Here is a 69,310-nt window from a genome sequence, read left to right as displayed (position 1 = left end):
CCTCTGCAGGGCTCTCCTATCTTCCAACAGATCAACACCTGCTCCTAGCTTGGTGTCATCTGCAAACTTACTGATGCTGGACTCAATGCCCTCGTCCAGATCATCAATAAAGATATTGAACAGGACTGGGCCCAGCACTGATCCTTGGGGCACACCTGTTTTCTCCAGCCCAGTTCTGCAGAAGTCCCTTCTATAACTAGTAGAGAGTAACCATGTGCAGGCAGATGAAATCTTGGCAGATCCTTCTTGTTTCTCTACTACTCAGCACATATTTAGCTACAGGGCCCTATGAAACAAAGAGCCCTGGAAGTTCAGAAGCCTTGGGACAGCAGTTGCTCCCAAGGCAGCCACTCAGAGCTGGAATCAGGACTCCTCTGCAGAAGGTGCTACACAAACACGAGGCAAAAGCCCAAGCAGCTTAGTTTCTTGTAAAGCCAGTGTACTCGTGATGAACCCATGTCCCATTGAGAGGGGACCTCCTCAGTGCTAAGGGTGGAAGTCAAGAAGATGGGGCCCAGTGACAGTACAAGGGGTGATGGGTGCAAACCACAACACAGGAGGTTCCACGCAAATATAAGGGGAAACTTCTTCCCTGTGAGGGTGGCAGAGCACTGGCCCAGGCTGCCCAGAGAGCCTGTGGAGCCCCCTTCTCTGGAGACTTTCAAAACCCCACACAGATGTGTTCCTGGGCCACATGGATCTAGCTGAACCTGCCCTAGCAGACAGGTTGAACCAGATGATCTCTGAGGTCCCTTCCAACCCCTACCACTTTGTACGGTTCTGTTATGCAATGCACCCAGGATGAGATAAGTGCAGAAAATGCTTCTTCTGAAGAGCTCAGCAGGCTTCAGCCTGCTCCTGAGGCCACTGATCTGCCCAGAATATTGCCTCATTGCTTAACTGCCAACTGCACTCCCTGAGCAAAGCAGCTCAGACAACCTTTGCCTGCATGTTCCACGTCCATCCGATGCTGTACCTCTTCTGCCTCCCTGGGACAACAAAAGGAATGATCTCTCGGCACCAAGAAGCCACAGTACTGTGGCGTTGGAGGGTGCTGGTACTGGGTGGTACTGCCATACCTCTGCCCAAATTTGTGAGGAGGGAGCAGGCCATGTCACACCACCTGCACACCTCTACCCTTCTTGCTCTGTTCTGCCTTTGAGTGGTTGTCCTGCAGCACTCCTAACAGGACCCACATAGAGCTCTGTCAGTCCCTCAGCAAACACAGCTCCTTGTCAGTGGCTTTGGTAGGCAGTGCACACACACTGTCACACTAGGACAAACACAGGGCAGCAGCTGCCCTCAGAGCTCCTATTTCCTTCCCTCTTGTGCTTGGGGAACAATCTTCTGCAGTGTCCCCTAAAGTGCTCTACCTGCCCAGCCCAAGGGGCAGCTAGTAGAAGACCTCAGACCCATTGCCCAGGAGCAAAGAGGAGATGAGGTATCTGCTTCACCTGCTCCCCAACCTACTCTGCAGGCTTATCTGCACTGCTCACCCCACTGTAGGTTACAGAGCAGCAAGCAGAAACAGTCAACAGCATGATGCCAATGTGTGATAAACATTGAATCAAACAGGTTGGAAGAGATTCCCAAGCTCACCCAGTCCAACCTAGCACCCAGCCCTAGCCAATCAACCAGACCATGGCACTAAGTGCCCCAGCCAGGCTTGGCTTCAACACCTCCAGGGATGGTGACTCCACCACCTCCCTGGGCAGCCCATTCCAATGCCAATCACTCTCTCTGCCAACAACTTCCTCCTAACATCCAGCCTGGACCTCCCCTGGCACAGCTTGAGATTGTGTCCCCTTGTTCTGTTGCTGCTTGCCTGGCAGAAGAGCCCAACCCCACCTGGCTACAGCCTCCCTTCAGGTATCCTGAGCCTTCTCTTTTCCAGGCTAAACACCCCCAGCTCCCCCAGCCTCTCCTCACAGGGCTGCATTCAAGGCCCCTCCCCAGCTTTGTCACCCTTCTCTGGACACGTTCCTGTAGCTCATGAGTGCCTACATCCTTCCTGCCATGGGAGGAAAGAGGAGAGGTGTCCCAGCTGGGAGTGGAGGACACAAACACTGCTCACTCCTTCGAAGGGCATGAGTGAAGCACACACAGATGGGAAGTTGAAAGGGAGATCCTATTTGCAGGTGCACATATGCCAAAGGCAGTCAGGTACAACAAATGCCTCCACAAGCTAGCCCCAGACTAGTGGACTCAAACCTCCTAGAATCCTCCAGCCCTTCCACCCTCAGCAGGCCTGGGAGCAGGCCACAGCTGCCCTCCCCAGCTAAAACTCCCCTGCCAGCCAGGAGCCATCTGCCACACACAGCATGAGACAGGCAGGGACACTGCTCTGCCCGCACAGAGCCAGGGGACAGCAGACCGGGAGAAGAGGCAGAGCGATGGCAGCCAGGCACAGCCTTCAGAGCCAGGACACTGGGAAGAGCAACGTGGCACAGTACCCTGGGACAGGACTGGCTGAGTTTAAGGGAACCTTGTCCCCTCCACACTACCACAGGGAGGAAGCTGTCCCCACAGCAATCCATCTCTTGGTGCCCATGCTGGTTTTCCAGCTGCTCTGTAACCAAACAGAGGCAGGTGGGTTGTTTTAACATGGATTTGTCCCCTGAGACAGGGATGCTCACCTCCCACACAGGACTCCATTTTCACTGTACCTCCCTTGGGCTGTTGCATGCACCAAGCAGCTTGAGCAGTTAAAGGCCTGAGTACCAGCCCACCACACAGCTCCCATGATTAACCAGTCTGAAGGAAAGCTTACCAGACAAGCATCATTTTCCTTCCTTCAGCACACATCCTCCAGCTTGCAATTTGACTCCAGCAGACAAACATGACATGCAGAGTTCCAAGAACAGCAAGCAAGAGTTGCATTTCCCCTCCCCCACTCCACCCAAGGCTGAGCCATGTGCAGCATCAGTGCCATGTCACATTTTGCACTTGCTTTAATGCAGTTCAAGGATCTTCTAAGTTGCCTGCTCCAGAGCCACTCCAAGGGTTTAAAAAGGAGGGCTCACAGGTGTGCACATCCAGAGTCATCCAGGTTAGCAAAGACCCTAGGGATCATCAAGTCCCGTTGTTAACTCTGCAAAGCTGCCCCCCAAACACCACATCTAAGTGGCCTTAAACCAACCTAGAGTTGGTGACTAAGCCAGCTCCCTGGGCAGCCTATCCCAGTGTCAGACTAACCCAGAGGATAGGCAGGCACATGTCTATCAGCTGGCTATTTTGGCTGTGGCACCACTAGCATCGCCTCCTTCCTCCCTGCTGCACAAGAGCAAACACAGGTGGTTGTTTTTTGCTGATCCTTGCCACAGAATCCTTTTGGTCAGCAAAAAACCTGTAAAGATCATTGAGCCAAACCATTCTCTAACTCTTCCAAGGCTGGTGTTAAACCATGTCCCTCATCACCACATCTACTCTCCTGGGGTCCAACGGGAGACAGGATTCATCTGCTCAGAGCCATGTTTCTTAGCCTCCTCACAAAAAGATGGCCTGGTCCCTCTAGACAAAGAGACACTTCATGCCACACACAGTTGCCAGAATGGTTGTTACTGATAAGCAAAATGAAGATCAGCCAAATCACCTCTTAGTTATTGCCTTTAATTGTTCAATTTTGCATATTCATAAAGGGACAGTCAGGGGCTTGCTTTATGACAGGAGGAGTCTCTGAAAAGCATCACAGTATCACAGTATCATCAGGGTTGGAAGAGACCTCACAGATCATCAAGTCCAACCCTTTACCTAGTCCACCCCCCTGCTAGAGGAGGATCACCCAGAATAAATCACAGAAACACATCCAGGTGGGCTTGGAATGCCCCCAGAGGAGACTCCAACCTCTCTGGGCAGCCTGATGCAGAGCTCTGCCACTCTCCAAGGGAAGGAGGATTGTCTCCTTATGTTCCTGTGGAGCCTCCTGTGTTTCAGTTTGCGTTCACTGCCCCTTGTCCTGTCACTGAGCCCAACTGAGAAGAGTCTGGCTCCATCCTCCTGACACTTACCCTTCAGATTTTGATCAGCATGAATGAGGTCCTTTCTCAGCCTCCTATTCTGCAGGCTAAACAGCCCCAGTTCTCTCAGCCTTTCCTGGTCAGAGAGATGCTGCAGTCCCCTCAGCACCTCACCACCTCTCTGCTCGACTTTCTCCAGTAGTTCTTTGTCCTTCTCCAAATGGAGAGCCCAGAACTGGACACATTTCAGGTGTGCCTCACAAGGGCAGAGTAGAGTGGTATAAAAACCCAACTTGATCTGCTGGCCACAATCTTTCTAATGGTCCTCAGAATGCCACTGGCCTTCTTGGCCACGAGGGCACATTGCTGGCTCACACTGTCAACATGTGCAAGTGGTTTCCACATCACCTTGTAGTGACATAGGAGTAGAAATGCTGTGAGGTTCAGGCAGCCTTAAAGAAAGCCAGTCAGGCCCTACACCAGCGAGCCAAATGGTACCATTCCAAACACAGAATGCCAGCCCCAGAGCTGAAGCAGGCTTTCTGCAGCAGATGGATGCAAGGCCTAGAAAGCCCAGGCTCCCAGCAGGGCCAGAGGAACCACGTCACATCAAGGTGAAGCCATCTGAAGGCACACACTGTTAGATGCAGATGGGGAAGTAAAGCAGCAGAGAGGGTGGGACACAACTTGTGCAAATATACCTAGGGAGGGCTGGTATGGAAAGGAGGAGGTGGCACTTTGTGCTCGTGCATAAAGGGAAGATGTGGATGTTGACTCCAGACAGACGTCATAACCTGCCATATCCAGACTAGGCAAACACAGCTAGGGAGCTCTATCACTGTACATCAGCCTGGCATCCATGCAAGGCAACTCAATGTCAGGACACTCTCCCAACACAAGAAGAAACAGTGCAAGGAGTTATTTGAACTAGGATTGCATCATTCCACTATGCAAAGCTGAGCTATAAGCAAGTCCAGGAAGAGCTGCCAGGGAAGTCCTGGAGTATCTTCAGGGAATATCTTGGAGTTTAACCCCTACAATCACAGGCCCAGGGTTTTGCCACTAGGAGCCAAGGTGCTCAAACTCATCACGCACTCACCACACGAGCAAGTCCTGAGAGGTATCCCCAAAAGGTCTTACCTCTGACTTCACAGCATGCAGCATTAGGAACAGCATAGGTCAGTGAAACATAGAAGTGCCACCACATCAAAGAAACAAAGACTTGGTGCACAGCGAGCTGTAAAGCACAGCTCTCTTTCCAATCCAACCAGGACACCTCCTGTAACACCACAGTTTACATGCAGAAGAATCCTTTGGAGCACTGAAACAGCAAGTTCACCTTCATCAGCATTAAAGCTTGCCCCAGAAGCACTGCCAAGCAGAGGTGGAAGCTCATCCAGTCTGACACAGATGTAGTGATTGGCACAACTCAATATGGCAGCAGTGGGGACAGACAGGACAGCAACAGAACAGAACCAGATAGCTCACAAATCTGCCTCTGGAGTAGGAGAAAGCCCTGATCTAGCAACTCTAGAAGTGATCAATAACCACTGGTGTACATCAGTGGTAATCTGCTCATTCAGCCTTTGAAGCAGATCATAGGGAAGGAGGACAAGTCCTGGTGCTGGGTTGGGTTTGTGCCTAGCAAGCACACCAAGCAGGTCAACCTTCAGCTAAATCAATATTCAGACTCATGGAACTCTCTCAGTTGAAAAATATCTCTGAGTCCAACTGTCAACTGAGATCACCATGTCCCAAAGTGCCATGTCCACGTGCTCCTCTAATGCCTCCAGGGACAGTTGACTACCACCTCCCTGGGCAACCTGTTCCAGTGCCTGACCATTCTGTAACCAGCTTGACCATGCTGATTAACCTACCTCAGCCTTGTCTGGTCTCAGCTCCTAAGGGAATTGGGTCCTCTTGCAGAGCCCACAGTGGAAAGAAGGTGCAACCATGACCTGGGAGATCTTCTGCAAATCTCTCCTCTTGCCTGTCTCAAGGATAGGCCAGCATGTAGGTGTTTGTAGGAACAGACAGCCAGGTGCTGGGCAAATGGACCAAACTGGTGCTCTGACCTCCAGCTATTGCAGCCAGGATCCATCTCAGATTGCCAATGGAAAACACAAGCCCACCACAGCAGGTACCTCCTCCCTCTAAGATGCCCAAGGGATGGGAAAGCAGAGACCTCCCTCCATAGAAGGAAATGGGATTTAAGAGGAACTGCAGTGTTAAAAGGAAAGGCAGATACTGTAAGTTTGCTAAGTATCTTACTCCCAAGTGTAAATCCTCCTGCTTCTCCTATTAAACCAGAGCACTTAAAACTAGTCCTAACCAGCTGCTCCCACTTCCTTTGTCCAGCTCTTCCTTAAACACACAGGCAGCCCACTAAGAAATAGAGCAATTGTGTAAAGGTCTGCAGACAAAACCCAAGACCTTTGGAAAACACCCCCGTGGAAGCAAGCACCCCTGTCCCAGAACAGAGGCAGCTGTGCTTTACAGCAGGATAGTTTCCAATGTTTTCCTTCTCTGTGCAGACGAGGGATTTCCTGTCCTCCATGGCAACAACCTTGCATGTACTGAAGGAGGCTGTGCCAACAATCCCCACGGCAGAACAAAAAAATTTAAAGTGCCACTGCCTCTTAGCTCCAGGCTTCGACTTGCTGATGCTTTCCATACCCATGGTCCAAAAAGCCAAAATCACTCCACTGCCCTCCGTAAAAGGTTCGAGAGCGAGGGGTAAATCTCCAGTGCTGCACTGCCCTCTCAAGGGGTGTTACTACTTTCTGAAGCACTAAGTGATGGAAGTCTTTCTGAAGAAGCCACAAAGCACCAACACCACCCAGCAAGAGGTCTCTCCATGTTCCCAAGCATTTTCTAACAAGCAACAGCTCCCAGTTCCAAGGTGGTCACTGCTATGCAGACAGCCCTGGATTTCTATGGCCCAGGTCCTTCCAACGCAGGTTTGGAAGCAACCAGAGCCACTCTTTCCTGGAAAAGGAAACTCTTCCCGGACCAGTGCTGGTGCAAGAGTTTTGAAACACAGCTGAGCTAAGCTAAGTAACCCCAGCATGGATACTCTCCATCCCCTCTGAGTCACCCTCACCCAGGCCTGCGTGCTTCTCCACTCCAGGAACAGAGATTCAGAACACTGACTTGGCAAAAAGCCTGTCTTCGTTTTGGCCCATCTCATGCCACTTTAGTCAGTTACATCAGCTTGGCACAAGGCCACATGAACATCAGGACCTGCCTGTGGAATGCAGCAGGAACAAAACAGAAGTGAGGCCATACTCTTTCAGTAGGAGCAAGCATGTGATGAATCTACCTCCATGCAAATTAACCAGATGAGTTGATTTTCCTAGAACATGGAATGGGCTGGGTTGGAAGGCACCTTTGAAGGTCATCTAGTCCAATCCTCAACAAGATCAGGTTGCCACAGCCTCACCTTGAGTATCTCCAGGGATAGGGTCCAAACCACCTCCCCAGGCAACCTGTTCCAGGGTTCCACTTCCCTCATGGTGCATAACTTGTTCCTAACATTCAATCTAAGTCTACTCTTCTCCAGTTGGAAGCCATTGGACCTTGTCCTATCACTGCAGGCTTTTGTAAACAGTCTCTCTCCAGCCCTCTTGTAGGCCCCCTTCAGGCAGTGGAAAGCAGCTATTTCATATCATAGTATCATCAGGGTTGGAAGAGACCTCACAGATCATCGAGTCCAACCCTTTACCACAGAGCTCAAGGCTAGACCATGGCACCAAGTGCCCCCCAAAGCCTCCCCTTCTCCAGGCTGAACAACTGCCAGTTCCCTCAGCCTGTCTTTGTAGCAGAGGTGCCCTAACCCCCTAATCATTTCTCATGGCCCTTCTCTGAACCTGCATCATCAGCTCCATGTCCTTCCTACATTGAGGGCTCTAGAGCTGCACAGAGTACTCCAGAGGAAATGTCATCAGAGCAGAGTGGCAGAATCACCTCTCTGACTCTGATGCAGTCCAGAGGACTACAAGAAAGACCTCTTACAAGGGTTTGTTGTGATAGGACAAGAGGGAATGGCTTCAAGTTGGAAGAGGGAAGACTTAGACTGGGTATTAGGAAGGGATTCTTCACAATGAAAGAGTGATGAGACGCTGGAACAGGTTGGAGATGACTCCAGCTTGGATGAAGCCTTCCTTGAGCAATCTGGTCTAATGGAAGGTGTCCCTGTCCACAACAGGGTGGGTAGGTGATCTTCAAGCCAATCTTCCAACCCAAGGCTTTTGTGATTTCTGATAACCTGCTTGTTAACCTTTATGCCCAAAGAGATTTTCTTCAGCAAGCCTTCAAGGAGGAGCAGCTCAAGGAGGAGTTGGAAGTCTGACTAGTTTACCAAATGTGAGGTGTATCTGTGGGCTGAGCCAGAGGTGCAGTCTGAAACCTGTGCTGTTTTACAGTGCCAGGCTAGCCCATTTTTCTTTCAAGATCCCTCGAGAGAGGGGAGAACAAACACGAAATCAGACACAACAAAGCAGGACTTTTCAAAAGCAGGGAAGCAGCCAGCATTAAAGCAGGAACCTGAAACTTTTATTTACCCTTATTTTAAATCAGTGAATCAGATTCTCAGGGGAATTTTACCCAGACAAGATAGACTTTTAAGTACAGCAAAGCTGTCCAGCAGGTCAACAGAGGTTCTTCTCCTCCTCTGCTTTGCTCTTCTGAGATCATATCTGGAATACTGTATCCAGTTCTGGGCTCCCCAGTTCCAGAGAGACAGAAATATACTAGAGAGTGTCCAAGGCAGACTACAAGGATGATTAAGGGGCTGGAACATCTGTCTGAGGGGAATATTTGAGAGATCTGGGGCTGTTTAGTCCAGAGAAGAGGACAGAGCAGATCTTGTTAGTGTTTACAAATGTCAAATGCGTGGTTGTCAAGAAGGGGCCAGTCTCTGTTCAGTGGTGTCCTGTGATAGGACAAGGGGCAACAAAAACTGGAACACAGGAAGTTCCACCTCAGCATGAGGGAAAACTTCTTTCCTGTAAGGGTGCCAGAGCACTGGAACAGGCTGCCCAGAGAGCTTGGAGTCCCCTTCACCGGAGACTTTCAAGACCTATCTGGATGTGTTCCTGTGTGGCCTGTCCCAGGCAATTCTGCTTTGGCAGGATCTCTGAAGGTACCTTTCAACTCCTAACATTCTATAACCAGGAAGAGAATGAGAACTTGGTAACTGCTAGGGAAGACTTTACAACTTCACCTATATGGTCAGCATTTCACACACACAACCTGTCCACTGCACTCTGTGCACCAAGTGCCAGCAGGGAAGCACTCACAATGCATTTCCACCCCTCTAGGTCTCCACCACCCTCTCCTGCAGGAAAGAGATCCTGCAATTCCACCAAGTGAAACTGACCCACGGAAGAGAACACCAAAAGCCATTAGAACCAAGGTCCCTGCACTGGAGGGGAGGCTCCACAGAAGAGAGCAGTAAGCCACAGACAAGGGCCAGCTGAACTAAACATCGCTTCCAACAGCGGCAGAGCAAGGCGGCAGGAGTCCCGGAGTGGAATTTCAGATCCAAATTAAACATCTGGCTCTGACAAAAACTTCCTGTGGAACAGCTGGCAAGTTACATTTTCCACACTACCTGAATTCCCTCCCCTGTAAAAGAGGCAGATTTCTTGCTTGACTGGTCAAGTAACAGAGCATTCCTAATAAGGGTTATTTTTAGCATGCAAGCACAAAACCCCACCTGAGCTAGACTCCAATCTCAACTGAGTCACAGTATCACCAAGGTTGGAAGAGACCTCACAGATCATCAAGTCCAACCCTTTACCACAGAGCTCAAGGCCAGACCATGGCACCAAGTGCCACGTCCAGTCCTGCCTTGAACAGCTCCAGGGACGGCGACTCCACCACCTTCCCGGGCAGCCCATTCCAGTGTCCAATGACTCTCTCAGGGAAGAACTTTCTCCTCACCTCTAGCCTGAATTTCCCCTGGCATAGCTTGAGTCCTCTCATTGATTTTTAAATCTTCCAAAGCCAAACACAAAAAACCCAACAAAACCCCCAACCTTATAACACCAACACCACCCACCCAAAACACAACAAAAACATCCAAAGAAAAAACAATGCCCCCCAAAAATAACCAACAGCAGCAAGAGAGAAGCCAAAACACACAAACCAAAACCCACCCCACAAACAAAAAGCAAGGCTGAGCCCACACCAGAGTTTGGTCACTGGGCAGGATTTTGATAGCAGAGACAAGAAACTTCAGAAAGCAGTGAGCTACATGTCCAAAGCTGGAACCAGGCTGTAGGATTAAAATGGATCGCGGAGGCCTGCATTCATTCCCTGTGAGCTGCAAATGGAACAGATTTCAAATTCACTTCAGATGTTCCACTGTCATAAATCAAAGAGGCAGGTGTTTAAGAGTAGAAGTTGAAATAACTCCTAACTGCACATTCAGACATAGCAGCAAGTGTTGGGATAGCAGGAAAGTACTGAAAGTTCCTCCAAGAACGGGAGCTCTACAGAGGTCTTTGCTTCACAGCATAAACAAGCAGCTTCTCCTGATCTTTTCAGAGTGTGCTAATGCCAGAAACCATCAATACCTCCTCAGAAAGCCTCCCCAGATCCATGTTTTGAGAAACATATTTGTTGCTGCCAGAAGTACAGTCCAAAGCTTGAAAACTGCTAAAGGTAAGGGCCTCAGATCAGAGCTCCCCTAGAGCATGCAGTCAAGAAAGAGGATGGAGTAGAGAGAAGCTAAATAACTTGAGTGAGCATTAAAAGAAAACCCAAACTACCTAGTCATGGTGACTCTCTAATTAATACATCAGTAAACATCCTAAGATAAGTCAGACTGCAGCTGAATTTCTGCCCCCACTCAGGCCAGGGTGTTTAAAAGACTTTCTCAGGCTTATTTCTCAGTCACAGCTGCCGAAAACCCAACAGCAGCTAGCATGAAGAGTCAACCTGCACAGCTCTTCCAGACTTGGTGTCCCAAAGGCACAGAACTGCTCCCTGCTCTGTTCACCAGCTTTAGCAGCAGTCATACATCTTCCTAGAACCAGGAATGCTTGGCTAAAGAAAGGCAAACCATCTCTTTCTTGAAGAACACTCAGGCCTCAATCATCCCTTCCAGCGGCTACCGAGCTCTGCTTTATCGCACTGCTAGCAATCAAATCCTGTGCAACAGGACACATTTAAGAGCTTCTCTTGCATGACCAGGTTAGTTCTCATCCACCTCCTGAAGTGCCAGCACCAGCTGTTTCACCTGCCCCAAAGATGCACTCTCATTTCATCAGGCCTGATCCACTGCAAGCACTACACCAAGAGTGCAGTATGCTGCATCAAGCAACCCTACTGCTAGCCCTCTCCTGGGTTTGCTGGTTACAACCACCCCAGAAATGCTCCAGGCTTGGGGCAGTCTTGCCAGAAAGCTGCCCAGTAGAGAAAGACCTGGGTATAGCTGTTGACAACCAGCTGAACACAAACCAGCAGATGCACAAGAAGGCCAAGACCATTCTGGCCTGGCACACCACTAATGTGACCAGCAGGACCAAGGCAGTGATTGTCCTTCTGTACTCAGCACTGCTGAGGCCACATGAATCCTGGGTTAAGTTTTGTGTGCCTCAGGTGATATGAGAGGAAATGGCCTGAAATTGTGCAAGAGGAAGTTTAGGTCAGAAATTAGGGGAAATTTCTTTCCTCCAAGAGTGGTCAGGCTCTGGAACAGTCTGCCCAGGGAGGTGTTGGGAGTCACCATCTCAGGAGATGTTCAAGAAACATGTGGACACAGCACTCCTGAGCATGGTTTAATGGCCAGCAGAGTCTCAGATTGACAGTTTGACTCAATTTTAGAGGTCTCTTCAAAGAGAAGAATTCTATGATTCTATGTCAGAGACATCAGGGGTGTGTGCCTCTCCACATCAGTTATGATTAGTGATGAGGCTTTTCTCTTCTTTCAAAAGCCAGTCAGCAACTCCTAAGTCTGTAAAGGTAAAACCCTTCATAGATTATGCTCAGCAAATGTAAACTGAAGCCTACCCCTGTTTTGGGACATCTCAGTCAGCTTTTTAAATGAAGTGTCAGTAATACTTCCTAATAACAAGAAAATCCACAGCCAAAACCACCACCAAAACACCCAACTTCTTTTCATCTTGCTAATCTTGCCTGTGCAACTCAAGTCCAGTCATAAAACCATATATTGAATAGTTTTACATTGAAAGGCAGCTTAAAGACCATCCCTGTCCATGGGCAGGGACAGCTCCCACTAGACTAAGGTGCTCAAGGCCTTACCCAGCCTGGCCTTGGACACCTCTAAGAGGAGGGCCATCCACAACCTCCCTGGGCAACCTGTTCTAGTGTCTCACCCCCCTCACTGGAAAGTTTTTCCTAACAGCCAATCTATAACCACACTAAAGAGAGATTTCCATCCTTCCTTATTAGCAGACCACCCATGCAGGTAGCCAGAGTCTCTCATTTATTAACACATGTCCAGCCTCCAGATAAGAAACAAAGCTTAGTAGCAGTCTTTTGGGTACTTCCTTACAACTCACCCTGAGCGTACACGAGGTAAAAATTGGTTCTCAGCAGCTGTCCCAGCCTGCCACCCACAGGCACAAGGTCCGCGCTGGGAGCAGCATTTTCCAAGCCAACACGTTTCAGCCTTTGAAGCTGACTGCAATGCACTCTGCTGGCCTGGCTGACGCAGGACAGTTTCTTTCAGAACGCTGCTATCGGCAGGCTGCTTGATGGCTACAGCTCTGCACACTTGCTGCAATGAACTGCAGTAACAGTATGAAGCTGTAATTACATCCACTCAGCCTTTCACATACTTTTTAGCCATTAGATCAATACTTCAACCCAAGTCAAACCACGTCAAGAACGCAAAGCACACAAGAGCAAGCACATCAAAGTTCCTAAATAAGAAAAGCACCCAAACAGGCAAAAAAATCTCAAAGCATCTCTCAGCTTCAAATACATGGTTACTGGTAGTGTGTGAAGCCCAAAGTAGTCTAGAGTGCTTCTGCAGTTGGGGCATGGGAGTGTTTCAGTGAAGGAGCTCCTTCTGATACCCCTGGTCTTGAGGTTGAAACTGTTCCTGCCAAAGAAAGCTAAGAGCCAATTCAGACGTTTTACTGCTGGAGTACTTCAGGAGGGTGTGGTTGAGCTGCTCAGTTTAGTGCTTCGTGACCCGTCATGAAAACTATTGAACAATCTTTACATACTGCCACTGAGCTGCCTGTTCTTAGAGCTTCTCTGGTTGAAGGTGCTTCAGGCAATCTCCCAGAGCACAGCTACATGGCCTCAGAAGTACAACCAGAAGAAATTAAACAAGGTTCTGACAGAAGACTGCTCAGGACTGTGCTTCCAGAAGCCCTGAAGTTTTAAAGCAGCTTGTTGATAGCAGGTGTAAAGATTGACAAAATACAAAGCACTGTAACAAAATAAGTCCAGGTTGGGTAAGGCTTTGAGAATCCTGGTCCAGCAAAAGGTGTCCCTGCCCATTCTTTAAGGCCCCATCCAACACAAACCATTCTATGAAAACACAAAGCACAGCAATGCAGCCTGAAGGAGTCCAAGCCATCTCTACATATCAGTGCTTGGTTTTCCTCCCACACAGCACAGAAGTTTGAGTAGCTCTTAAACAGCAACATGACCTGAAGTCCCCACTTCTCACATCAACATCCATTCTAAGACCAATCCCATTGATCCAAATGTTTCTCTAGTAAATGAAGAGCTCTAGGTGCTGACTGATTTGAGTTGTGTGCCTGACACCTGTCACTTCATGCCCCACACAAAGTCTTGCCATCCAACAGCTTGGTTTTATCAGACCTTTATTTGCTGTATTGCCCCCAGGTGTACAAATACCAAACGTAGCTATAGAAATTCAAAATATACTGCAGTAGAAACCTGCCTGGGAAGTGGAATGTTAAGGTATTTCTTTTAGAAAATAGCTACACTAAGTCTGCCCCACTTGCAAGTTTTAAATATCAGGGACACAAAGAGACACATTACTTGATGATCCTGCAAAAAAAAGTTGTCCTCAGAAAACAAGTGAAGTCAGGCAGCAGCAAATTGGTTTCTTACATGTAACTCATTGAGTTATCAGCCAACAGGACATTAGCTCCATCTAGCCAATTCACAGACAGTTCAGCTCCCATTTATACCAAGAAAGTCAATGTATTGCTATCAACAAGTATTAGTCTAACCCCACCTCAGTGAGAATATGTATTGTAAGCTAATGAAGTCAAGGCAAGAAGTTGTCCCTGGCCATTGAGTGCAACTGATGCTTCTTTCACATTCTCAGGATAAAGGTGCCTCAATTGTTGAACAAGTCGATACAGCTCTGCAGGAGAGAAACGTTGTTCTGGAAGAGAAAATAAAGCATTTCTGACCAATCAGTTCAGCAGGAGTGACCATGCCCCTGTACTCCACACTGGTGAGGCTGCGCCGGGAACAGCTGGTTTGGTTTTGGGCCCCTCACTACCAGAAAGACATTGAGGTGACTGAGTGCATCCAGAGAAGGGCAAAGCTAATGAAAGGTCTGGAGAACATGCCTTGTGAGGTGCAGCTGAGGGAGCTGGGGTTGTTCAGTCTGGAGAAGAGGAGGCTGAATGGGAGGCCTATTGCTCTCGACAACTCCCTGAAAGGAGTTTGTAGTGAAGCAGGGGTTGGCCTCTTTTCCCTTGTATCAAGTGACAGAACAAGAGGAAATGGCCTGAAATTGTGCCAGGGGAGGTTTAGGTTGGTTATGAGGAAAACTTTCTTTCCTGCAGGACTGGTTGGGCATTGGAACAGGCTGCCCAGGGAGGTGGAATCACCATCCCTGAAGGTATTCAAGAAACATGGACACTTTAGAACATGGTTTAATAGTCATGATGGACTTAGGTTGACAGTTGGACTTAACGATACTGGACATCTTCTCCAAGCAAAAGAATTCTATCACTCTATACAGACTGCAACCTGCCTCCTCCTGCAGGCCCTTCTCTGTCTCACAAATGGAGTCATGGCAAGACAGTAGCACAGGTGAGCCAAAACAGGCAGTACTGTCAAGCCTTTTGTATAGAATCATGTTTCTGTTGGAAAAGACCTTTAACATCATCAAATCCAACCATTATCTGGTCCTAAGTCACATTCAAGCTCAGCACTTCAGTTGCTACCTGTGATGAAGCCCAGGAAACTCGGAGTGGGAAACTGGACTTTTCATTCTTCAAAGGAAGTTGAGGGTGCACAACCACCTTAGCCTGAGTCTTCCTGTTTTGTTTCCTACCTTAAACCCTGTAATCTGTGTGCACTTCCCAGGGTTGAGAAGGAAGTAGATGGTGTGGTCTCAAAAGCCCACCTCAGATCTGTTCTGCAAAGCAAGCCTGGCAGAAGCTGCCACAGAGAGTCAGCATGGCTTTCAAAGCCAGACCAGACAAGGCCTTGAGCAACCTGGCCTAGGGGACAGTGTTCCTGCCCATGGCAAAGGGGTTGGAACTTGATGATCTTTAAGGTCCCTTCCAATTTAAACTACCCTATGATTTCCCCCTCCACTGACACACCAAGGGAGGGTTGGCAGCTAGATGAGAAGTTGCAGGATGAGCCCTCACAACAATGCTTGAAGCAGCAGCTGCCTCTAAATGCAAGAGGAGGTCAAAGCCCACAGAGGTGGGCAGCTGTGAGCTGTCATGTACTACCTGCAAATTTGAGACCTCACTGGCAGCACAATAGGCTGGTGGCATCCCAGGAGTGAGAGACTGAAAACAGACTTCCTGCATGGGACAGAAAGTTCATTGTATATGCTGTGCCTCCTGCTCTTTACTTCCTTTCCTTCCCCTCCCCAGATGTCATCTGAAGAGCTTGGCTGATCTGTTTTAAACTTCCTTGTTTCAAAGGGAGCCTTACAAACTCTGCATTGCACAGCAGCCACTTCCCTAAAGCCCCAAAGAACTCACCTTTGCGTGCTTGATTTCCAGTTCTGCCATTTCGATGAGGTTTTTGCGGAAGGCTGCTATTCTCTTCTCTTTGAAGCTCAGCAGCTCTGGAAGGAAGAGCAAAGGTAAGGCAGACAGACCGTGAGTGATGTTTCAGTGGCACCCCTTACCTTGCATTCTGTCCAGCTCTAGCCAGGCCTTTGGCCACAAGTAGTTTCAAGAGTTAGCTGTGCGGTTGCTAGCCAGAGATGCGTTTATCTTGTGACACTCGTCTTGTCTCAAGACAAAAAGGCTTTATAAGATGACAAGAACTGGAATAAAACAGCTACAGCAGCTCTGGGAGCATGTGGAACACTTAAAACCCAAGAACATTAAAAGGAGTGGCTACCTGCTTCAGGGAGAGTGTTCAGAAACCTTCAGTAGCTGAAGGTCAGCTGAGAGACATGGAACGTATGAAGACTTCCTCCCTTCAGCATAACATTGTAGCCAGGTGGGGGGTGGCCTCTTCTCCCAGGCAACCAGCAACAGAACATGGGGACACAGTCTCAAGTTGTGCCAGGGTAGGTATAGGCTGGATATTAGGAAGAAGTTCTTCACAGAGAGAGTGATTGGCATTGGAATGGGCTGCCCAGGGAGGTGGTGGAGGCACCGTCCCTGGGGGTCTTCAAGAAAAGACTGGATGAGGCACTTAGTGCCATGGTCTAGTTGATTGGTTAGGGCTGGGTGATAGGTTGGTGTGCTAGTTTGAAGCAAGCTAGAATGTTTTGGTAACAGAACTAGATAACAGGCAGTGAAATGAAAACAATTGATGTCAACTTCTCTCACAGTCACGCTGAGAACTCTGGGAAGAAGAAAGACTTTTTCTCCATTTTGTCTCTCACTCTTGCTTTTGCCTTAGACCTGGTCACATCTCATTAACCCTGCTCCTACTAACCTTGCTCCCTAACCTCTTGGCTGCACCTCTTTTCTTCCTGAGAACTGGGGTAAGGTTGAGAGGGCCGGGGGGAGGTGTTGGGGTGGTTTGAAAGCCCCTCCTGGGGACCTTGGTTTCTGGGAGGGGAGTTGTGCTTTTGTATTGTTTATCCTTTGTATATTTCTGTATATAATTGTATATAACTGTATATATTGTAAATAGCTGCTTGTAAATTCTGCTAGCTGTAAATAAATTGCTTCATCTATATTCCCAGGGTCCATCTGAGTTATCTGGGGCAAATACAAAAGTGTGGGGGGGCGGGGTAACCCCCAAACCATCACAGTTGGACTGGATGATCTTGGAGGTCTCTTCCAACCTGGCTGATTCTATGATTCTATAAATACCACTAAGCCCATTTTACCTTGCTTGGCAGATTCTGAAATCTTTTCAAACTTCTGACAACAATCCTGTTGATGTGCTTCAGCCAGCCTCACATCCTTGCTCTTTAGTCTGGCTTTATCTAGAGCTTTGTTGGAGTTTTCATAGTCAACAAGAGCCCTTGTCCGTCTGTACAGAAGATCCTGGAAACAGACAGGAACAGTGTGAAGTTCAAGAGGAATGCTTCTCAACATGAGGTTACAATCAATCACCTTAGCATCAGGGAAATTTCACTTATTTCAGCATCAGACTGAGGTTTTTTTCTCCCCAGGAGCCTTCTGCCAGTGTGGTGTCAAGTTTTCAGGACAGCCACAAGTACCTCAGTCACGATAGTCTGAGGGCTACTGTAGGGCACTGCTTCTTCCCTTAAAGGTGCTTTATCCTCCTACCAAGGAGGAACAGTACTTCCTGAGTTGTGACTGTTTCCTGTAAGGGATACACCATCACTTAATTTGGAGACCTGATAGTCTGACTGAAGCACTACACTAACCTAGACATGAGAAGCAGCACAGGTTTTAGCACCAATTCCTTTAGATATTAACACTGTGGTGCTGCTAGATCAAAACAGCAGGAGGTCACAGAAGATGCCTGGAAGAAATGCTTCAGTCTACATGACATTAAAAGGCATGATACTAGAAGAGGCCTATCAGGTTATACACAGATGATGTTTCTAAGTAGTCAGCTCCTGGCCAAGGCAAGTATTGACTAGAAAGAGTTGCTGGCAAGGCCTTTGCAGTTACATCTATCTACCAACCTCCCCCCAGAAGTTCAGACTCCATCCTTCGCATGCTACTGCAGATTCACAATCAAGTGCTTGAGTAACTGGGATTTATTTCAGCATGTAATTGATCATCATTGATTGTACTGACAAGTCACAAGCACTTTGGAGAAGGGTTAGAACACTGCTGCAGACTCAAATCCTGTTTGCTCAAACTCCAGTACCTGAAGAGGGCCTACAAGAAGGATGGAGAGACTGTTTACAGAGGTCTATAGTGATAGGATGAGGGACGAAAGCTTCAAAGTAGAGAAGAGCAGATTTGACTTGGATATTAGGAACAGGTTCTTTACCATGGGGTAAGTGGAACACTGGAACAGGCTGCCCAGGGAGTGGTTAAGGCCCCATCCCTGGAAATACTCAAAGTGAGGCTCAACAGGGCTCTGGCCAACCTGATGGAGTTGAAGATGTCCCTGCTGACTGCAGGAGTGAGACTAGGTCACCTTTGGGTGTCCCTTCCAATCCAGACCATTTTATGACTAAAACATTTTTCCTCTTTACATGTTGAAGAAAAACTGGTCGAGCCCATTTCTAAGTGGTTGGGACTGCAGCTAACCTGTGTATGGCTTCTGTGTTCTGCTGTGGTTTAGGAGCACTGATTTCTTTGGGAGAACAAGAGTCTACCTTCCTCTAGTCTTCGAGCACAAGTACTACTCTGAGAAAGTGATGATGTCCACCATAAAACTTCAAAAATAACCAAGAATGTTCTCACCTTGGCAGCTTTTATGTTGAGCATGTAGTACCGCAGCAGTTCAGAGAGCTTCAAGTCTTTATCTGATGACACTCTACCTTCAACCTTCTGCAGAAGGGAGCAGGTGGTTGGTATGAAATGGGAAACAGCACCATCCAGATTCAGGCATTCTTCCCCCCCCTTCCCCTCCAAAGCTTCTCTTACCCCAAGTTTCTCAAAGAGCTCAGCAACTTTCAACAAGTACCTAGGAGGGAAAAAGGCAACACAGCAGCATAAATAACTTTTAGATAGCAGTCTGAGTGTTGGCAGGAAATAAAAAAGCTGGAAGTTGGAGGTGGCTCCTGCAAGCAAACCTAGCCAAAGGTTTCAAGAGAACTCAGGTCTAGGGCTGCATCAAAAGCAATGTGATCACCAGTATGAGGAGGTGATTCTGCCCCTCTACTCCTTTCTCATGAGACCCCACCTGGAGTACTATATCCAGTTCTGGGGTGTGCAATGCACAAAGGACATTGAACTGTTGCAGTGGGTCCAGAGAAACACCTACCCTATGGGGACAGGCTGAGAGAGTTGGGGCTGTTCAGCCTAGAGAAGGCCATCCCAGCACCTGAAGGAGGCCTACAAGAAAGCTGGGGAGGGACCTTTTTCAAGAGCTGGTAGTGACAAGACTAAAGGGAAAGGAATTAAGTTGGATTTAGATTGGATATTAGGAAGCAATTCTTCATAGAGAGGGTGGTGAGAGACTAGAAGGGATTGCCTGGGGAAGTTATGGATGTCCCCTCCCTGGACCTGTTCAAAGCCAGGCTGCATGAGGCCTTTAGCAACGTAGTCTAGCAGAAAGCATCCCTGCCCATTGGAGGCAGGTTGGAACTAGACAATCCTCCAGGTCCCTTCCAATCCAAACCATTCTATAATTCCACAATAAAGGCCTTGTGAAGAATTTCCCTGTTGCCACATTCCAAGAGGGATGAACCTTCTTGTTTATTCAGCTATATATTCTGTTTTCCTGTGTCTTGGTAAATTGATAGCAAAGTTTAGAGAGGTGGAAGAATTTACCCCAGAAAAGGTTACTAGTCTCCATAATTTAAACCCTGTACTATTCTGGAGCTTCAAACATCCAGAAGGTAATCAAGGCCTAGCAGATGTACTATTAAATACAACAACTCTATTAGAAGACAGCTGCATAACTCATTCTTCACATATTCTTTGAGTTTGTGACTTGAAAAAAATTCAAGGAGACTACTGTTTAGCAGGACCTTTGATGACCAGCTCCAGGGCATAAATGGGAAGTGATCAGCTAGCTCAGTCAGATGAACCTGATTTACATCTGCTGCACCAAAAAAGTCTTAGAGGAAAGAAAAAAGTTTCTAACACCACTTGCTTGCAACTCAAGAAATTCAAAGCAGCTATGATTCAACCCCCTGGATATTCCTTTATAGAAGGAATCTGATATTCACAGACTCTGAGTATGTTTATGAACAGTTAAAATTGCTTACCTTTTGGTAACTGTAGGTTCTTCTAACGCCAGGCTGTTCAAGCGAGCTGAAGTATAAATATAGTCATCTGCAACATCTGCAAGAACAAGACAAGGTTTTCAGGTTGAAGTCAGCAAGACTGCAAGGCCTGCACAAAGCTCTTTGAAAAGATTCACTTTTATGAGATCTTGTCATCTTATCTGCTTTTGCACAGGCATCCTTGATTTTGTTGCAGTAGTTCACAAGAAAAATCTTCTCTTGCTCAAAAAAGTCTTCTACTTCCTGAAAGAGAGCATGACCTGTAACATCAGTCACAATGGCAAGGATCAAAGAAACAACCATAACCACCTGAGCACTATGCCCATCAACCTCTACTGAAGAGCTGAGTTCAAGACAAGATTCTGAGTCAGTCACACCAAGCTGTTTGAGAGAAGTGGTTTCTTTGCTCTCTCCCAAAGGGAAGATGGACTTTACTCAACACTGCAGGCTGTCTGAAGCAACCAGTAAGGTGTCACCAGCAGCTCCCAGACCTGCCGCAACGCTGGAGCTAAGCGGTACGCACCTTACGAGCTTGCTTTACATCTGCACCGTACATTGTAGGTATGGTCATGTTTCAGGACACTGAGAAAGCAAGTCTGTAAGAAAGGTCTGCCATGGCAACACTATAGAAAAGCTGAAACTGGACCAGTTACAGGAGTCTTTGGCATTTGATCTCATCTAGCACAAGCACAAACCTGTAAATCATGTCTGTTCAGAACTCTAAAGCAGACCAAAGCCATGAGTGCATTTGCTGAATGTGGAATGCCTGCATCCCCACCAGTACCAGGTGTTGAGGCAGCAATTCTGCACCCACTAGAAACGTCAAATACACACCTAAATTTTAAATAGCCTGAGCTTCAACAGTTTACTGCTGTAAGAGTCAAAATTAATATAGGCAATACCACCCAAGTGGGGACAACAGTAACAAGGAAGGTTAGCAGAAGCAGCTGAGCCTCACACCCATCAAGTCTGAAGCGGACAACTGCAGCAGCTCAAGAAGCAAGAAACAAATCTAGATCAGGATAAGAGGTAAACCATCTACCTTACCTTAACTCCAGAGAAGAGGACTTCATCAGCACTCTTAACCACACTTTTTAGAAAGCCACCAAACATCTCTTTTGTGTTTTTCCTCCGAACACTCAGCTGCAACAGAGGCCAAGAGAGCTTCAGAACTATCTCAAAGGTGGGGGAAAAAATGCAACTGTTTTGACACTTGCAATAGATTAACATCATTTACATCTCTCATATGACAGAACAGCCTGATTTCCAAGTTCTCCATAACACCCATATAAGCTGTACAAAGGTGGCTTGGCTAGAAGTTGTTCAACTCTTCTGCGCCAGAGGTTCTCCTCACTCCCAGAAATGGCTCAGTTTTGCCTCATAGCCTCTACTAGCACCTACCACTCAAATAAATACAAAACAGATTCAGTACTAGCACCTCCAGTCCTCTATTTTAGAACCAGAAAAAAAACACAGCACACAAACAGATATGGATCAGGAATACCCAAGATAGAAAGTTGGCTTCCTAACCAATTTGCCTAGGACTAAGAAAGACAGATTTATAACCAAAAAAGGTCTAAAAGGTCAGGCTTTCATCCTTTAATCATCTCACAGAAGTACTGGCAACATCTGCTTGCTGATGATGCACAGAAATTTACATAACACTCTGACCGAGCAGAAGCAGCAGTAACACTAACATTTTGCCTCCCTTGGAAAGAAGAGATAAAAAGTGTCTTACATCCTGGTCATACTCCAGGAAAACATGAAAATTGTGATCTTTGCTGAGCACAGGATGAGAAGAAATACGCTGAAGGAAGACTTCGTGTGATGATACAGTTTTCTTGAAGACTGCAAGGTATTCACTGAAAGGAAAGAACAGACTGAGAGCCTCTCCTGTACCTCCTTCCACAAAGAATTACTTTAACATCATGCAGTGCAAACATTCAGCAGTATAATTCTGAAACCTTCTGAGGTGGTTCGGGTTGGATACTAGAAGAAACATTTTCACTGAAAAGGTTCTCAAACACTGGAACAGACTCCCCAGGGAGGTGTACGAATCCTCATCCTGAAGGTGTCTCAAAGATGAAGAGATGTGGTACTGAGGGACATGGTTTAGCACAAGCCTTGGTAGAGTTAGACAATGGCTGGACTTCAGATGAAAGTTTTTTCCAACCAAAATGATTCCACAATCTTAAACAGCTCACCAGTGAGAGAGTTGTTGTTTTCAATCTCTTTAGCTAGGAAATTCCCCAGGTTGAGAGAAACTTTTGACAGCTCCTCAGTTCCAAAGTTTTAAAGACTATGCAACAGCAGACAGCCTTCTAAACAGTCAGTCAAGACCACTTATCACCAAGTAGGTTGCTGTCATAGGAGGCTTCTGTAAGTACAGTTTTTAACAGAAGACCAATTCTACTTACGCTTCTAGCTCTTGCTTCATTTTGGCAAACTCTTCTTTTGTCATAGACACTTCTCCTTCCCCTAACTTCTGCATCTTCTCTCTGGGTCCATCAAAGTCAGGCTTTGAAGGTGCTGGAGGTATCTAGCCAAGGAACTGGTTAATGACAGATGCTAGCAAATCAAAGTTTCAGAGATTCCTTCTAGCCTTCTCTGGAAGGAGGCCCTTCGGCATGGTTATCGCAAGCCAGCAAGGCTCTACACCAGGGAATTCTAGAGGCATGCTGATGTCTAGGTGCCTCCTTGTCCCCCCAAGCTCTGTACTACCCCATCCAGGAGGGAAACCAAGAAAGAGGAATAACTTCTATAACCCACCCCATAACCGATGATCTTCTGTGACCCACAGGAGCTCCTAAAGAGTCATGATAGGAAAGAAAGGCTGTATTTAATAGAGCATTGCAATTTGTCATCTTCAGGAAGATATTAATGCCACCAGAATGTCATAAAATAGTTTGGCTTGGAAAAGGACTTAAAGATAATCTAGCTCCAACCCCCCTTGCCCCAGGCACAGACACCTTCCACTAGATTAGGCTGCTCATAGCCTTATCCAGCCTGGCCTAAAACACTTCCAGGAAAGATGTCACTCAGGTTTGGGGTTTTTTTTTGTAGCAACAAGCTACATAGAAACATGAGTTATCACCACAACACTCATATTGTTCGGGAATTAAGGCAAAAGGAAGTAGTGGCAATGCTTGAGTCATGAACCACTACTGACATGAGTAAAGCAAACTTCTAGTATGCACTTTAAATCAGCATATCTTAGAGCTCCACTTGTCTTAGGGAATACTTACAATGAGTCCTGCATACTCTTCAGTTTCACTGAGCGTATCGTGCAGCCACACAAAGTCTTCATGCTGCCTCGTAACTGAAAACTCAGGGCTTTGAAAAGCTGGCAGTGTAGTCTGGAAGACGACAGATAGAAGCCCTACTGTTTTGTAAATCAGTGCTTTTAGAAGCAGTTCTCTCCCTTTCCAAAGGAAGCTGTTTTGCCTAGTAAGAGCCTCGCCTACTCTTTTAGCTGAGCTGGCATTTGTGTGAGAGCCTTACTACTATTTAAAGAGAAGGCACTGCTGTGGATCAGCATCCAAGCAGTTTACTTTGTGAAGTTTCACAGTAGCTGGTTTTCCCCTCTCTACTCCCCAGCCTTCTGGTGTCAAGCTAGGATTCCTTAAGCCAATCAAATCTAGTGTACCAGCTCTGTTGTCTCTGTTTAGGGAGTGCTCAGGTCTTAGAAAATCTGGAGTTTCTGCATATATACCATAGAATTATTTCAGTTGGAAAAGACCTCTGAGATCAAGTCCAACCTTCAACCTATACACCATCATGGCCATTAAACCATGTCCCAAAGTGTCACATCCACACTTCTTGAACATCTCCAGAGATGGTAACTCCACCATCTACCTGGGCCAACTATTTCAATGCCTCAGGCCACCTTTAGGGGAAAACACTGCTCTAATTAGATTTTTCTTTCTCCACTGTCAAGCTCCTATTTTAAGTAAGTGTACTGCAAAGACATTACTTACACAACATCTAGGAAGCTATATTTCTACACCATGGTCTTACCTTGGTATGCACAGTGAACTTCACTCTGTCCTTTTCACTTAGGGCATCAGGTATATCAATTTGGAGAGATGGATCAAAATTCAGGTCTACAGATACAGACCTCAGCTGCAACAGAATTCACAGAGTAAGCCTCAAGCAAGCATCAGGTAGGCTTCATGAAGCTAGACTGGTATTCAGCAAACAAACCACTGCCTCCAGGAACTACACATATAGACAAGCATGATGCCCTTGATACTACCTGTATACACCATTGTGACAAGCTTTGCTTTCCAAACAAAGGAGAGAAGAAAAAAGGCTCCAGGTCTGTACTTAAGTTCCTTCCATGCTACAGCACAACAAATCACTCTTATTTTTGGCGTACAGGAGAAAATCATGGATAAAGGTCACAGCATGGGAAATTTGCTGAAGAATCATGGAATTGTCTTGGTTGGGAGACCCTTAAAATCATTCAGAGGAAGGCTGAATTCTGAATGCCTTCTCAGGAAAGCAAGCTGGAAAACTGGACCACAACTGATGTTGCTTCATTTCTCTGCAGCGTCCTAGTACACAGACCCTACTAGCCAGGAGCTTGCCCCTACCATCTTGTAAACATATTAAGCCTCATCACCAAAGCACACAAACACTGCCAGACAGCATCTGAGCAATCTCCTGTTATATCACAGACAACATGAACACTGCCTTACACTCCTGCAAAGCTGCAGAACTACTTTGCAAGAGGCTGCCCCTTGAGAGGTAGCTCTTCTTCCAAAAGCTTTGGCAACTCCATTCTCCTGGTCATCTGTGTACTCCAGCCCAAATCTGGCAGATGACAAGTGCCTCTGGTTGCCTGTAGAGAATGCAGTTGTCAGGCCAGTATGCATCTGTCCCCATGCAGCCTGCCCCTACCACCATCTATGTCCTCACCTGTGAGCAGGGCATCACCACCTACTGCTGACATCTATGGCCAGTATCTCAGGTGGAAGTTAGGGACACCACCTCCAGTACCCTCATTCTTCCAGACATACAAAACACACCTGTTAGCTGAAGTTAGGAGGAGGTAGGTAAGACATAGTCATAAGGCTTGAAAAGGTTTATGGAAAGACCTTGGATGCAGCATTGTGCTTCCCCATTGTAGCTTCTGTAGGATAGAAGGCTTTTATCCAAGCCTGGCTATTGCCTTGGCAGCAAGCAAGGATGTCAAGCTTCCAGAGCATGCTCTGGAACAGAGTTCACAGAACTGTTTGGGTTGGAAGGGACCTTAAAGATCATCTGTTCCAATCCCCTGCCATGGACAGGGACACCTTCCATTAGACTGGGTTGCTCAAGGCCCTGTCCAACCTGGCTTTGTCCCAGCATTGCTGTGCTGGTTTGAGGCCAACTGGAATATTTCATTGAGAGAACTGAAATCCTTAGCTGTGAGAAGAAAGGAAAACCACACAACAGTACCCTATATTGCTTGTTCTTCTGCTGAGAAACACAACTAGGCAAAGCATAGACAAGGTGCTCACTGCTCACACACTGCTCAGCTCCCACTGCTCCTGCTCCTTCGCTCTGGCAGTCTGGGCTCTGCTTGCCTCTGCCTTAGCTCTTTAATCTGACCTGACCCTTTCTCCTCTAACCTCCTTGTTGTTTTGACATCTCACCTCAGCTCTCTCCAGATTTATCACGTGAGACATACAGGGATTGATCTGGTTATTTCTGAAGGGAGGGAGAGGGGAGGAGGTTTGGGTCAGGAGCCTCCTGGGGACTCTGATTTTCTGAAGTGGTATTGTGTTTCTGTATTGCTTTTTGATATAGCTGTATATATTGTGTGTAGATATACACATGGACTTGTAAATTGTGCTAAGCTGTAAATATAGCTTCCTTCCTTAACTTTCAGACAGCTGAGTCTAATTGGGCAATTTCATTGTGTGGGGGGGCAGGTAACTCCCAAACCATCACAACTGCTCACCTTGGAATAGATGTGGTGGAACTCCAAGCACTACAGTCACCAGTACAGTCACTCCTCGAGCCAGATTACCCTTCTCTACAGGCATGGGATTGCTGGTACTTGCTAGGAAGGCACAAGCCAAACAGCACAAATGTGCATAGTTCAGATGTGACTGACACTCAAATAGGCAGATGCTGACCCATTCAAACACTAGGATGGTTAGAAGGCCACCATTCAGACACTGGTTTCATTGGAAGCACAGCTCACTGTCTGTTGCCAGTGGAAAGAAAGTCAAAATTGGGCAGTGTTTCCCAGCCTGGGAACACCAGCAGCCAAAGCAGCGAGATGCAGATCCTAGCATTTTGCATCCTGCTTACTTATCTCTACTGTCCAAACAGGATCAGTAGTGCTAACAATACAAACTGCTGAGTCTGGAAAGCATGATAAGCTCAAGGAAACTGCTTCCTCTTAGCTAAATTAAGGAGAGGATTACACAAATCAGCCAGTCCTGAATTGATGAAGTTTCTTTTTAAGACTCATGGACAGAGTAACCCACAATCAGATGCTGCATACACACTCTTCCATGCACAATAGTTGCCTGCAGGAGATGGGCAGGTACAGACAAGAGGGTACTGCCTTGCTGGATTAACATAGTTGTGGGCATTTCTCCCATGCACTAGCATCATGAACTGCAGAGGCAATGCATCAAGAACACAACCTTAAAGAAGTTCCTCCTCACGTTTTGACGGAACTTGTTTGACTTTGCACCTGGTGTCCTGCTGCTGTGCAGCACTGACAGACTCATCCCATCCTCCTGACACCTACCACTTGAGATCCCCTGTATCGTACACGTGGCCACAAGTGTGAAGCCAGCTCGGGAACAGCACGAGTCAGGAACACCCCTTTACAGTAAGGGTGGTGAGACTCTGAAACAGGTCAGCCACAGAGCCTGCGGATGCCCCCTCCCCAGAGGCATTCAAGGCCAATTTGGATAAGGCCTTGAGCAACCTGGTCTAATAGGTGTCCCTGATCAAAGAGGTGGGGGAGGAGCTAGATGATCTCTAAGGTCCCTTCCAACACAAACCTTTCTACAAATCAATGACTATACAGTGGTAGCACTCTACCCCTCAGCGCTACACAAAGGAAAAAAGTAAACTTGTACCGATTAAACGTTTAAGGTGAGGGAGGTACATGAGCCAGCCAGCACTTGCTCTACCCTTGACAGACTCTGGTCTTCAGTAAATGACCTGGAGTCATATGAAATAGAGGATCATAAAACCACTGGTCTGTTCTGATCCTGTGAAGGTCACTGTGGGCTCCTAACTCCAGGCCAGAGACCTTTAGGATTACACAATCATGGCAGCAAGGCTCAAACTACAAAGACAGCATTCACACTGACTTCAGGACACATTGCTACATTTTCCTGGTGTGCTGCAGCAGCAGCTCCCCACTGAACTGGGAGCAAGACACCTTCCTTTGCACTCATTACCACAGCTCTATAAAGCACTGACCCAGTGGGTACCTAAAGCAGATGCTTCACACCAACCCTTGATCAACACAAACTGCTGCTGCTGCATTACCAGGAAGCTCACCATTCAGGACCCTTCATTTCACTATCCTCCCAAGACCTATCCTGCAAGCAGGAATGAGGACTTACTAGCTCATGGTCACATGAATGCTGTGCAGAGCAAAGGAATTCAACTTTTATCTAGAGGCCCCAGGCTTGTTGCTTGATCACAGCAGACACCCAGCTCAACACATTCCCAGGAAACCACTCCATCTTAGCTCTCCGGCCTGCCATATCTGGCAGCTGCTCCATACCCAGAGGCATTTCTCTGTTAGGACTTCACTGCACTCCATCCAGGCAGTGGACAAGAGAACTGAAATCGTCCCATCCCAGTTACCAGAAACCAGTCACCCTCCCTACATCAAGGAGATAACTGAAAAATCAACATCTGCCAAGAGTTTACTCCTCACTTGCACAGAACATTCCCAGAGAAGTAGAGAGGATGGTGACTCCTTGGAGCAGCACAGCGAGTTGGGTCACAAACAAACTCACCCCAAACCCAGTAGTGCCTCTACTTTCACCTCTCATTTTCCTTCTTTAACAGAAAGAGTCTAGTGGCTTTTGGTTTCCAGTGACCATAGCAACTGCTAGAGCTGCCCTGCTGCCTCCTAGGCCTTTAGTCACTTGTATCTGGTTTCTTGACGGCTCAGGAAACTTCTCCCTGTTCAAAGATACGGTGCACCAACACTGTCTGACCTGACCATTAGAACAAAACAGAGTCCTCCTGAACAACAGCCTTCATATTGATTAATGTTTCTAGGCTTTAGGAACAGAAGACTAAAAATAGGTATCACAGCACTAATTAGGGCACCATGATAGTCACCTGATCTGGAAACTGGGAGTGACAGAAGAGAGCATCGCTGTGACCAATCCAAGCAGTTTCACAGCACTTGCCTTCCTTCCATTGCTTAGTGATGTTGAAAAGACAAGAGCTGAAGACTTAAATATAATCCAGTGATGACCACCAGCTAGCTACCCAGGCTTCAGCTTGACAGAAAAGTTTCTATTCAGGCATCATCTAATGCAAAGACACCTTCATGCTTGCAGACATCCAGTGAAGGAAGTGCCCTCAGCAGTGGAAACTGATTAGTTCTGTTGAGAGGCCTGAACTGCTGATGGTAGAACCACCACCTCTGCAGTTTTAGCATCAGTTCTGGAAGAGTCAGTGTTACTTCTGCATTCTAACAAAAGAATCTGCCAGTGCAAGCAGCACTGTACAACATCCGATTGCCAGTGAAGCAAGAACCTGTGCTTTCTGTCAAATGAATAGAGTTTTCAACCAGGAGGAGCAAGGAGCCCTTCCACAAGGATTTAAGTCTCAGAGCTTTCTGCTTACTATCCAGCTACCTTAGAAAACACCACAAACTGATCACCTCCCTGTTGTTATTCAGGCAACAGCCACAAATGAGGTCAAGCACCAGGTCCTCCACTTTGGTCACAATAACCCCATGACTGCTACAAGCTTGGGACAGAGTGGCTGGAAAGCTGCCCAGCAGAAAAAGACCTGGGTCTGTTGACAACAGCCAGCCAAAAATGAGCCAGCATCTGCCCACACAGCTAAGGCAAACAGCATCCTGACCTGCATAGGAATACTGTGACCACAAGAACCAGGGAAGTGATTGTATCCCAGTACTCAGCACTGCTGAGGCCAGACCTTGAATCCTTGATTCACTTTTGGGCCTCTTATTCCAAAGACACTGAACTGGTAGAGCATGTCAAGAGGAGGGCAAAGCTAGTAGAGTCTAGAGAACAGTTCTTGTGAGAAGCAGATGAGGGAACTGAGGTTGTTCATGCTGAAGAGAAGAAGGCTGAGGAGAGACCTCCCTCTCTGCAATTCCCTGGAAGGAAGCTGGAGCCAGGTGGGTGTTGGTCCCTTCTCCCTGCTAGGGAGAAGTGATAAGAGGAAGCAGCCTCAAGTTGCACCAAGGGAGGTTTAGGTTGGAGGTTTGAAAATCCTTCACTAAAAGTGTTTACAAACACCAGAACAGGCTCCCCAGGGAGGTGGTTGAATCCCCACTCCTGGAAGTGCTTCAAAGATGCAGAGACGCTGTACTGAGGGGCATGGCTTAGCCTTGGTAGAGTTAGAGAATGGTTAGACTCAGTGATCTTAAAGGTCTTTTCTAACCAAAATGATTCTCGATTCCACCACTCTAAGACTTCAGTAGTAATTACATTTGCCACTACCCAGAAGCCATTACTTTTTAGACAGTAGTCTTCCCAATTAAACCAGTTTAAGAGTTGTCCAGAGAGCAATAAAAGATCATGGTATTTTCTGGCAGTTCATACAGAGCCCTCAGTTCCAAAGGGCCTTGTTTCAACAGTCAGCAGTTAACCAGCAGTTTTCCAGGGTATCTGGCCAGCAGATATTAGTACCATTAGCTGCTGGAACTGCATTTCAATCCCATCCAGCACAAGTAGCTTAAGTTTCCCTTTAATTAAGGCATTAAAAATACGTCTTAAAGTACACTGCATACATGCAGCAAAGAGTTGTTATAGCTGGTATGAAGCTTTGATTTTGCAGCCCTCATGACAAGCTTGCTGTTAGCTCCTACTGTCAGTCTTGAAGTAGGTCCAAGTCACAGAGAACCAGGAAAACAGAAGCAGTTGCCTTGCATGCAACCCTGATGTCACTACTTTCAAAAATGCCTTCCCAAATTTGTTTCTTTGGAGCGTTAAGCTCCTGCGATGCAATGGTTTCACTATTTTGCTCAAAACAAAGATAAAGAGGAAATAACAGCTTGCTTTAGTTGCTTTGAAATGGCATTCCTCATCAAGTGCACTGCTTGCCAAGTGAGCAGAAGGCAGCCTCTATAGCCAGAGCACCACTGGCTGTGTAATAAGCTGGCCTGCTCACTCAGCTGTCTTGTCACAGGGATCTCTGCACCACTCTTCGCAGAAACCAAGAGGTTTCTCTCCTGAGAGAGCAAAGAGTACTATCAACACTCAAGGATGCATATTGTGCATTAAAACCTTCCTAGCCCATCTTGCTCCACCTCCCAGTAAACTGGACACCTCCACCCAATCCACTACTTCCTCAGCTTGAAGTGTCAAACTGACCCTGCTCCAGCAGTCTGCCTGCAGAGCAAAGTACTGGACAAAACACTTCCAGTTCATCTGCAGCATGAAGCACACTCAGCTAAAATGGAATTGTTAAACAAAAGCAACCCCCTAAGCCACAGTCAACATCCAGAACAATGTTTTGCTGACCTCCTGCAGCAAGGATGGAGCTGATGGTAGCAAGTCCCAGCAATACAGCTTCACCATGCTCTCTGCACCTCACACAGATCAGCAATTGTCTCATTAGCCCAAACTGCTGGGCAGCTTCATGGAGGACACATGTCCTTGACAATATATGCAGACACTTTCTCCTTGCTAGCAGTTCATCTCTGTACTTGCTTTTGGGCCCAGCAGCATGCAGAAACCCATCTAGTAGGCCCTCATTCTTTCCTGAGCATGCAGAAGTTGTCAGACACCAAGAAGCAGTGATGAGAAGTGCAAATAGCAAGTCCCCAGCTATGACACATCATTTTGTCATCTACTGAGCAGTCTAATAAAGAAAGGCTACAATATTCTCACTATTTTGATCTAGAACAACTTAGCTGCAGACTTAAAACACTGTCAAACCACTGGCATGAAGAAACAGACCAGATGCACAAGCTTGGCTTGGCAGTCCTTCTACTGGCTTCACTTTCTGAAGGGCCTTTTCCTCTCAGTGACAAATTACACCATCTTTCCCACTTCACTTCCAATCACTCTTACCCTACCCTTCCTTCCTCTTCCTACACACCCTGATCCTCTCCTGCTTCACCACCACAGGGTCAGCCTCCAGTTTGCTACTACCAACGATTGCTCTTCAAGGCCATCATCGAATGAAGCTTCGTTTCTAGACATAGGTTTTATCTGCTGGCCACACACCAGATCCATGTTGCCGCTTTCTTAAACAGGAACAGACAAGATAAGAGCATTTCTAGCCTCCTCCTTGTTGCTGGAATTCCAAGACAGCTGTACTACCTAAAACAAGCTAGTTAATCTTTGTCCATTGAGCAGCAGAGTTTAAAGCTACTTCAGCCCTCACTGCAAGAACGTTTTCCCCTCCCCCAGTACTCCTGTCTGCTAAATCAGAAAGGGCATACGAGTGCTCAAAGTTACCAATTGCTGCAAGACAGCTGATATTCTGCCTTCCCCTCCAGGCATCACCTATGAAGTCTTGCACTCACTATCCTCAGATGGAAGATACTTTACAGTTCCGAAGGCAGCAGCAGCAAGCTAAAGCTGGGTCCCAGGTCACAGTGAAGAACTGCAAAACCACTTGGTCAACAAACTTTTTGCCTCTTCTACTGGATCAAGATCGTTTTAAGAGATTTGCACGCAAGGGAAACAGACAAAAAAAAAGAAAGTCTCTTAAAAAGTTACTGAAAGACAGGTGTATTTCTAACTCTGAAGTGATCGGGAGAAAACAAACCGACGAGCCCTGGACAGCCTCACCAGCTGAAAGCACAGGTCATCTTCCCGCATGGCAGGTTACGCTTCGGCACAACGCGAACTCTGCTCAGATGCAGCCGTAGGAAAGTCAAAGAGGTAGCTCTTAAACTGCTACGAGACTGTATTACCCTTCAGTCGAGGCGTGTTAAGGTTAGTTATTAAACCAGGTAAGACTAGGGAGGTTAGTTCACACAGCTTGTCCAGCAGGACAGACAATTCCAAACACTGCCTACATACATAGACGTTAATTCAGCGCTTAATCTGCCCTTCCTTGGGGAAATTGAGAGTTTTAACGCTCCATGCTCCCTCAAAGACAAGGCATAAGCCTCCCCGGCACTTCAATCAACGTTACTACAGAACAAGGAAAAGCACGTCAGCCAGCGATGTGACAGCCGAAGCAAAGAGGCACCACAGCTGAAGGGACAGCTGACAGCTTACTGACCACAGGCCACTCGACCAGGAAGGCACCCACGAAGAGGAGCAAGTTTAAACACCTCTATCAGAAGTGCCTAGAGGACTGCACTGGCAATGCCCAGGCACAGGTCCTGACCAGCACTGCACTCCCCCGACAAGGCAGGGCTGCTGCGACTCCAGGGCCCTGCTCACCATCCCACTCACAGCGCGAACTAGGTGCTCTGCTCGCAGCCTGCCTGGCCTGAAGAGAGTCCTGTCCTTCTCCTTGACACTCTGTTCCCACCTTTTTCTCTCCTCCTATTCTTCCTCCAGACACTTCTCTCTTCAGACACCACCCCGCACTCTGCAGGAGCTGCTAAATCCTGACCACCTGCCCCCAGAGGACCTTAAGTGCAAGCAGCAAGCAGCAGAGCGACTATGAAAACTACTGGTTTGTTTGCTTTACACAAGTACCAATGAGTCCGGTCACTCTCGCACTGCCAGGCACAGGGAGAAAGAAGGCAGGGAGCTCCCACACCCCACGCTGGGCAAGCCCAGAGTTGACCGCGGCCCACAGCCCGCCCCAAACCGAACCCGGGCCACCAGCCTTACCTTGCTCTGCGCGTCCTCCCGGAGCAAAGCCATTTCGCCCAGACAGAAGCAACCACTCACCACCTCCTTCGCCTCCGCCGCCGCCGCCTCATATAGCCCGAGGTGGAGCCGCGGCCGCCTCCCGCCGCCAGTGCCACACCTCCCGCCCCCGCGGCGGCCATCTTGAGTGAGGGCAGAGGGCTTGTTCGCCTTCATCCAAGATGGTGGCGCTACGGGGTGGGGTGGGGGGATGGCTTTGGTTTTCCTCTGCTCGTAAAGATTTGCTTTCGTTTATCTGTCTTTGCTTTCCGTTTTTAGTTTGGGGGGGCGGTGGGGGGCGTTTGAAGTTTGTTTGTTTTTTTGCGGGGAAGGCATTGTTTATTTGTCTGTAAAAGGTTCTGGAGGTTCAGAGGTGTTCCGAACTCTCGAAGGGGAACGGGAGGATGCGCTCCTGCTCGTCGCCACTGCTCACAGGGGCTCTGCATCCCCACCGCCCCACTGTCACCCAAGTGGAACTGTTCGGCCGCGCTGTTCGAGTTGAATCTACTAAAGATAGACCGTTGGTTTAGGGGTTTACGGGGTAAAGTTGATTGCTTCCAGTAAACAATGCGTGTCTCGCCAGGGGTAGTGTCCTTGAAAAGCAGCTGACAGATGGAAGATGCTAGCTTGTGCTGGAAGTTCCCCTCAAAATCTGTAACTAAACACCTTGGACATCAGGAGAAGCTCTTAACGCTAGGAAGAGTCCTGGCGTTCGCCTGTGCTGGGGAGCATACTGCGGTAATGTGTCACAAGTCGGCACTCTGGCAAGAGAACTCAGATTAATGGTACACATTCTAGGAACCAGTCTTGTTATAATGCTAAATCCTACACCTACTAGAAAGCCCCTACCGAAATACGCTCCTCACCCGCTGAGCATGCACACTGAACTTAAAAAGAAGCTGTGTCTTTAAGGTAAAGCAAGACAAACTAACCAATGTCTGAACTGTAAGTGTTGACATGAGGTGTGACTGAGCCGTGTTACCGTGAAACACCCGCTGTGAAGTTCAGCTGGCGTACCGGCTGTGCAGGGTACCTCCAGCGCCCGAACTCGCACAACGTTCTAAGAAGTCGATGTTTCCGTTCGGGGTATGAGAGTGCCTTGTGGCACACCGAGGGAGCGAACACGGGTTTCGGCCGCGGGGAGGGGGAACTACAAGTCCCGGGAGGCTGCGGTGGCAGCGCGGCTGCGCGGAGCTGGTGCCGGAGGCGGCGGGAAGCGCGGCGCGGAGGTGAGGGCTGCCCCGGGTTTCGCCCTCTGCCGCTGCCGTTTGTGAGCGGGGCTGCGGCTGGCGGAGGCGGCCACGGCGGCGGGAAGCGCGGCGCGGAGGTGAGGGCTGCGCCGGGTTCCGCTTATCCGCCACTGCTTTTCGCCAGGAGGGTCGCGGCCGGTGGGCACCTGCGGATGATTCGCGTCGTGGAGGGGGAGGCACGAGTGGGGCTGTCTGGCTGCTGGTAGCTGTGGTGGTAAAGGCCTTGCCGCAGTGCCAGCCTTTCTCCGAGGCCTGGGCTAGGTGAGGCAGAGCAGCAGCCTGTCCCCGCTCCCGTGGCCTGCTCTGCGCCCCAAGGGCCTAGCTAGCCCCGGGACTGTAACCGAGCGGCTCGCACCGCGGGGCTGCTCAGCACTGGGCTGGCCTGCCCGCTGAGGCAGAGGGGCAGGCCGGCATCGCACCGGGAGGCTCTTGTCCGGAATGGTTCATCGCTGAGAGAGAGGAGCCCTGCACGCGTGTAGGCTCTCCAGCGCTCTCAGGGTGTTTCCAGGCACCAGCAGCCCGTGCAGGAAGGATGGCAGGCTTCTAGAGGGTGCGTGCGCAGCAGGGTTTGCCCAGCCCTTCCACATTGTGCTTTGCCAAAAGCTTTGACTTGGTCTTACAGCCTTGCTTCCCCCTAATTCTCGGATACCAAGGAACAGCCTGAAATTGCGCCAGGAGAAGTGTAGGGTGGAGCTTAGGAACATTTTCTTTGCTACAAGAGTGGTCAGGCACTGGAGCAGGCTGCCCAGGGAGGCGGTGGAGTAACTGTCCCTGGAGGAGAGCAAGAAATGTGTTGCGCTTTGGGCCATGGTGGTGTTGGGTTGGTGGTTGGACTTGATGCTCTTAGAGGTCTCTTCCAACTGAAACGATTCCAGGATTCCATGAAATTCTCCCTCTCCTAGTGGTTCAGGTCACAGCACCTACAAACATTCCCACAGACACTACTCAAGAACTATCTAGGCTGCTCATGTGAAGTGAATACTAGACATGACAGAGGCACTGCAGCAGTGTTAGCCTAAGATGCTTTAGGGTTCATGTTTTAGTAGGCCTGAGATTTAAAACACTGATCTGGTATTAATTAACTCCTTATAAAATACTGAGGAGATAGCATCTTATGAGTGAACTGAATGTTGGACTTGATGATCTTAGAGGTCTTTTCCAACCTTAATCATCATACAATCATAGAATCATAAAATCAGCCAGGTTGGAAGAGACCTCCAAGATCATCCAGTCCAACCTAGCACCCAGCCCTATCCAGTCAACCAGACCATGGCACCAAGTGCCTCATCCAGTCTTTTCTTGAAGACCCCCAGGGACGGTGCCTCCACCACCTCCCTGGGCAGCCCATTCCAATGCCAATCACTCTCTCTGGGAAGAACTTCTTCCTAATATCCAGCCTATACCTACCCTGGCACAGCTTGAGACTGTGTCCCCTTGTTCTATTGCTGGTTGCCTGGGAGAAGAGGCCACCCCCCACCTGGCTACAATGCCCCTTCAGGTAGTTGTAGACAGTAATAAGATCACCCCTGAGCCTCCTCTTCTGCAGGCTGCACACCCCCAGCTCCCTCAACCTCTCCTCATAGGATTTGTGCTCCAGGCCCCTCCCCAGCTTTGTTGCCCTTCTCTGGACATGTTCCAGCACCTTATAAAATACTGAGGAGATAGCATCTTATGAGTGAACTGAATGTTGGACTTGATGATCTTAGAGGTCTTTTCCAACCTTAATGGTTCTATGTTGAACTGTATCATTCTCCTTCCTGCAGCTGATACAAAGCTGGAATCAACTTTTGCTTTTGTACTCTGGCAGGTGTCACAAATACAGAGGCTCTGAGCCAGCATTTACTCTGTTCTGATTAATACACCTGCATAAGCATGTTAGTGGCCATCGAACAGTAGCCTGAGAATCTGAGGACTTGGATGCTGTTATATTGGTTCAGGAGTATTTTTTTTTCCTGCTTTATTTTAAATCGCAGCTTCGGTTGCCCTGTTTAGAGGTAAACCCAAGAGAGAAGAGCTTATTTTTTCTGCACTGCTTTTTGTATCACAGTATCACCAAGGTTGGAAGAGACCTCACAGATCATCAAGTCCAGCCCTTTACCACAGAGCTCAAGGCCAGACCATGGCACCAAGTGCCACGTCCAGTCCTGCCTTGAACAGCTCCAGGGACGGCGACTCCACCACCTCCCCGGGCAGCCCATTCCAGTGTCCAATGACTCTCTCAGGGAAGAACTTTCTCCTCACCTCCAGCCTAAATTTCCCCTGGCACAGCCTGAGGCTGTGTCCTCTTGTTCTGGTGCTGGCCACCTGAGAGAAGAGAGCAACCTCCTCCTGGCCACAACCTCCCCTCAGGTAGTTGTAGACAGCAATAAGGTCTCCCCTGAGCCTCCTCTTCCCCAGGCTAACCAATCCCAGCTCCCTCAGCCTCTCCTCATAGGGCTGTGCTCAAGGCCTCTCCCCAGCCTCGTCACCCTTCTCTGGACACTCTCAAGCATCTCAATGTCCCTCCTAAACTGGGGGGCCCAGAACTGAACACAGGACTCAAGATGAGGTCTAACCAGTGCAGAGTACAGGGGCAGAATGACCTCCCTGCTCCTGCTGACCACACCAATGAAACAATATGATGAAGCAGTTTGCTTACGACATTCAAGCTTGAATTTTGCTGCCTCTGCTGGATTTTGCTAGCTCCTGCAGCAAACTGACACCTGATGTGGTGTGCTAACATCAGTCATTATTTCCTTTTTCAGCAAGGGACAGATTTTGACAAGTAACTGATCCCATTCCAGCACTGCAAAAAATCTATTTAAAAATGTGACAGTCTTCTGAGGGGGCTGAGCTGCTGTAAATCCTGGTAGGGCCACTTTGCAGAAGTGGGCTGCTTTACCATAGTCAAGTGACAAAACATAGGGAGCTTTCTAACAATCAATTTGTTAGGACAGTTGATGAGAATAGTAAAGGCATACGGAATTCACAGGCTGAAAACTCCAGGGAGACTGAGAAATTGAACCTGTGAAGAGTTTTCTGACTCTGGAAGTCACCATTTTCTTTTCTTAACAGGGGGAAAATATGGTAAGGTGCAGACTCTTCCTGACAGAAGAAAGAAAACTCTTAACTACATGAAATGCTTCCTGTCAGAATGAAATTCTTACAGCTGCTGTCCCGGAAAGCAGAGAAACTGGAAATGCTCTTTCAAATACCTTTTTACCAAAACCAGCTCCCACATGTATGTCTGGCTACCTCCACCTGCCTTTATAGTAAGAAGAAAAAAAACAACAGTTACGAACATGTGGACCAAGAGAAATACAAGAACTTGGTTTACTCTGTTACTTCTCACAAAACCAGCGCCCAGACGCCAGAGACGATACTTGAAGAAGATAATTTGTTATATGGGCCACCAGATAAACACAGCCTTCAAGTTAAAGCTGAAACTAGACTTCCCAAGAACTGGGTTCCTTTAGTAAACCCCAACAAGAGGATTTCCCATCTCAGCAGTGATTCAAACCTGCCCATGAAAATTGCCTTGCAAAGGACAAAAGTGCCCAGCGTTACTCGCATTCTCCAACAGACCATTTCTCCCCTGCAAGCCTTTTATCTGGAAAGATGGAAGCAGAAAATGATACTGGAGCTTGGAAAAGATGGTTTTGCAGAGTATACTAAAAGTAAGTCTAGCTACAAGGTGATTGCAATAATCTGGATAACTGCCTGGGAAGTGCTTATAATTCAAGTAGTTTGGAAGTCCTTTGTTTGCATTTCATAGAATCATAGAATCAACCAGGTTGGAAGAGACCTCCAAGATCATCCAGTCCAACCTAGCACCCAGCCCTAGCCAGTCATCTGGACCATGGCACTAAGTGCCTCATCCAGTCTTTTCTTGAACACCTCCAGGGATGGTGCCTCCACCACCTCCCTGGGCAGCCCATTCCAATGCCAATCACTCTCTCTGCCAACAACTTCCTCCTAACATCCAGCCTAGACTTTCCCCGGCACAACTTGAGACTGTGTCCCCTTGTTCTATTGCTGGTTGCCTGGGAGAACAGGCTGACCCCCACCTGGCTACAATGTTCCTTCAGGTAGACAGCAATGAGATCCCCCCTGAGCCTCCTCCAGGCTGCACACCCCCAGCTCCCTCAGCCTATCCTCATAGGATTTGTGCTCCAGGCCCCTCACCAGCTTTGTCGCCCTTCTCTGGACATGTTCCAGCACCTCAACATCTCTCTTGAGATGGGGCAAGAGCATGAGCACACCTCTTACTGTGAATCTGTGCTCTGCTCTTTGTTCCAGGAGCACTAAAATGGATTCAGAAGCATGTGGGAAACAGAAAAACTGTAAACATTCTTTGCCCTATCCTACCTGCCTCTCCTTTATTTCTCTGCTAGTAGTTATGTACAAAGGTGTTTCCTAGCTGGTGTTATTGAGGCCATCTGCAGTGGGAGAGATATATTGTAACAAAGATGGAAGTAAGCATTCTGAAATTGGATCATCTTGCGTGTTTAAAAACCTGTGTATCTTTCTAGTTGTGTTGTAGTTCTTCACTAACACTTCATCCAACGTACCTAGCCCCTCCTACAAAATTGCCCTGTGTGATGTGGTGTTGAGGGACATGGTTTAGCACCAGCCTTGGCAGAGTTAGGTGATGGTTGGACTTGATGGTCTTAAAGGCTTTTTCCAATCAAAATGATTCTGTGATTTAGAGATTTAAATTTTGTAAGACCTACAAAGGTGCTTTCCTCCGAGCTACAGGACTGAAGGGGATCTAGGAGAAGCTGGGGGATAGTAGGCCTCTTGGAGAAAGGTTGATAAATACTCAAGCACTCCTTATATTGAATTATTCTGCTTTCTAATCCTGAATATCGTGCTCTTTGAGTTACAAAACACTTCAGTGAATGAGGTAGCATAGCAAACCTTACATAACTGTTTAATGTTTCTCTTTCTTTCTGAGATAAGCCCTTACTCCTAGAACTGTGCCCACTCAATTCAGGAGATGAGAGAATCACAGAATGGTAGGTGTTGAAAGGGACCATTGAAGAGCATCTAGTCCAGTGCCCCAGTAGAGCACAATCATCTAGAGTCAATCACATAGGAACATATCCAGATGATTTTGTACTGCCTTCACTGATGGAGACTCTACAACCTCTCTGGGCAGCCTGAACCATGACACTGCCACTCTCAAAAGGACAAAAAAAATCCTGATGTTTACATGGAACCTCCTGCATTCCAGTTTGTGTCCATTGCCCCTTGTCCTGTCCCTCGACACCACTGACAACACTGGCTCCATCTTTCTGACACTCACCCTTTAGCAAGATCAGTATTAGCAAGATCCTCCCTCAGTGCTCTCCAGGCTAAACAGCTACAGCTCTCTCAGCCTACCCCATAAGGGTAGATGTTTCTGTACCCTCACTATCTTACTGGCTCTCTGCTGGACTCTCTGCAGTAGTTCCTTGTTCAAGAGATCTGGGAACACAGAACTGGATGCAGTATTCCAGATAAGTCCTCCTCAGGGCAAAGCAGAAGAGGGAAAGGAGAACCTCAGGTGACCTGCTGGCCACACTTGTTCCATTCAAGTGAACCAGTGCAGAAGAAGAAGCAAAAGCAGCCGAGAATATTTCTAACTCCTAGAAATTCACAAAAGTCCTTTGAGGAAAAGTAAATTAAAAATCACATTTTGTTTCTGATTAGTTAGTGAGACCAAAGTAAAATAAGCATTAATGAGAGATGTTCAGTTCATGGTGACAGTTTATTTTTCTGTCTCATTCTCTTCCTCCCTGCATCCCCAAGCTTTCTGTTCCAAAAAACAACTAGTTGTGTGTCATATCAGGAGTACAAGGCCCTCAGGTGTTATGAGGACAGTCGGTAATGTGGGGATCTTTGCACGTTTTTCTTAGAGCTTTTCCTCCAAGGAGAGCTTTTTCATGCGGCTTTGGAATCAATATTCTTGTCTGAAGAGACAACTACTAAGGAGCAGAGAGAAAATGCTGTGATATCCGGCTACTTATCCAGCGTGGAGCATGTCTTAGAAGATATTGACGAGGTGAAAGCTCTGGAAAGCGCTGTTCAGCATGAGAGTCTTCAGTATCTGGGCCTGGTGGACTGTGTGGCTAAGTATCGGTGAGGTACTGGTTCTCTGAGACACCTGGTACTGCCAGTGCTGCCTGGTGCTCTGTGGCATGGGTCCCAGCTTGGAGCTGGTGTGTTGGTGAGCTCTTGCAGAGGGGGCTGGGCAGAGCTCTAACAGCAGTGAAACTGGGCTGAGAGGAAACAGCCCCAGGTTGCACCTGGGAAGGTTTAGGTTGGATATTAGAAGAAACTTTTTTGCTGAAAGAATTCTCAAAACAGTGGAACAGGCTCCCCAGGGAGGTGTTTGAATCTCCACTCCTGGAGGTGTTTAAGAGAGGCAGAGGTGTGGTGCTGAAGGACTTGGTTTAGCACCAGCCTTGGTAGAGTTAGAGAATAGTTGGACTTGATGACCTTAAGGGTCTTGTCCAATCCAAACGATTTCTGTGAGTCTCTGAAGTGGAAGAACTCTGGATGAACCTGATGACTGTGGTGTTTCTGGTGGAGAGTTCCTCACTGAAGCACAATATGGGAGGGCAAGCTTAAGTGACCCTCAGCGGTTGGCACAACTGCACAAGTGTTAAGAAGTCTTGATTTTTGGATCTGAACCATGAGTATAGAGATGACTTGCATAGACATAAAAACAAGCAATGTGACATCAGAGTGTGACAGGCTGAGAGTGATATGACTTTGTTGTTTCATCTCTTACTTATGACTAAACTTGAGTTTAAAACATTGTCCTGTATTTTTTTTTCCTGTGCAGAGGCCAATTGTGTGTGATTGACTGGAAAACTTCAGAGAAACCAAAGCCATTTCTGAAGGATACTTTTGACAACCCACTTCAGGTTGCAGCATACATTGGAGCCATAAACCATGATGCTAATTATGACTTCCAGGTCAGTAGGCCTGCTACCTGCCAGGACAAGCAGCAGCAGCACTCATGTTCTTTTCATTTCCACTCACCTAATGCCTTCAGCATCTGCTGTCCATCATGGAAATTCTGGGAGGCTTTGTGACAAAGTAGCCCAGTCTTAATCAAGTTAAGCTGACATTTAATAACTCCAACACTTTTACTAATTCTGCTGAAGTTGCCCTCACCCTAGTGAAGGGTCTAGAGAACAAGTCTTATGAGGAGCAGGATTGTTAGTCTGGAGAAGTCTGAGGGGAGACCTCATTGCTCTTTGCAACTCCCCAAAAGGAGGTTGAAGTGGGAATCGACCTCTTCTCCCTAATATCAAGTGATAGAATGAGAAAAATGGCCTGAAATTGTGCCAGGGGAGATCTAGGTTGGATATTAGGAAAAATTTCTTCCCTGCAAGAGTGGTCAGGCATTGGAACAGGCTGCCCAGGGAGGTGGTGGAGCCACCCACACTGCAAATGTTCGAGAAACATGTGGACGTGGCCCTTTGGACAGGGTTTAATGGCCATGGTGGTATTAAGCTGATGGTTGCACTTGATCTTACAGGCCTTTTCCAACCAAAACAATTCTGTGGTTCTGTTTGCAGCAGCTTTAAGGAACTGATCAGCAGGACTGAGGGATGCTCAGTGTCTGAGGTCAGATGAACTCTCCTTGACTCATCACCTGCGCAGCCACTATTGCTTGGTTCTGTGTGGATTGTGCTTGTATTAATAGCAGGAAGGAGAATAAGTAGGAGACTTCAAACTGTTGCAAACCTCATGTATTACTATAAACCTGCCAGCAAAAGAGGGACTAAGGGATGACTACTCTGCCCTGGTGAGAACTCATCTGGAGTGTTGTGTCCAGTTCTGGGCTCTCCAGTTCAAGAGGGACAGGGATACACTAGGAACAGTCCAATGGAAGGCTGTGGGGATGATTGAGGGATTGGAACATCTCTTATGAGGAAGGGCTGAGAGACACGGGTCTGTTTAGGCTGGAGAAGAGAAACTGAGAGGAGATCTCCACAAGTATCTGAAGGGTGAGTGTCAAGAAGATGCCAGTCTCTTTTCAGGGTGTTCTGTGGTATGACGAGGGGCAAACTCAAACACACGACGTTCCACCTCAACATGAGGAAGAGCTTCTTCACTGTAGGGGTGCTGGAGCACTAGACCAGGCTGCCCAGAGATGTGAAGACTCCTTCTCTAGAGACTTTCACAGCTATCTGGATGCATTCTTGTATAATCTGCCCTAGGTCATCCTGCTTTGGCAGGGAGCTTGGACTTAAATAATCTTTAGAGGTCTCTTTCAGCCCCTATGGTTCTGTCATTCTGTGATTCACTTCAAATATTTGGAAGCTGTTTCTTTGCAGGAAAGCAGTCTGCTGTCCATTGTTTCATCAGAATGCAGTTTGGACAGACTTTGTAGTTCTAGGGAAGGCCTGCATGGTCTGAATGATTCTTAATTCAGTGCAAAGCATCGAGGAGCTGAAATACAAAGCAGAAGAGAGCAGAGTAACCTATAGGTTGTGGTTAGGTGAAACTGCCTTGGCAGGAAGGTTGGTTTCAGTGAACTCTAGAGGTCACTTTACAACACTGATTCTGTAGTTATGTGAGAGGACTTTCTAGAATACTATAGAGGGCATTAAGCACAAGAACTTTTCAGGGATGATCCTTATAAAATGAAGTATGGGCAGTAATTCCTGAATTCTGCTGTTAGCCTTCTGTCCCCCAACACTTTCCCTTCAGGCTGGTGGCTTTTAGGGGTTTGGATTAGATATTTGTCAGATACAAAAGATGTTAGTTCATAGCAAGAAACAATTTTGATTCAGGGTGATGCTAGAAAGTGACATCAGTCTTGACTCTATGTCAAGACCTCATCAGCCACTGAGTTCCACCAGCCTCTGGAATACTATGTCCAGTTTTGGGCTCCTCAGTTTGAGACAGGAATATACTGGGCAAAGTCCAGTGGAGAGCTGTGAGGGTGATTAAGGGATTTGAACTTCTGTCTTATGAAGAAAGACAGAGACCTAGGACTGTTTAGCCTTGTAAAGACTCAGATGGGATCTTATTAATGTCTATCAATATCTGAGGAGTAGGTGTCAAGATGAAGGTGACAGTCTTTTGGGTGGTGCCCAGCAACAGGACAAGCAGTAACAGGTACAAGCTGGAACACAGCAAGTTCTGTCTCAACACGAGGAGAAACTTCCTTACTATGAGGGTAGCAGAGCACTGAACCAGGCTGTCCAGAAAGGTTGTGGAGTCTCCTTCTCTGGAGACCTTCAAAACCTGCCTGGATGTGTTCCTGTGTGACCTGCCTTATGTGATCCCACTTTGGCAGGGGCATTGCTCTAGATAATCTCTAGAGGTCCCTTCCAACTCCTGACATTCTGTGATTCTGTTATTCTGTGATCTGCAATGTTTAAATAAACCCTTTCATTTCAAGAGATGCATCCGTGTGGTGGGGAGTTGTTTAGCACCAGTCTTGCTGGAGTTAGATAATGATTGGTCTCAGTGATTAAAGGTCTTTTCCAACTGAAACAAATCTTTGGTTCTCTGATACTGCAGATTTCAAGTCCTCTGGTTTTCCCCAAAGTCAGAGCTGTGTTCTTCAAGTCTTTGGAGTGTTTGATTGTTAGCCTCCAAGTACTTTAATGTGAATTGTTCCAGGTAGTTTTGTTCTATGTTTCACAGGGAGATGTGTTCAGTAAGAAGACAGAAGCTTTGCAATCAGATGTAGTTTTCAGAGTTGCATGCTTAGTAGTGTTGAATTTCCCATCAATTCATGCTGGCTTTCTGACAGCCTTCTGTTTTTAACTGTAGGTTAGATGTGGACTCATCGTGGTTGCCTACAAGGATGGCTCCCCTGCTCATCCACATTTCATGGGTCCTGATCTGTGCTCCCAGTACTGGAAGAAGTGGCTTTTGCGCCTTGAAGAATACATGGACAAAAACTGATGCCAGCTAAACTGTGCAGAGGCAAGTGGTCTCAGCACAGACCCAAAGCAAGAACCCTTTGTGAAATCCACCATTTTAATACATAGTATTTTTTACTAACTTTGTCTTAATTCTTAATATAAAGTTTCTATCCCCACCCCCTAAAAAAACCCAAACAAAATCAAACAAGGAAGTTTGGAGCAGGGAGTGTGTGTTTGCTTTCATTGTAGGTGATTAAGTGGACCAGGCAGAACAACTTGCCTCTGTTTTTCCCCATACAGTTTATGCAACCTGAGATTGAAAGAAAAGTTTCTGTTGTGAAGTAAAATAATTCAATCAAATCCTCTTTTCTTTGTTATTTTTGAGAGAAGAAAAACAAACCTGTGGCAGAACTGAGGCTTTGAAAATGCAGTTGGTATACTAAAGCCAAAGTCACCTGGGCCAAGAGAAATGCAAATAGTAGTAAGTCTGAGTGTCAGTCAGCTTAGTTGTTGCTCATCTCAAAGGGTTGTTGCTATTTGTGGTTTTGCTCACAGCAGTAGCTGGGAAAACTGCTATGAATTATAACCAGAATTCTCATAAGCCATTACCTAAGATGCTAAAGCAAAGGGATTGTTTTAACAGAAATGGCTTGGCAAAAGAGGAGTGGAATTCTAACTCATACACTTAGTAATTCCCAGCAAGTGTTCTGAAAGGTAGGAAGCTCTCTTGACGATGCCCTGGGTCTGGGATGACAAGGAGCCTACTCGTGTAGATGCATCTCCAGGGCCAAGTTGGAGTGTTTGCCAGCAAGAGGAAGCTTCTGTGTAAAAGCAGCCTTGTGACTGCAGCCAGGTCTGCTGAGGAGTGAAGAGCCAAGCAGACATTTTGAGGGGTTTGGCTTTATGTGTTTGGGTTTTTTTCAGTCTGTGAGTAAATGTAAACCAGAAGTTACTTTGGAAGCTTGCTTTCTGTAATCGAGGCTGTAAGACACAGCATGAGCCTTGGTGATGTCAGGCAGTGTTGTTTCAAGTGTTGCATGCTTTGAAAGCTTTTCTTCCTCATTCTTTTTGTTTTCTCTGAATTGCATTTATGAATTTCCATAACACTGCTTCAGTTTACAAATAAAACCATCACTGGCACCTAAGCTTGAAGAAAGTAACACCTAAAAATCCCAAGAGGCAAGCTTGCTGCTGACAAAACTTGACATGGTTTAATGGCCCTGGTGGTTTTAGGTTGATGGTTGAACTTGATGTTCTTGGAGGTCTTTTTCAACCACAGTTCTTTGATTCTGTGGTAAGTGCTTTGTCCTCTACTCCTTCAGAGCACTGAAATGTGAAGACTTGGGCAGTGAAACTTAGTTCTGGTGGTACTTGTTTATTCAAACTTGGTCTGATGATGTTAGGATTACTCTGTGCTTAATTAGATCTCTATCTACAAAGATGAACCCTTGAGATTTGAGAAGGTGCTGCTGCTGTGTGAGTGCTCAGAAGTTGTACCTGTTTTACAGGTATCTTCCCACATCACAGAATGTGAGCGAGTGGGTGGCTCAGCGTCACTCTACAGGGTCAGTTTTCTGTGGAAATGATGCTGGGGGTGGGCAGAAGCAGGAGCTGAATTCCCTGTGGTGACTGGGATTGGATAAATGAGTGTTGAGCAATGTTTGGGTGGGATTGCCTTCATCAGTACAGCCTTTCGATGTCTCTGAACCGTAGATGAGTTCAGCTTCGTCCTGCCCAAGGTGCCCGAGCAGTGTGGCCACCTGTTGACTTCACCTTGTTCATTTGTTCAACCAAAGTCTTGTGTCTGAGGAAGGCTGCCAGCTTCACTGGTAGCAACCATTTGCAACCTGTCTTTTAACTCTCAAGTGAGTCTGTTCTGCCAGAGAAGCAGGAGAAGACAGCCTTCAAAGACAAGACTGTAGTGGTGGCAGTTACTCATTTCTATCATTAAGGCTGGAAAAAGACTTCTTAAGATTATCCAGTGCAACCTTTATGTCTAGCACTTCTGAAAGTCTGGCTGCCTCAGACAGCGCTGAGTGAGCTCTGCAATATCTCTGCAGAGGCAAAAGCTAGTGCTGCCAGAACTGGCAGATGGCTGTCACCAGTGTCACACAAGCTCAAACCCACTCTGGCCAATTTAAACTAACTGGCCAGACTTAAATTGAGGTGCCCAAAGCATCTGCTACAGGCAGTGTCTATTCTCTTCAGAACAGCCAGGTAGTCAGGACAGTTACTCCAGCTACAATGTCCAGCTTGTCAAAATGACTTTTCTTCCATGTGCTGTAGCTGCTGCTTTTAATCTGTTGCCAGGAGTTGCTCCCACTGAGATCATGTAGATGGAACCACCTCAACGCGGCTGCAGTTCTTTCATCAGGATGGTGTTTCATTAGTGGTTAGAGGGAAATCAAAAGCACCTCCCTGATGGTGTTCAAGGCCAGGGTGGATGAGGCCTTGAGCAGCCTGGTCTAGTGGAAGGTGTCCCTGTCCTTGATAAGGGTGTTGGAACCAGATGATCACAGGATGTTAGGGGTTGGAAGGGACCCAAGGAGGTCATCAAGTCCAACCCCCCTGCCAGAGCAGGACAATCCTATCTAACACAGATCACAGAGCAACACATCCAGACAGGGCTGGAAAGGCTCCAGAGAAGGAAACTCCACAACCTCTCTGGGGAGCCTGTTCCAGTGCTCTGTGACCCTTACAGTACAGAAGTTCCCCCTTGTGTTGAGGCAGAACCTCCTGTGCTGCAACTTACACCCATTGCTCCTTGTCCTGACCCAGGGAGCAGTGAGCAGAGCCTGTCCCCCCCTCCTGGCAGCCCTCAGATACTTAGAAACATTTATCCAATCCCCTCTCAGCCTTCTCTTCTCCAGACTAAGCAGACCCAGGTCCCTCAGCCTCTCCTCATCAGCCATGCCCTGCAGTCCCCCTATCCTTGTAGCCCTCCACTGGACCCTCTCCAGCAGATCCCTGTCCCTCTTCAACTGGGGAGCCCAAAACTGAACTCAGTATTCAAGATGAGGTCTCAGCAGGGCAGAGTAGAGGGGGAGCAGAACCTCCCTTGATCTGCTGGACACACTCCTCCTAATGCAGCCCAGGATCCCATTGGCCTTCTCGGCCACAGGGGCACATTGCTGTGCCATGGGGAACTTGTTAGCCACCAGCACCCCCAGGTCCCTCTCCTTGGGGCTGCTCTCCAGCAGTCACCTCCCATCCTGGACTGCTGCAGTTTGTTATTCCTCCCCTGGTGCAGGACTCTGCTCTTGTCCTTGTTGAGCCTCATCTGGTTCCTCTGTGCCCAGCTCTGTGCCCAGGTCTCTCTGGATGGCAGCACAGCCTGCAGCTGTCTCAGCCAAGCCTCCCAGCTTGGTGTCAGCAGCAAACCTGCTGAGCAGACTCTGTCTGTCTGTCTGTGCCCTCAGCAATGGCATTGAAGATGTTGAACAGGACTGGTCCCTGGGGGACACCACTGGTCACAGCTCTCCAGCTGGACCTGGCACCATTGATCACCACCCTCTGAACTCTCTTGCAACCAGTTCCTAACTCCCCTCACTGCCTGCTCTTCCATCCCACACTTCCTCAGCTTGCTCACTAGGATGTCAGGGGAGACAGTTTCAAAGGCCTTGCTAAGGCCAAGGCAGACTCCATCCACTGCTCTCCCTGAACCAACCCATTCAGTTATGGCATCATAGAATGCTATCAGGTCTGTCAAGCAGGACTTCCCCTTGGTAAATCCATGCTGACTGCTCTTGATAACCTTCTTCTCTTCCAAGTGCCTTGAGATGCCCTCCAGCAGGAGCCTCTCCATCATTTCTCCAAGGATGGAGGTGAGGCTGCCTGGTCTACAGCTCCCTGGAACCTCTTTCTTGCCCTTTTTGAAGACTGCAGTGCCATTGGCTCTGCTCCAGCCCTCAGGCACCTCTCCTGTCTGCCACGATTTGGCAAAGATAATGGAGAGTGGCAGAGCAACAACCTCAGGCAGCTCTCTCAGCACCCCTGGGTGTATCTCTTCAGGCCCCATGGACTTGTGCATGTTCAGTGTGTGTAACTGATCCCTAACCCAGTCTGCACTGACCAGTGGGGAGCATTCCCTCCTCCAGGCTTCCTCTCCACCCAGGGTCTGGAGTCCACAGGGGAATTCAGCCTTAGGTGCAAAGACTGAAGCTCAGAAGGCATTCAGCACCTCTGCCTTCTCTGCACCCTCAGCTCTCAGGCTGCCTCCTGGCTCAGCACTGCCCCACACCTTCCCTGGGCTTCCTTTTCCTGCTGATGGATTTGAAGCAGCCTTTCTTGTTCTGTTGGCAAAGCTCCCTTTGCCAGCTTCAGTTCCAGGAGGGCTTTGGCCTTCCTCGTTGCCTTCTTACACACCCTGACTACTCCTCTATAGTTCTCCCAAGTGAGCAATCCCTTCTGCCATCAATTGTAAGATTCCTTCTTCCCTGAGAGTTCCTTCAGGAGCTCCTTGCTCAGCCATGCAGCTCTCCTAGCACAGCTACCTGATGTTTCCCTCAGGGGCATACAGCTGGCTTGGGCTGGGAGGAAGTGGTCTTTAAACATTAGCCAACTTCCCTGGGCTCCTTTCCCCTCCAGAGCCTTAGCCATGGGGTTGCTGCCAGCATGGCCCTGAAGAGCACAAAGTCAGCTCTGCAGAAGCCCAGGGTTGCAATGCTACTTGTTGCTCTGATGCTGCCCTGTAGAACACTAAACTCCACCATGTCATGGTCACTGTCCCCAAGGCTGTGCCCCACCTTAATGTCCTCAAGCAGTGCCTCTTTGTCAGTTAATGCAGGGTCCAGCAGTGCAGCTCTCCTTGTTGGCTCCTCCACTGCCTGCAGCAGGAAGCTATCACTGATGCACTGCAAGAGCCTTTGGGACTGCCTGTGCCTGGCTGTGTGAGCTGCCCAGCGAACATCAGGGTGGTTGAAGCCTCCCCTGAGCACCAAGGAGTTTACTCCAGAGGCTACCTCCAGCTGTAGAAGGCCTCATCAACATCTTCCTCTTGGTCTGGTGGTCTACAGTAGACCCCTACAACAATTCCATCTCCTTTTCCACATCCCCTAATTCTTACCCACAAGCCTGCAACCTGTTCTGCCCCCTGCCTTGGGCAGAACTCAGCACATTTCAGTTGCTCTTGCACACAGAGGGCAACTCCCCCACCTCATCTTGCTGGTCTGTCCTTGCTGAGCAGTCCAGAGACATCCAGGACAACATTCCAGCCGTGGGAGCTGTCCCACCATGTCCCAGGGGTGGCAATAATATCACAGTCATTCAGCCTGACACAGATCTCCAGCTCCTCCTGCTCATTCCCCATGCTCCCTGCATTGGTGTGTAAGCATCTCAGGAGGGAGTCAGTCCATCAGCTTTCTCTCCTGTTGTCCTGCCGTTCCCAGCCCCTTCCATGGCTCCCTGCATTGGTGTGTAAGCATTTCAGGAGGGAGTCAGTCCATCAGCTTCCTCTCCTGCTGTCCTGCCGTTCCCAGCCCCTTCCATGGCTCCCTGCATTGGTGTGTAAGCATTTCAGGAGGGAGTCAGTCCATCAGCTTCCACTCCTGCTGTCCTGCCATTCCCAGCCCCTTCCATGCTCCCTGCATTGGTGTGTAAGCATTTCAGGGAGGGAGTCAGTCCATCAGCTTCCTCTCCTGCTGTCCTGCCATTCCCAGCCCCTCCATGGCCCTAGCAGTAAGCTCTGCATGTGCTGATTCCTCATTCCTTGATCCTGTGGCCCATCCCTGCAAGATTTAAGGAGTTCTTGTGTGTCCCCAGGGTGCTGCAGGGTACCAGGCTGAAGGCTCCTGTTAGCCTCCCTCCCTGATATGCCTCTCTTGCCTCTTCTCCAGCAAACAGCTCACTGTTACCTACCTCCCCCGAGCCACCAGTGGAGCTGCCACATGGCCCCACAGCTGTCTCAGGCTTGCTTACAGTAAGCCTGGCTTCCAGCCTCCCCCCCCTTCCAACCTAGTTTAAAGCATGATTAATGATCCCAGCCAGCCCCTGTGATATAAACTTCCTTCCACTTGGAGAGAGCTGCACCCACCTGCTGCCAGCAGCCCTGGTGTCATGGGGGGGACCTGTGGTCAAAGAAGTCAAACTCCTGTTGGAGGCACCAGTCTCGAAGCCAAGCACTGAGCATGTGAGTCCTCCTCACTCTCTCTGGGTGGGTCCCTTTAACAGGGAGGATAGAAGAGAATCTTCCCTGGGCTCCCACTGCCTTGACCACTTGACCCAAGGCCCTGAAGTCTCTCTATAGCCTTGATTTTTTTTTCTTCCAAGGTCACCGTAGCCTCTCTGGAAGGTTACAATGGGTAGTAATCTGTGGGCTGTACCAGGGAGGGAAGCCTTCTTCTTACATCCTTGACCTGGGGCCCTGGCAGACAGCAGATCTCCCTTTGAAGTGGGCCAGGTGTGCATGTTGGGCCTTCTGCTCCCTTCAAATGGGAGTCTCCTATGACAATAACTCTTCTCTTTTTTTTGATGCAAGATGTTTGTGTGGAGGGCTTGGGCTGCTTTAATTTTGGGAACTCCTCCAAGCCACATGGTTCACCTTCCTGGCTGGCCAGCTGGACCTGCAGGACATCAAACCTGCTCTGCAAAGGCACCTGGGGAGCACTGTCAATAACTGAAGCCACACTCCCACCACGGCGGGTGGGAATTTGTTGCCACAGCCCCTCGATGATTTGGTAGGGGAGTTCAGAGGGTGGGAGATGGACAGGGCAGGAGTTTCTTTACTGCCTTGACCGTGGACTTGTCTCCCCTCCCTCTTTTCCTTTGAGTTACTGGATTCAGTCTGACAGGGGCTGGATACAGGGGGTACCTGGCCCTCAGTGTCTGATAATGGGTAGTGCTGTCTCTCCATCGGGGCTGCCAGAGCCATGATCTTTAAGGTCTCTTGCAACCCAAACCATTCTATGAATTTATGTGCTACAGGAGGGGGAAAGAACTACAGACAGACACACAGAATGTCAGGTGCACCCCCCTGCTCCAGAGCAGAGCTAAGCACAAGTATCCTTTGCAGTTAAGTGAACCCTGCTCACCTGCCTCTGGCAGACAGTACTGAACACCCACCTAGGAACTGAACTGAACAGTGAAGTTTCTTGACTAAGAGTCATGAAACCTGTGGGTCAAAGGGGAGTGTCAGCAGCATGACTGGCTGAAGCAGCTGTTAAGGCTTATTTTAGCCAGGCAGTTGTGTCAGTGTATTTGCAAGCAGGGAGGCTTTGCTCAGAGTGAGCAACCTTCCCTTCATCCTGTTCAGTTACCCTCTCATGATCTTAGAAGAAGTGGGGGTCAGTGTGAAAGGCTTAGCTCTTTCTGCAAAGTCAGTATCTTCCAATCTAGATTTGATGCTTCTTTATTTTACTTGATGGACTTCCCATTTGTCAGTTGTATCTTGAATACTGGGTTCAGTTTTGGACCCCTCAACTACAGGACAGACATTGAGGTCCTGGAGTACATCCAGAGAAGTGCAACAGAGCTGGTGAAGTGTCTTGTGAGGAGTGGCTGAGGGACCTGGACATGTTCAGCCTGAAGAAGAGGGGCCCTGAGGGGAGACCTCCTCCATTACAAATCCCTGAAAGGAGATTAGAGTCAGATAGGGATTGGGCTCTGTAGTAACAAGCCACAAGATGAGAGGAAATCATAGAATCAACCAGATTGGAAGAGACCTCCAAGATCATCCAGTCCAACCTATCCTCAAGTTTCACCAGGGAAGGTTCAGGTTGGTTTTTAAAGAAACTTCTTGACTGAAAGAGTTCTTGGACACTGTAACAGAGTCCTTAATGAGGTGATTGAGTCATCCCTGGGGGTGTTTCAGAGAGGCAGGAATGTGGTGCTGGAGGTTTAGCATCAGACTGGGTAGTTAGACAGACTGGATGATCTTAAAGGTTTTTCCTAACCCAAACAATGCTATGATGAAGAGCTGGAGCAGGACCTTGGGGAAAACCCAAAAGCACAGAGATGCAGTACTGGTCCCTCACCATCATCAGTGCACTGTCAGCCTCACTAGGAGCCTTCTGCAACAACGCTGGTGACAGATGAGAGGCTATATTCATGGCTATGGTTCTGCACTAAGGCAGGCAAAGCTTCTTCACTGCATAATTCTGTCAGTGAACAGGCACCAACTCATGGAAAGAAGAGAAGCCCCCCCCAAGCAAACACACGCCCAGCCCCCTCCCCCCATAACATACACCAACATTAGCATTTCAGTCTGGCACAAAAGACAGGCCTGCAGGTCAGGTGTTCTCTGTGGCTTCGTGGGTAGGTAAAAGGATGTTAAAAGGACATTGGAGAGCATGTCTTACAAGGGGAGGCTGAGGAAGCTACAGTTGTTTAGCCTGAGGAAGAGGAGGCTGAGAGGAGATCTTATTGCTCTCTGCAGTTACCTGAAAGGAGGTTGTAATAAGGCCAGTGTTGGCCTCTTCTCCCAGGCAGCTAATGAGAGGACAAGAAGGAATGGCCTCAAGCTGTGCCAGGGGAGGTTTAGGTTGGCTATTAGGAAGAACTTCTTTCTTAAAGAGTGATCAGGGATTGCAACAGACTGCTCAGGGAGGTGGTGGAGTCACCATCCTTAGAGGTGCTCAGGAAATGAGTAATGTGGCACACTGGGGCATGGCCTAGTGCTCATGAAGGTGTTGGGTAGAAGGATCTTAGAGGTCTTCTGCAACCTCAATGATTCTGCAGATGATCCCCAGAGTGAGTCTGGGGAGCATGAGTTAAAGTTACACTTCAATCTTAAACAGTTCACAGTAGCTGTGTGACTAAGTCTGCCCCGGAGCTGTGTGATGCTGTAGTAGAGAAGGTTTGGGAGGAAGAAGTTCTGCATCCTTAAAGAGAAGCTTCAGCTCCCCTTAGATCCCACTTCCACACATTCCCCAGGGGGGCAGAGTTAAAGGCCATTTGCATGGTTTTAACTCATTTACTATTACAACATCATCCTGTTCTTAAGACCATTTTAATTCATTTTGCACAGAACAGGGTACTGGTAGCTGCTCTTCCACAGCTGTTCTTTGCCCAGACCTCTCAGAAGTCGTTAGCACGGGAGGTGATGGTTAGCATCCTTACAAAACAGGCTGAGAAAAGGTGGCACTTGGAGGTGTGGTGCAGCTGAAACAGAAACCAGCTTGCCTGGAGGGCAGCTCGATACATTCTCCAAGAGGTGACAACCTCTTCTAAGCTTTCCCTTTTCTTTGGCCAGATAAAAAAGTCTGATGTGAGGACATTTCTTTCAAGTTTGAGGTTCTACCAAGGTCAAGGTAAGTCTCGTTAACAAAAGCATCCTTTCCACTTCAGAGGCTTCTTTCCAAACGGTTGTTTAAAACCCAAGACCATCCATATATATATGTGTGTGTATTTGTAGTCCTACATGTAAACTTCATGGCTTCAGACCACTGTAATCCACCGTGTCACTCGTCTTTGTCATCGCCTTTGGAGTTCCTCTGCAGGACAGGGCTCAGTTTGTTCTGCAAAACAGCTGCCAGTTTTTTGGAAGTCTTCTTGAGGAAAGCACTCCCAGGGTGAACGTCGCTGACGTGCAGGTAGAGGTCCTCCTGCGTGGGGCCCGTGTAGCCGCAGTCCTCGCAGACGTAGAGCTTGTCCCGCCTCTGCTTGTAGGCGTAGTGCTGCTGCACGCCGTGGATCTTCTTCAGGTGCGACTCCAGCGAGCAGCGCTGCGTGAAGGCTTTGTTGCAGACCTCGCACTTGTACGGGCGGATTCCTGCCAGGGGAAAAGATGCTCTGATTCAGCTGTCTTAACCACCAGCCTAAGGAACTGTCCGGGAGTCACCCAATCACGGAATGTCAGGGGTGGGAAGGGACCTCTGGAGATCATCTTGTCCAGCCCCCTAGGCAAAGGAGGACCGCGTAGGGCAGGTCACACCGGAAGGCATCCACCTGGGTTTTGACAGTCTCCAGAGAAGGAGACTGCACAACCTTTCTGGGCAGCCTGCTCCACTGCTGTCACCCTCACTGTAAAGAAGGTTCTCCTCACTTTGAGGTGGAACTTTCTGTGTTCCAGCTTATACTTACTGTTCCTTGTAATGTTACTGGGCACCACCAAAGAGAGACTGGCACCTTCATCTTGTCACTCACCCCTCAGATATTTATAGACATTAATAAAGTCCCCTCTTGGCATTCCCAAAGCTAAACAGTCCCAGGCCTCAGTCCTTCCTCATTGGAGAGGTGTTCACATCCCTTAATTGCCCTTGTATCTCTCTGGTTCTTCTCCAGTAGATCCCTTTCTGTCTTGAATTGGGCCCAAGCAAGCCTCTGTCACACCAGCTGTTGAGTAAACCATAGAATCAAAGAATGGTTTTGGCTGGAAAAGACCTCTGAAAGCACTGAGTCCAACCACCAACCTAACACCACCACCACAGCCATTCAGCCATGTCCCAAAGTGCCATGGCCACAGGCTTCTTGAACGCCTGCAGGCAGGGTGACTCCACCATCTCCCTGGGCAGCCTGTTCCATTGCCTGACCACTCTTGCAGCAAAGAGTTTTTCCTAATACCTAACCTAAACTTCACCTGGCAGTTTCAGGCCATTTCTTCTTCTATCACCTGATACTAGGACCCTACCTCACTCCAACATTTCAGGGAGTTGTGAGAGGAAGGAGGTCTCCCCTCAGCCTCCTTTTCTCTAGACTAAAAATCCCAGTTCCTCAGCTGCTCAATACCTAGCAGAGATGAACAAGTAGCCTGAGGAACTATCTGGATAACTAAAACATCCTGCTTTCAGGCTACAGTTTTCAGGACTAGGTTGATGTATTTGGGATGAAAAAACCCTAGAATATTATAGAACCATAGAATGGTTTGGGTTGGAAGGGATCTTAAGACCATCTAGTTCCAAACCCCCACTGCATTGACAGGAAGACCTCCAGGTTGCTCAGAGTCCTGGCCAATTTGGCCTTTAACACCTCTAGGGAGGGGGCATTCACAGTTTCCCTGAGCAACCTATTCTGGTGTCTCACCACCCTCACTGGAAAGAATTGCTTTCTAACATCAATCTAAATCTTCCTCCCTCAAGCTTGAATTCACTCCACCTCATCACTACAAGCCTATGTAAAAAGTCCCTCTCCAGATTTCTTGTAGGTACTGGAAAGCTGCTATGAGGTCCCCTCAGAGCCTTCCTCTTCTCCAGGCTTAACAGCCCCAACCCTTGCAACCTGCCCCCATAGGAGAGGTGCTCCAGCTCTCTGTGTAGGTGTAGAGTGAAGTTATCAGGTGTCCACCTGTCCTAAAGAGGAAGCCATTACCTAATCCCAGAAAGCCTACTTCTGTAGACCTGGGATCAGGTAGAACTTGGTTTCAGCTAACCTTTCTCTTTGGCTTCTGTAGTGAGTAAAATCTTGCATCTCACTTAGATGCTCATTTTCCTCTTTCAGCGAGCAAAGCTTAATGAGGCTTTAGTGGCTGCAAACTCAGTGTGCACATGAAGTTACCACAATGTTTCCAAGGAATGAGAGTGTTTCCATAGAATGTGGAGTCATAGAATCATCATCTAACCCTACCAAGACTGCTGCTAAACCATGTCTCCCAGCACCACATCCCTGCAAGGATGGAGATCCAACCCCCTCCCCGGGGAGCCTGTACCACATCTAGATTTGACGACTGAGATTACAAACTCAAGTTCCAAAAAAGAAGTGCATTAGGATGAAAGAAGTTAAGTGTCTCCAGAAGGGGCTGCTCTCGTGGTTTGAGTGCCCAAGCAGTCAGTGCCAAGAAGCTGGTGCTAGTCTCTTTTCAGCGGTGTGCTGTGACAGGACAAGGGGCAACAGATAGGCACTGGAACAGAGGAAGTTTCACCTTAACAGAAGGAAAGACTTCTTCACTGTGAGGGTGGTAGAGCACTGGGCCAGGCTGCCCAGAGAAGTTGTGGAGTCTCCTCTGGAGACTTTAAAGACCCTCCTGGAGGCATTCCAGTGTGACCTGCCCTAGGTGATCCTGCTTTGGCAGGGGGGTTGGTTCTCTGGAGGTCACTCCCAGCCCCTACTATTCTGTGACTCTGTGACTGACTCGGTGCAGGCGACAGACGTGACAAGAATGCTAAGCAGTGGAGTATTCATTTTGCCATCAACACTGACTGGACAACTGCCCCCACTCCATGCTCAAATAACCAATACCTGAGGGGTTAGCTATGCTTATGTAAACCTAAACCAGTAGGGATCTCAATGCCTGCAGTAGCTCAGGAAAGTCTTCAAGCAAAGAGCAGCCCTGAAACTGATGCAGTTAGCGAAACTGCTTGCTCTCTCCTCCTGATGAAAGGACATGAGTGTGTGAACAGGTCTGTGGTGTGAGCCAGGCAAAACACAGCCCATGCAGACAGATGTAGTCCTGTTAAGCTCAGCACTGATCTTCCTGCTAGAAATCTCAACTAATTAGAAGTTCCAGCAAGTAGCATCCTGATGGCATATTTGCAGGTCTTGTCAAAGGTTATCCCAGTGCACCAGACTAGGACAACAAAGCTGATGAAGGGTCTGAAGAACAAGTATGAGGAGCAGCTGAGGGAACTAAGGTTGTTTAGTCTGGAAAAGAGGAGGCTGAGGGGAGACCTCCTCCCTCTCTACCACTCCCTGAAAGGAAGTTTGAGCCAGGTAGGGGTTGGTGTCTTTTTCCTAGTATCAGGTGATAGGATGAGAGGAAATGACTGAAATTGTGCCAGAGGAGGATTAGGTTAGATACTGGGGAAAATGTCTTTCCTGCAAGAGTGGTCAGGCATTGGAACAGGCTGCCCAGGGAGGTGGTGGTGTCACCCTGCCTGGAGGTGTTCAGGAAATGTGGATATGGCATTCTGGGAAGTGGTTGAAGGGCCATGGTGATGTTAGGTTGATGACTCAATGCTCTCAGAGGTCTTTTCCAGCCAAAACAATTCTGTGTTTCTATGACTGAAGATTCCTAACTGCTGTGAGACTGCTTCAGTTACATCAAAGCACAGCTAGAAAGAAACTCCCAATCTTTGGTAGCAGTCACACATAAAAATGTGTCTTTTGACCAGCAGTGCTTTGGGTGCTTTAGTTCCTGAATCCCAAAGGAGGAGGGGACAGGTTGAAAAAAAATCACTTTTTTCTGAAGCACCAACTCCATCCTTCAGCCTCGTCCCACCAGTGGCAGTTAGTACCCTGCACACAGCCAGCAGCTTTCCTTTCCACGTGGATGCTGTGCAAAGAAACCAAACCAGCCCAAACCATTTTGGCCCCATGCTTTCCCAGCAAAATGAGGGGCACTTATTTCATGAGCTCTACTGCTAAGAAACACCTCCTGCTTACCAACAGCCCTGCATGATTGCCTGGGCAATGGTACCCAAGTCAAAGGGAAAAATGGCACTGCAGAGTGAGCCCAAACAACAACTAGCAGGTCTTGTAGGCAAGTCACAGTGTGCCCACAGGAGACACAGTGGGTGCATCTTCCAGGTGTCCCTACAGTGCAAAGTCAGAGCTAGCCTGGTCTGTCAGACAGCACCTTGCTTGGTGAGGATGGAGTTGATCTGTAGTTAAGCCTCTCTTCAGCAAAAGATTATGGTTCCAACCCCCCTGCCATAGGTGAGGACACCTTCCACTATATGAGTTTGTTCCAGGCCCTCTCCAACCTGGCCTTAAACATCTATGGGGGCATCCAGCACCTCTCTGGGCTCCCCATTCCAGAGTCTCACCACCCTCACTGTAAAGAATGTCTTCCTAATATCCAGTATAAATCTGCCTTCTTCCAGCTCAAAGCCACTGCCTGTCACTGCAAGCCCATGTAAAAAGAAAGAGAACCAAGGTGGTGACCTTCTGTCTGCTCCAAGTCAGAATAAGTAGCTCTGTGGGCTGGAGCCAGCTAAGCCAAGAAACACAATCACTGCTATTTAGAGTGGGCTCAGAACCAACCCCAGTGTGGGAGAGTCACAGAAAGTGCATCTCTCCAGCCTGGGGAAGCAAGAGTGAGCAGAGCAGGGTAAAGGATGATGCTCCTCCCTTTAACCATCATAGGGTTAAATCCCAGCACCCTCAGTCATGCCTGTACACCCAGTGTAGATGAGTGCAGGGATGAGAGAACTAGCCCATAATAAGCCCCGACTCAGGAGTGTTTTCAACCCAGTGCTCCCAGATCTCATGCTGCAGTCCACACAAGTGAGTAGAGAGAGCATAGGCCCGCGGTGGGGCATGCAGAGGGCAGCAGCTCCAGAAGGGAGGAGGCAGCAGCCCAAAGGCTGCCCTCAGGAGGCAGCAGGCACAGCACGACCCACACTCTGCTTTCTCCAGACGGGGCCAAAGTCAGGCCACAGCCTCCTGGGGGAAGGTGTGCAAGAGCAGAAGCAAGCCAGGGGGGAAACTGCTGCTCATTGCCTCTAGAGGGCAAAGCGTTTTCACCCACCGCAACGTGCTTCGTGGTGGGTTAGCCCGGGTGGGTTATCCCGGGTGGGTTATCCCGGGTGGGTTAGCCCGGGTGGGTCAGCCCGGGTGGGTCAGCCCGGGGGGGTCATCCCGGGTGGGACATCCCGGGTGGGTTATCCCGGGTGGGTCATCCCGGGTGGGTTAGCCCGGGTGGGTTATCCCGGGTGGGTCATCCCGGGTGGGTCATCCCGGGTGGGTCAGCCCGGGTGGGTTAGCCCGGGTGGGTTAGCCCGGGTGGGTCATCCCGGGTGGGTCATCCCGGGTGGGTTATCCCGGGTGGGTCAGCCCGGGTGGGTTATCCCGGGTGGGTTATCCCGGGTGGGTCATCCCGGGTGGGTTATCCCGGGTGGGTTAGCCCGGGTGGGTTAGCCCGGGTGGGTCAGCCCGGGTGGGTTATCCCGGGTGGGTTAGCCCGGGTGGGTCATCCCGGGTGGGTTATCCCGGGTGGGTTATCCCGGGTGGGTTATCCCGGGTGGGTCATCCCGGGTGGGTCATCCCGGGTGGGTTATCCCGGGTGGGTCAGCCCGGGTGGGTTATCCCGGGTGGGTCAGCCCGGGTGGGTCATCCCAGGTGGGTTATCCCGGGTGGGTTATCCCGGGTGGGACATCCCGGGTGGGTCACTGACCCAGGCACAGTAGCAATGCAGCAGTGTCTACGCCACACCTAGGTGGCAGCTTGTGCACACATGGATTTCCTTGTCACAGAACCACAGAATTGGTTTGCTTGGAAAAGACCTTGAAGACCAAACTAGGACAACCACTAAACCATGTGCCTGATTGCCATGTTCACAGGTTTCTTGAATGCTTCCAGAAGTGGTGGCTCCACCACCTCCCTGGGCAAGCTATTCCTTAGTCCCAGGGCTTCTGTCTGTCCACACATCCTTCCCTGTCCTCCACTACATCCCTGCTGGCTATTCTGCATACGTTGTTTGCCTGGGGGTTTTGTGAGGTTACTCTCACCTCTTTGGACCAGGCTCTCCAGTAGCACCCTGTGATAGGACAAAGGACAATGGATACAAGGTGGAACAGAGGAAGCTGTATCTCAACATGAGGAAAACCTTCAGCTGCATGTGAGGGTGACAGAGCACTGGACCAGGCTGCCCAGAGAGGTCTAAAGACTTTCAAGACCTGTCTAGAGGTGTTCCTGTGTGATCTGCCATAAGTGATCCTGCTGTGACAGGCTCAACAGAGTCCTCTCCTGGAGAAGGTCCAGTGGAGGGCTACAAGGATGATGAGGGGACTGGAGCACTGCCTGAGGAGGAGGGGCTGAGGGACCTGGGGCTGCTTAGTCTGGAGAAGACTGAGAGGGGATTGGATCAATGTTTACAAATATCTGAGGGCTGGGGGCCAGAAGTGGGGGGACAGGCTCTGCTCACTGCTCCCTGGGATAGGACAAGCAGCAATGGATGGAAGCTGCAGCACAGGAGGTTCCAGCTCAACACAAGGAGGAACTTCTTCACTGTAAGGGTCCCAGAGCACTGGCACAGGCTGCCCAGAGAGGCTGTGGGGACTCCTTCCCTGGAGCCTTTCAAAGCCTGTCTGCATGTGTTCCTGTGTGACCTGAGCTAGATTGTATGGTCCTGCTCAGGCATGGGGGTTGGACTCGGTGACCTGTTTGGGTCCCTTCCAAGCCCTGACAGCCTGTGATCCTGTGAACAGCCTCCAGAGGCCCCTTGCCACCCCTCCCGTCCTGTCATCCTGTGATTCTCCTCCCCCGTGTCCCATCTCAGCCCCTCTCCCCACGCAGAGCTGCCCCGGGGGAGGGCTGTTCTCACCGGTGTGGGTCCGCACATGTCTCTTCAGGTCGAAGGTGTCGTTGAAGCCTTTTCCACAGAAGGTGCACAGGTGCCTCTTCACCTGGCTGTGGCACTTGATGTGGCGGTTGAGCATCCTCTGCAGGCGGAAGCCTTTGCCGCACAGCTCACAGCTATGCACCGTGGCGTCGCTGCAGGTGCCGGTGGTGAACTAAGGAGCAGAAAGGGACCGGCTTGAGAAAGCAGCAACGTGACAAAGACCAAAGCAAAACATGGAGGGGGGCTTTGCATGGCGTTACAGAGCTCCTGGGGTCTCTTCAAAACAGCAAGGAAAAGCCAGCAGAAGATTCTTGCTGGGTGAAACCTTCACACTTCCCTCTGCAATTAAGTATTGGTCTTGATGACCTTCGAGGTCTTTTCAAACCTTAATGATTCTATGGTTCTAAGTGGATGATTTAATGGGCACACTTTGGGACTGGCACAGTGGTGGCCAGCGTGGTGTCAGGGGTTAAAGCAAAGAGTGTGTAGGGGATATCTTCCAGAGGCAAAGAGATCCATAAGCACATGGGCTCAGGCTATGAATACCTCTCAGTATCACAGTATCACAGTATCATCAGGGTTGGAAGAGACCTCACAGATCATCAAGTCCAACCCTTTACCACAGAGCTCAAGGCCAGACCATGGCACCAAGTGCCACGTCCAGTCCTGCCTTGAACAGCTCCAGGGACGGCGACTCCACCACCTCCCCGGGCAGCCCATTCCAGTGTCCAATGACTCTCTCAGGGAAGAACTTTCTCCTCACCTCCAGCCTAAATTTCCCCTGGCACAGCCTGAGGCTGTGTCCTCTCGTTCTGGTGCTGGCCACCTGAGAGAAGAGAGCAACCTCCTCCTGGCCACAACCTCCCCTCAGGTAGTTGTAGACAGCTGTGTGTTCCTCCACCTTGCTAGTGTCTGGGACAGAGAAAGGAGGCTCCCCCCAGTCTGAAAATGTTCTACCCATGCAGTGTCTCCTCTAATCACACTTCCCAGTGGCTACAGCTACCTGGAAAACCAGCCAGCAGTGACCAAAAGACGGCAGGTTGGGTGACACAAACCAAAGGCACACTGTGCTGACTCAACAGAGACCAAAACAATGGCACTCCTTGGTCTCCCAGGCTCATTAATTAAAAGCAGAATGTCATTAGGGATTAATCTTCTCAAACCTGCTCCTAGCACCAAAAATATTGTGCCATCACCGTGACCTAACTTGACTAAGGGAGACACTGATGATTCAGATCTCAGGGAAGAGTGGCTGGAAAGCTGCCTGGCAGAGAAAGACCTGGGCAGGTTGATCAACAGCCAGCTGAAGATGAGCCAGCGGTGTGCCCAGGCAGCCAAGAAGGCCACCAGCATCCTGGCCTGCCTCAGCAATACTGTGACCAGCAGGACCAGGGAAGCAATTGTTCCCCTGTACTCAGCACTGTCCAGGTCACACCTGGAGTCCTGAGTTCAGTGTTGAGGCCTGCACTACAAGAAAGACTTTTTGGTGCTGGAGCATGTCCAGAGGAGGGCAACAAAGCTGACAAAGGGTCTGGAGAACAGGTCTGGTGAGAAGCAGCTGAGGGAACTGGGGCTGTCAGCCTGGAGAAAAGGGGGCTCAGGGGAGACTTCTCACACGGTACAACTCTTTGAAAGGAGTTTGGAGCCAAGTGGGGGGGTTGGTCTCTTCTCCCTAGCTGCAAGTGATAGGATGAGAGGAAGTGCTCTCAAATTGCACCAGGGGAGGTTTAGATTGGAGATTAGAGGAAACTTCTTCCCTGAAAGGGCTTTCAAAGACTGCAACAGGCTCCCCAGGGAGCTGAATCCCTGCGGGTGTTTAAAAAAGGCAGAGATGCTGTGCTGAGGGACACGGTTCATCACCAGTCTTGATAGAGCTAGACGATGGTTGGACTTTTCCAAGCCAAACGATTCTGATTCTGTGACTCTGTGAAGAACATTCCTTAGAGGGAATGCTTAGTGGCTGGAAGATGCAAATATTTGGCTATGCGTTTAATTATCCAGCTCCCTGCTGGCCACTCGGGGTGGGGGTAATGTCAGCAGAGCAGGAGTCACTGTGCACAGACGTTCACCAGCTCTCCTGGTGCTTCCAGACGCTGCTAACACCCAGCTCTGCTCAAGTGAGGTTGCACCACGGCAGTTACTAACAGCCCAGGTTAAATTATACAAAGCAGGTTAAAGTCAAACAGCAGCAGGGCAAGCTCCTGGCAAAGGAGCATGCTTGAGGATTTCTCTTTCCTCAACAGCCAGCTCTTTTTTTCCCTCCTCCTTCTCCTCTTTTGCTTTCTACTGAAATATTGCTGCCCAAAATTTCAAGGAAGATTGAGAAGAGCAGCCGGTTGTGACACCACCAGGTGCGAAACTGGAGGGGGAGCTAGCTAGGAAGTATCTGTTTGGGCAACAGGCAGGACTCCACCTCATGTGGCTGCATCTAACCAGGATGAAAACCTAGCGTTAATCATGGGATGAGTAACAGGGTGGCTGACAGGCTGCCATCCCAGCAGAGACAGTGGGAAATTTTACGGCTCCGTCCAAGAAAACAACAGACAGAGTTTAACGAGGTGCTAACTAGCCACCAGGAAACACATCTCCTCCATCCTAGCACTGGGGTGGCCTGGCTCCACCTCTGCTGAGGAGGGCGTTCAGAGATGGACGCGGAGCTCCCATCCCACCTGCGCGTTACTGCTGCACTTGAAGGAGCTCAGTCTTTGGTTCTTGGGTACCCTTAAGCACTTTGCCTTCGCAACTCTGTGAGGAGAACCACCTCTCTGCTCTGCTAGCTCTGTCCAGGGGCACATCCGGACAGCCGCAGCTCCGGCCCATGCAGCAAAGCTGATGGACAGGGAATTGCTCCGCTTCACCCCAGCCTGCGGGTTCACCTCAAGGTGGCAATGGCAGTTCACGGCTTCGGAGGACTATTTCCTAGCTACTACCTTGATAAATCAAGAGGACAGGAGGGCAGCGGGAAGATTCCCCTCGGCCCCTCCTTGGCAAAGGCTCCACTACAGCCTAGAAGGCAACCTTTTTAAGGAGGCCCCACGTTGAGGAACGAGATCCACCCACGCACCATGGGGCATGACTCCCAGCTGCCAGGGCTGGTCCTTCCTGGCTGGGTTCAGAGCTCCTGCGGGATCCAAGCCAAGCAGGTCAGGGGCAGCATGTCCCAAGGCAGGGATAAGGGAAGTCAAAGGGCGCTGGAAGATTATGGGGCATGGCTTAGGAGGCTTGTCCCCCACCGCTGCCCCCAGCTCGGGGTGCCGGATGGCTGCTGTCAAGCCTAGCAGAGGCAACCACGAGGGAACGTTGTCACCCGGCCAGCAGCAGGGTGTCACCCTCATGAATCGGCAAGCAGATGGTGGGGGCGAAGGTGGTTTACCTTGATTTTTGACCTGACAACGGGTCGCTTGACGGCCAGGTCCAGGAGCATCCCCCCAGCCGCGCCCAAGTCGCCCGGGCCAGGCTGGGGCGTCGGTGGGTCGCTGGGCTCGGCGTCGCGGGTCCCGCTGCTTCCGCTGCTCTCCAGGCTGTCCTCGTAGCCCAGCAGCACGCAGCCGATGCCGCCTGTAGCGGTGGGGAAAAGGGGTAGACTTTGATGGGGGGCCAGCAGCGAAGCCACGGCGCGGAGCGGGGCAGGGCAGCGCAGCGGAGGCGGCGAGCGGCCGGCAGCCGCCGAGCCCCGCGTGTTTAACCTGCGGGCGGGGGGCGGGGGAGGATCCCCGGCTCCCGCTGCAATCGGAAACTCAAACACGAACGGTCCCAAAGTTCAAACAATCCAGCTCCGCCGCCTTCCCGTTATACCCCGGGCAAGGGCAGGAGGAGGAGGAGGAGAAGGAGGAGGGGAAAAGGAGGCCAGGAGGACATCACCACCCCCCACCACCCCCGCTTCAGGTCCTTTCTTCTCCTTCCCCTCCACCCCACCTTTCTCATGCAAACGACGTTTCCCACCTTTCCGGGCACACAGACGCGCACACGTCCATCCCCCATGCCCGGGAGGGTGCGAGATGGTGCCAGGCAATAGGGCCGGCACCGGGGAAGGCTACACGTCCGTCCCGGCACCCCCCCGCCGCCTCCGCCCGCTCCCTCGGAGCTCCCCACCCGGCATAGTAAAATCCCCCTTCCTCAACCCGCTCCCCTCCGCAGTCCGCGGGGACTGGGGTGAGGGCTGGCATCTGGTGAGGTCCCTCCTTCCTTTCTCCCCGCGGCGAGCGGTGCCCTGGGGAAGGGAGCCGGTGGGCGCTGCCGTACCTGGGATGTAGGTGTCGGCTCTCTCCTCGTCGGGCAGCCCATCCCAGCTGCGCACCGCCGGCTGCGGGCTCCGCCGTTTCACCAGGAAGGCTCTGGGCATGGCGAGGGCAAAGGGGACGCGGCACAGGCACGGCTCGGAGCGGAGCGGCGGTTCAACCCCCGCCACCCGCCCGCCCGCAGCCCGGCGGGGAGCGGGGACCGTACGCACCGGGCAGTGCCGCTGAGGAGCGGGGAGGGGAAGGGGAGGGGAAGGGAAGAAGGGAAAGGAGGTGGATGGGGTTGGTGGGGTGGGGTGGGGGGAAGGAAAGTTTCATAAGGTGGAATAGAAAAATGCACCAGGAAACTTGGGAAGGAGCATGCGTGCTGCAAACATAACGGTGTCAACAAGTCTGCTTACCTGTCCGACCGGTTGGAGCAGCTGAGCTTTGTTCCAGCCCTTCCTAAGGCATGAAATGTTTGCAAAAGAATTTAACGTCTGAAAATTAAAGGGAAAAAGAAAAGAAAAGAAATCCCACCGCCTACACACCACTGCCTGGTGGGGCTGGACCTGCTGCCCACCCTTAGCAGGCAAAAAAAAAAGTTTGCTGTTTTGTTTTCTAAAGACAAATGTGTCTTCTGTTAAAAAAAAAAAAGAACCAAAACAAATACAAAACAAAACAACCCCCCCCGCCCCCCATATCTATACATCTAATATTTTATATTTCCATTCCATCCCTGTCATTGATTTTAAAGGGAAAAAAAATGTCACAGACTTTGCTCTCCCTCCCCATCTCCTTGTCGCTTGTTTTGTGTGCCTCTCGGTCCTCTCCCCTTTCTTCCCCGAAGTGGAAATGAAACAAAACGAAAGAGGATGGGGTGAGGGGAAGGAAGCAAAAGAAACACAGAGGAAGACCCACACAACTCTTCTCCCACACAGCATCCTCCTGGAGAAAGTGTCTGCTCTGGGCTTGGCTGGGTGGGTGCTTCGCTGGGTAAAATGTTGGCTGGATGGCCAGGTGCAAAGACTGGTGGGGAATGGGGTTCAGTCCAGTTAGTGCATGGTCACAGACCCTGTTCCCCAGGGATCAGTGCTGGGACCATCCCTAATATCTTTACCAACAATCCACATGAGGGAATTTAGGGCACCCTCTGTAAGCTCGCAGATGACTCCAACCTGGGTGGGAGTGTTGATGTGCTTGAGGGTAGGGAGGCTCTGCAGAGGGACTTGGATCAAAGTGCTGAGGCCAATTGCATGTGATTCAACAAGGCCAGTTGCTGAGTCTTGCACTTGGGTCACAACCCTGTGAACACTCCAGGCTTGGGGAAGGTTGGCTGGAAACTGCCCAGCAGAAAAAGACCTGGGAGTGGTGAGCAACAGTCAGCCAAAGATGAGCCAGCACCTGCCCAGGTGGCCAAGAAGGCCATCAGCATCCTGGCCTGGATCTGGAACAGTAAAGTGATTGTCCCCCTGTACTCCTGTACTCAGCACTGCTCAGAGCACACCTTGAGCCTGGGTGCAGGTTTTGAGCCTTCATTACAAGAAAGACATTGAGGTGCTGGAGCAGGTCCAAAAATGGGCAATGAAGCTGGTGAAGGATCTGGAGAAGAGGTCTTGTAAGGAGTAGCTGAGAGAACTGGGAATAAAGGAGGCTGAGGGGAGACCTTCTGCCTCTCTACAGCTCCCTGAAAGGAGGTTGGAGTGAGGTGGGCATTGGTCTCTTCTCCCCAGTAACAAGTGAAAGGACAAGAGGAAATGGCCTCAAGTTGCACCAGAAGAGGTTTAGGCTGGAGATTGGAAGAAACTTCTTCCCTGAAAAGATTCTCAGATACTGTAACAGACTTCCCAGGAGAGTGGCTCAACCCCCAGCCTGGAGGTTTCTGTAAAGGGCAGAGGTGTGTTCTGGAGGGACACAGTTTACCAGCAGCCTTGCCTGGACTCGATTGTAGAGGTCTTTTCCAAGGGAAGTGGTTCTGTGACTCCAGAAGGAGTCTCTGGGCACAGCGAAGCCTGTGTGTGGCATTCAGGATGCCTGCTCCTGCCTCCTGCCCATAATCCAATCGGGCTGTTTATTCCATGCCCTGCAAACCCACCTGGTGCCTTCCCCTCCAAGCACATCCTTGCAGCAGAGCTGGCACTGGCCTGGGGTGGCTGTGCAAGCTGCTGAGAATGAGCACCAAGAACCTCTTCCCTACGTGAAGAAGCTTTTCAAGGGACATCACTCCAAGGTTGGTGCTTTCCTCTCAAAGAACAGAGCACAGGCAGGCCAGCAAGAATCAGTAGGAGTCTCACCACTGGTTTCACTGAGATGAAGATTTACCTTCAGAAGCTGAGTCTGTAGCTTCTGGAAAGGATATGCCTTCAAGTGTTGTGGCCAAATGAAAGAGCTCTGCTTAACACATCTCCTTGATTACACTTTGGGTCAAGGACCCAGGACCACAGGAGCGGGGCCTCTGGGGACTTCATCCAAGGCCAAACTGGTGTGAGACCTCACCTGTGTCTGAGATCTGGGGGGGTGGGATTGGCTGAAGCCCCAGGTATGAAGGAGCCCCAGCCCTAGCCTTGAGACCCATATCAGATGCTGCACCTCTCCATAGGTCCTGCACTCTTAGCATCCCAAAGATATCAGTGTTTCTGGGAAGGAAATCTCAGCTGGGATCTGCAGCAACCCCAGGACACCCTGCTTCTGAAAGTTCTATCCAAGGAATCTGAAGAGCATCGAGTCAAACCCGCCTGCCAAAGCAGGACCACCTATGGCAGGTCACACAGGAACACATCCAGACAGGTCTTGAAAGTCTCTAGAGGAGATTCCACAGCCTTTCTGGGCACCCTTACAGCAAAGATGTTTTGCCTCATGTTGAGGTGGAATTTTCTGTGCTTCAGTTTGTGTCCATTGCCCCTTGTCCTGTTACAGGATACCATTAAAAAGAGACTGGCCCCTTCTTGACAACCATCCTTAAGGTCTTTCCTGTGTGACCTACTCTAGGTGATACTGCTCTGGCAGGAGGGTTGGACTAGATGATCAGTGCAATCCCAAGCACAGCTCCAGGCTAGGCAGGGAATGGCTGAGAGCAGCCCTGAGGAACAGGACCTGGGGGTCTGGGCTGATGAAAAGCTCAACATGAGCCTGCAGTGTGAGTGCAACCCACACAGCAACTCTGTGCTGGGCTGCAGCAAGAGCAGTGTGGGCAGCAGGGCAAGGGAGGGGATTCTGCCCCTTGGCTCTGCTCTCCTCAGACCCCACCTGCAGTCCTGGGTGCAGTTCTGGAGCCCCCAGCACAAGAGGGACATGGAACTGTTGGAGCCAGTCCAGAGGAGGCCATGAAGATGCTCAGAGGGCTGCAGCAGCTCTGCTATGAGGACAGGCTGAGAGAGTTGAGGCTCTGCAGCCTGGAGAAGAGAAGGATTCCAGGAGACCTTGCAGTGGCCTTCCAGTATCTGAATGGGACCTACAGGAGTGCTGGGGAGGGACTACTGACAAGGTCTTGTAATGACAGGAGGGAGACTGAAACTGGATGTTAGGAAGAAGTTCTTTGCAGTGAGGGTGGTGAGACACTGGCACAGGTTGCCCAGGGAGGTTGTGGCTGCTCCCTCCCTGGAGGTGTCCAAGGCCAGGTTGGATGAGGCCTTGAGTGACCTGTTCTAGTGGGAGGTGTCCCTGCTTATGGTGGGGGATTGGATCTTGGAGGTCCCATCCAAACCCTAATGTTCTCTGGTTCTGTGAAATGTTAGTAAGGTCTCCTCTCAGTCTCCTCTCCTGGAAGACTGAACAGCCTCAGGGCTCTCAGCTTTTTCTCATCAGACAGATGGCCCAGCCCCTTCAGCATCCTCATAGCCCCTGCTGGACTCTCTCCAGTAGTTCCTTGTCCCTCCTGAACTGGGGAGCCCAGACTGGACACGATACTCCAGATGTGGCCTCACCAGGGAAGAGTAGAGAGGGGAGAACCTTGTCTTCCAGGAAGGCTTGCAAGCCCTGGGCACTGGCCCACAGGACAGACCCTGGGAGCAGTGGTGGGTGCTGGGGGCACCCGGGGAGCGAGTGCCCCCCGTGCTCCTGTGGCAAGTCTGGTCTCCACAGGCACCAGATGGGAAGCCAGCTCACCACGCCTCAGGCAGGACCTCAGTAACACCACCCATAAAAAGCTTCTCTTGCTCTTGCTCATCAAGGCTATGTAATTTCTGTGTTACATCTGAGATTTTGCTCCAGGTCAAAAAGCAGCTCCTTGGGGTTGCACTGATCTTTTTGCAATGCTTCCAACTCGAGGTGTCTTTCATTTCAACCACTCCTTGCCTTTTAAGCCAGAAGATGCAGCAAATGGCATTAATCACAGTGCTCCTGAACCAAGAGCTTGCTTTGACTGTTTCAATGTCATCTGGGCTCTGTCAAGTCCTCCTCTGATGTTCCATTTAGCAAGGTCCTGGAGCACATACTCGAACTGGGTGCTCCGTGCCAGACGTGTGCTTGCAAGCACAGCACAGCACTAAACTGTTACTATTATTTTGTGTTATTATCAGCTCTGGAGTCCTGACACCAGTGGTCAGGGCTGTGGAGTGTCCAGCACCTTCAGAGGTACAGGGTGAAGAGAAAATCCTGGAGCCCCCAGCAAGGCAAGAGGAGCTGGATGTGCATCTACACGAAGGAAGGGGAGTAGCTC

At 49.4% G+C, this 69,310-nt stretch overlaps 3 protein-coding genes and 1 long non-coding RNA gene across 5 annotated transcripts; 2 read left to right on the top strand and 2 right to left on the bottom strand.

Annotated features, from left to right (window-relative positions):
- Positions 1 to 13,751: 13,751 nt before the first annotated feature.
- On the bottom strand, positions 13,752 to 33,266 carry SNX5 (sorting nexin 5). The gene is made up of 13 exons (XM_064164635.1): positions 33,159 to 33,266; positions 24,196 to 24,300; positions 23,424 to 23,534; positions 22,596 to 22,717; positions 21,917 to 22,040; positions 21,226 to 21,321; positions 20,316 to 20,421; positions 20,161 to 20,236; positions 18,872 to 18,911; positions 18,689 to 18,775; positions 17,185 to 17,344; positions 15,872 to 15,957; positions 13,752 to 14,301 (listed from the first exon to the last, which is right to left on the bottom strand). Exons 1-13 carry the CDS (start codon positions 33,189 to 33,191, stop codon positions 14,254 to 14,256), a joined length of 1,194 nt encoding a protein of 397 aa, XP_064020705.1. The 5' UTR covers positions 33,192 to 33,266; the 3' UTR covers positions 13,752 to 14,253.
- A 221-nt stretch (positions 33,267 to 33,487) lies between these two features.
- On the top strand, positions 33,488 to 44,646 carry MGME1 (mitochondrial genome maintenance exonuclease 1). 2 transcript variants are annotated; one of them, XM_064164637.1, is made up of 5 exons: positions 33,488 to 34,405; positions 37,481 to 38,082; positions 40,306 to 40,528; positions 41,238 to 41,370; positions 44,192 to 44,646. In XM_064164637.1, the coding sequence occupies exons 2-5, from the start codon at positions 37,545 to 37,547 to the stop codon at positions 44,324 to 44,326; spliced, it is 1,029 nt and encodes a 342-aa protein (XP_064020707.1). In that variant the 5' UTR covers positions 33,488 to 34,405; positions 37,481 to 37,544; the 3' UTR covers positions 44,327 to 44,646. The 2 variants fall into 2 exon arrangements, with proteins under 2 accessions (XP_064020707.1, XP_064020706.1); XM_064164636.1 differs by having other exon boundaries at positions 33,488 to 34,503.
- Positions 44,647 to 53,217: 8,571 nt separating this feature from the next.
- On the bottom strand, positions 53,218 to 64,890 carry OVOL2 (ovo like zinc finger 2). The gene is made up of 4 exons (XM_064164078.1): positions 64,679 to 64,890; positions 63,810 to 63,994; positions 60,419 to 60,608; positions 53,218 to 53,992 (listed from the first exon to the last, which is right to left on the bottom strand). Exons 1-4 carry the CDS (start codon positions 64,776 to 64,778, stop codon positions 53,682 to 53,684), a joined length of 786 nt encoding a protein of 261 aa, XP_064020148.1. The 5' UTR covers positions 64,779 to 64,890; the 3' UTR covers positions 53,218 to 53,681.
- On the top strand, positions 53,243 to 54,422 carry LOC135186449 (uncharacterized). The gene is made up of 2 exons (XR_010306870.1): positions 53,243 to 53,531; positions 53,636 to 54,422. It is a non-coding gene; the product is annotated as an uncharacterized LOC135186449 (long non-coding RNA).
- Positions 64,891 to 69,310: the final 4,420 nt, after the last annotated feature.

This window comes from Pogoniulus pusillus, chromosome 25 (assembly GCF_015220805.1).
Source record: "Pogoniulus pusillus isolate bPogPus1 chromosome 25, bPogPus1.pri, whole genome shotgun sequence".
Classification (NCBI taxonomy): Eukaryota; Metazoa; Chordata; class Aves; order Piciformes; family Lybiidae; genus Pogoniulus; species Pogoniulus pusillus.
Note: the sequence above shows the minus strand (reverse complement) of the source record. Positions and strands in the feature narration are given on the sequence as shown.

Excerpts from the sequence above, each read along its gene's own strand:
- MGME1 (XM_064164637.1), top strand. The coding sequence starts at position 37,545 with ATGCTTCCTGTCAGAATGAAATTCTTACAGCTGCTGTCCCGGAAAGCA. Across the intron at positions 40,529-41,237 it reads GACTGTGTGGCTAAGTATCG|AGGCCAATTGTGTGTGATTG; the intron begins GTGAGGTACTGG and ends TTTCCTGTGCAG. Across the intron at positions 41,371-44,191 it reads ATGCTAATTATGACTTCCAG|GTTAGATGTGGACTCATCGT; the intron begins GTCAGTAGGCCT and ends TTTTAACTGTAG.
- OVOL2 (XM_064164078.1), bottom strand. The coding sequence starts at position 64,778 with ATGCCCAGAGCCTTCCTGGTGAAACGGCGGAGCCCGCAGCCGGCGGTG. Across the intron at positions 63,995-64,678 it reads AGCCGACACCTACATCCCAG|GCGGCATCGGCTGCGTGCTG; the intron begins GTACGGCAGCGC and ends CCACCGCTACAG. Across the intron at positions 60,609-63,809 it reads TTGTCAGGTCAAAAATCAAG|TTCACCACCGGCACCTGCAG; the intron begins GTAAACCACCTT and ends TCTGCTCCTTAG.
- SNX5 (XM_064164635.1), bottom strand. The coding sequence starts at position 33,191 with ATGGCTTTGCTCCGGGAGGACGCGCAGAGCAAG. Across the intron at positions 18,776-18,871 it reads AGCTCTTTGAGAAACTTGGG|AAGGTTGAAGGTAGAGTGTC; the intron begins GTAAGAGAAGCT and ends TCCCTTCTGCAG. Across the intron at positions 17,345-18,688 it reads TCAACATAAAAGCTGCCAAG|GATCTTCTGTACAGACGGAC; the intron begins GTGAGAACATTC and ends GTCTGTTTCCAG.